Raw genomic sequence first — 72,089 nt, 5'->3', positions numbered from 1 at the left:
CTGTGTTAGAATGGTTGGCAAACTGCAGCTCGTGAGCCACATGCGGCTCTTAGGCCCTTTGAGTGTGGCTCTTCCACAAAATACCATGTGTGGACACTACCTCAGTAAGGAATGTACCTACTTATATAGTTTAAGTTTAAAATATTTGGCTCTCAAAAGAAATTTTGATTGTTGTATTGTTGATATTTGGCTCTGTTGACTAATGAGTTTGCCGACCACTGGAAATGACTTTGGCCAGGGTATGTTTTGATTTACACCAAAATTCGGGTTACGTCACTGTCATAGGAATAGAACCATGTCACAAATGGAGGACCTCCTGTACTTGCAACTATATGTTATTCTCATAATTACAAAAAGGCCTTTATTAATAGTGAATAATTTAAAATTCTTTCCGAGTCTCTTTTGTTTATATTCAATCATGACAGATTTAGTTAACTTAAAACACAGTGAATATTTTTCATATAATTCAGGGGAAATGTTCTGAGTCCTTGGAAACTCAATGTCTGCAGAAAACTATATTTACAAATAAAGAAGCAACTTGGGTATTAAGTCACACCTATATGGCAAAGTTTAAAAAAGTTATTTCAAATTTGGAGCACTGCCTCTCAACCACACATTCTCAGTATCAAACCATGAGATCTAATTGCTGTTAAGCAGTTGAGCTAATTTAAATTGTTGCTCTTTGCAAATATTGTGCTTAACAATTTGCTAAGATTTTCTTACTACTCTACTTCAGCTATCCAGTCTTCTCTTCCCCGGGTCAGGTGATTAGCTGCCGCTGGGATAGAGATTGCTACATAAGGAGACACGCCAGTTTCTTCAAGGTGTTCACCAGTCCCCATTTTTGGTCTGTCACTTTTAATTTTATTCTTCTTGGCTCCTCTTTCACCTCTCAATTTCTTAATTTTCTATATCCATATGTTATTTCACTATTGAAATACGTCTTTTTCTCTTACATTCAGTGAGTAGCATCTATCTACCCATAGTTTTACAACCATTGCAGGTGAATTGAGAGTCATAACTGTAACAGGGATGAAATTGTTTTGTTATTCATCTTGCTTCTTGAGAACTTGTTAGAAAGTTAGGCTATGTCTCACCCAGGCCTATTAAATCAGAATTTTCTCTTTAATAAGACTCCCAGGTGATTCCAAAAACATATAAATTCACAAAATACTGAAACTAACACAGTTCATTCAATTAAGAAGGTCAGATAACTCCCTTTCTGTATTCCCTCAAGTTGGAAAGTAAGTGGGTAGAGAAGGTATGAGTACATTCAGGAAGGCTACCCTCTTTCCACCGGCCAGGATGCAGTTGTAAAGCATTACATAAACCCACACTAATAAAGCACACTAATCAATCACCAATCATCCAGGACTCTGAAACAGAGTTCTCCAACACACTGTGCCCATAATTCGTAGCTGTTATATAATACATAAATTTTTGAAGTAAATGCAATACTTAATGTTTCCATAAATTTTATGATAAGTAAACATTTCCAAAACAAGCTTCAGTTTATGAAAAACTACCAAACACTCATTCAACATTAGCTGTATAAAAACTGTGCTCACCAACCAAGTAAACTCAGAAGGCACAAGATACAAGAGACAAACATGTATTTTTAGAAATTGAAAAGCTGGAAATAAGCACCTTTATTTTGATTTGTTTTGTTTTGTTTTAAGGAAGCAACTATATAATTTTTTCATATGTATGAGAGTGTATGTAAGTATGTGTGATCTTCCTAGGACTGTCTCATTTTCAATGCTGCGTATCTACAACATTCATACAATACTTAGGGAAAAGCCTATTTCAAAATAGATTTCTGACTCAGAAGCTGAGATTCTGAATTCTGAACCACTGAGTGTGTCCAAAAAGCACTAACAACTGCAAAATAAGGGTGTGAAAACACTGCATAAAATGTGTATAGGGCAGGTCTACCTACAATGAAATAAAGGCTATATTTCAAAACATGACACTCCATTTTAGTAAAGGTATATACTGCCATTCTTAAGATGAATACTCTGTGCTCATGAGGCACCTTTCATAGACATACAGCAAGTGTCTACATTGAAGTTTAGAAAAAATAATATTATTTTTTACACTAGGCTCACAATGTGCTCTATTATGTAATTTTCATACTTCTATAAAAAGGCAAAAAATATATTTTCCAGTAAAAGGAAAGGAAGGAAATTTAAGTTGTAAGAGTAATACATTTAATTAACTTTTTCTTTATTGGCATATGCCTAGATTTCTTTTTTACATAACTCTCAACAGTAACTATATCTTTTGGTGTTTTTTTTATAGTTATTAAATTTATTGGGATGACAAAATTATACAAGTTTCAGTTGCACAATTCTACAATACATAATCTCTACATTGTATTGTATGTTCACCATTCCAAGTCAAGTATCTGTTCATCACCTCTAAATTATTATTTAAAAGTTTAAACTTGGCCCTGGATAGTTGGTACAGTGGATATAGTGTCAGCCTGGGGTATGGATATACTGGGTTCAATCCCCTGTCACACAGGAGAAGAGACTCTCTGCTTCTCTCACCCTCCTTCTCCCCTTTCTCTCCTTCTTCTCTTTCTCTCCCTTTCCCCTCCAGCAGAAAGTAGCTAAGTTGGTAGTCAATGTGTCAGCCTCAGGAGCTAAAAATAGCTCAGTTGATTGGAGCATCTGCCCCTGAGGGGGGTTGCTGGGTGGATCCTGGTTGGGGCATATGTGGGAGTCTGTCTCACTATCTCCTCTCCTATCACTTAAAAAAAAACACAATGTTTAAACTTTATTACTAATAGTTCTATTCATTATAGTTTCTCTGAAAACTCTAAGAATGATTATTGTTAAAAATTCTAGGATTTTTTCCTGAACTTTCTATTGATATATATAAAAATAGTACGTAGTTTTTTAATGAAGACATTGCTACTTTTTATTTATTATTTTTTAATTTTATTTACTTTAAAAATTTTTATTGGGGAGATGACGTCAGAGTAATGGCAGGGTAGGAAGCGATGCCAATAAATCTCCCCCAAAACTCAACAAGATCTTCAACCAGAAACAGAAAAACCTATACTTGGAGCCTCCAGATGCTTCGCAATACACCCAAAGGTATGGTCAAGTGAAAAATTGGCTAAATATATAACCAACCCCGAAGGAAATAGGGAGTAAGAAATGCTCCGCCTTCCTCACTAACCTAAACAGGGCGGCTTTCTCTGGTAACTGTGAATATAGAAACTGAGGCGGGCAAAGGGGGTGAATAGATCCAGGCCGCAGCACAAACGGCCGAACCAGGCTATGGCACGGAGATCCAAGCCGAGGAAAAACTGATCCTGTGGCAACCCGGGCAATACAAGCTAACACTCGCGCCAAACCCAAACAAAGAAAGACAAGCGGGGCGGCCATTTTACCCGGTCTCCTGGTCGGCGTGCACGCAGTTAGTGGGCGAGAGATTTCTTCCTAGGCCCCGAGAGTGGGTGCCCGTGTTGCCCCACGGAGAGGCAGGGTCAGAGGCCTTTCTGTGGGCCGAAGGCAGAGTCTCTGGGCAGCCCCAGCGCCCTGGGAAAGCCATGCACGGGAGGGAGTGAGAACTAATTCCAACGGTGGAGATTTTCTGTGCTGAGGGGGTTTCACTCAGAGAGAAACGCGGCCGGACTCATATCCTGGTCTGCGCGCGCAGATAGTGAATGAGAGATTCCTCCGAGTGCCTAGGCAGTGCGCGCCCGTGTTATCGCACAGAGAGGCAGAGTCAGGGGCCTTTGTGTGGGCCAAAGCGGAATCTCGGGCTGCCCCAGCGCCTTGCAAAAGCCGCGCACGGGGATGGAGCGAGACTCAATTCCAACGCTGCAACTTTTCCCTGCGGTTGGGGGTTTCACTCAGAGCGTGAGACTGCTGGCTGGATATCCTGGTCTATGCACGCAGACAGTGAGTGAGAGTTTCCTCCAAGCACCCCGGAAGTGGGCGCACGCCTGTGTTACCGGACAGAGTGGCAGAGCCAGAGGTCTTTGAGTGGGCGGAAAGCCCGCCTGATTATGCTAGCAGCTCTGACTGACTGAGCCTTACCCAGAGCCCTGTGCTGAGTGGAAATAGAGTGGGGAGTTGCCAGCTCTTTGAGCCTCTTACTATCCAGGCAGAGGCAGCAGCAACCCCATAGCTGGATTATCAGGCTACTAATTGAGGAAGGAAAGACTAAGAGAAAGGCTCCAGGAACACGGACTCTCTCACTGTCGGAGCCTATAAATGCTAATGAGCCTCGACCCCCAACGAGACTAAAGCACAATACATGACATTGCCATAGAGACTTATCAACTGCAAACCTCTACCTGAGCGTGCCAAAGGGGCAGAACCCGGGGTACAGAGTCACCGACCAGGAAGAGAGAGAGAAAAGAAAAAGCAAGAAGATAACCTCTCAAAATCAAGAATAATCTGCAGACTTTATAACCTATCCCATTTTATTATATTTGTTCGTTTGTTTCTCTTACCTTTATTCTTGATACTTTTTTTCCTCCTCTAATTTGGCCGATTAACTCTCTGCCGGTCTTACTCTCTCCTCTCCTTGAACTACACTACCCATAAGTGTTACATCTCCCATTATCTTTTCTCTTCTCTTCCTTTCTCTCTATGAGGGTTGCACTCCAAAACCCTTAACTCTCTCTCTCTCTCTCTCTCTCCTTTCTTTTTTCTTCTTTTAGTGGTTCCCTCTTTTTTTCTCTCTCTCTCTTTCTTTTCTCCCTCTATATTAGTTTCTTCCTTTCTCCTTTACATCTCCTCTCATTCAAACCTCAATAACAAACAAATTATCTTATCTGGGACTCAAACTTATGTTTGTGGCATTTTGGGGGGTTTTTACTTCACCTTTTTAACTCACTAGCAGTGCTCCCATCCCTGGCTCTCCATTTTATCTAGTTCTTGTTCCACTAAATACAATAGTAATTTTTTAATTTGTCCCCCCATTTTTCCATTTTCCTCTTATTCCTCTCATCATAACTCTTAGACAACCAACACCTAAAAGCAAATCATTTTATTCTTGACCCAAATTTTTTCCTTATTTGCTTTTTGTGGGTCCATACGCTCTTTTTTTTTCTTTTTTTTTTTTTTGCCCCTTTATTACTTTTCCCCAATTCAGGCCCTCCATCACAGGCATTGTTTGTTATAATTCACAGTTCACCACAAGATTTTCTCAAGAAAGAGGGGAGAGGAGAGGAGAGGAAAAAAGAAGGGGGGAATAATTTCCTTTTTTTAAAATTTTTATTTTATTTTTCTTTATTTCATTATTAATTTTTTTAAAAAAAACTTTTCAATTTTTTATTTTTTTATTATTTTTTTTATTTTTTTTAACTTTTTATTCTTTATTAAATCTCATTAATACTATCAACAAAACCACCCTCAGATGCCATTAAGGAAGAGAAAATCGAATATCATACATACAAAAGAAAGAGAGGTAACACAGCTAGATGAGGAAAAATCTATGGAGAAAAAATTTAATATATTGGAAACCTTGGAACCAAATGACAGAGAATTCAAGATAGAAATCCTAAAAATCCTCCGAGATATACAAGAAAACACAGAAAGGCAATTTAGGGAGCTCAGAAAACAACTTAATGAACACAAAGAATATATGTCCAAGGAAATTGAAACTATAAAAACAAATCAAACAGAGATGAAAAACTCAATTCACGAGCTGAAAAACGAAGTAACAAGCTTAGCTAATAGAACAGGTCAGATAGAAGAGAGGATTAGTGAAATAGAAGACAAGCAACTTGAGGCACAAAAGAGAGAAGAAGAAATGGACTCAAAAATTAAAAAAAACTGAGATAGCCCTACAAGAATTATCTGACTCCATCAAAAAGAATAACATGAGAAAAATAGGTATATCAGAGGGAGAAGAGAGAGAAAATGGAATGGAGAACATACTCAAACAAATAATAGATGAGAAATTCCCAAGCCTGTGGAAAGAACTAAAGCCTCAAGTTCAAGAAGCAAACAGAACTCTGAGTTTTCTTAACCCCAACAAACCTACTCCAAGGCATATCATAATGAAATTGACACAAACCAACAGCAAAGAAAAAATTCTCAAGGCAGCCAGGGAAAAGAAGAATACAACATATAAAGGAAGGCCCATTAGATTATCATCAGATTTCTCAGCAGAAACTCTACAAGCTAGAAGAGAGTGGACCCCAATATTTAAAGTCCTGAAAGAGAGGAACTTTCAGCCACGAATACTATACCCATCAAAGCTATTCTTCAAATATGAAGGAGAAATAAAAACATTCACAGATACAGAAAAGATGAGGGAATTTATCATCATAAAACCCCCACTCCAGGAATTACTAAAGGGGGTTCTCCAATCAAATACAAAGAACAAAAAAAAAAAAAACAGAGCCACAAGTAAAAGCTCCAAGAAGAACACAATAAAACCAAATTTAAACTGTGACAAAAACAAAAAGGAAGAGGGGGAGAAGATTGAGATTAACAGTAGCAAAGGACGATGGAGTGCAAAAGTACTCACAAAATAGTTCGCTACAATGAACAGGGTAGGGACCCTTTTCATTACTCAAAGGTAACCACCATTGAAAAAACCACCACAGAAGCACATGAGATAAAAAAGATAGCAACAGAGGAAAGATGTATGGAATACAATCAAATAAAAACAAAAGATAGAAAAACGAAAGAGAAGGATCAAACAAGACACAAAACTAACAGAAAGCAAGATATAAAATGGCAATAGGGAACTCACAAGTATCAATAATTACACTAAATGTAAACGGATTAAACTCACCAATAAAAAGGCACAGAGTAGCAGAATGGATTAAAAAAGAAAATCCAACTGTATGCTGCCTACAGGAAACTCATCTAAGTAACAAGGATAAAAACAAATTCAAAGTGAAAGGCTGGAAAACAATACTCCAAGCAAATAACATCCAAAAAAAAGCAGGTGTAGCAATACTCATGTCGGATAATGCTGACTACAAGACAACAAAAGTACTCAGAGACAAAAATGGCCATTTCATAATGGCTAAGGGGACACTGAATCAAGAAGACATAACAATTCTTAATATATATGCACCAAACCAAGGAGCACCAACATATATAAGACAGCTACTTATTGACTTTAAAACAAAAACTGACAAAAACACAATCATACTTGGAGACCTCAATACACCGTTGACGGCTCTAGATCGGTCATCAAACAGAATCAACAAAGACATAGTGGCCTTAAACAAAACACTAGAGCCCCTGGATATGATAGACATCTACAGGATATTTCATCCCAAAGTGACTGAGTATACACTTTTCTCCAGTGTACATGGATCATTCTCAAGAATTGACCATATGTTGGGCCACAAAAACAACATCAGCAAAATCAGAAAAACTGAAGTTGTACCAAGCATATTTTCTGATCATAAAGCCTTGAAACTAGAATTCAACTGCAAAAAAGAGGAAAAAAATCCCACAAAAATGTGGAAACTAAACAACATACTTTTAAAAAATGAATGGGTCAAAGAAGAAATAAGTGCAGAGATCAAAAGATATATACAGACTAATGAAAATGACAGTACGACATATCAGAATCTATGGGATGCAGCAAAAGCAGTGATAAGAGGGAAGTTCATATCACTTCAGGCATACATGAACAAACAAGAGAGAGCCCAAGTGAACCACTTAACTTCCCACCTTAAGGAACTAGAAAAAGAAGAACAAAGACAACCCAAAACCAGCCGAAGAAAGGAGATAATAAAAATCAGAGCAGAAATAAATGAATTAGAGAACAGAAAAACTATAGAAAAAATTAATAGAACAAGGAGCTGGTTCTTTGAAAAGATCAACAAAATTGACAAACCCTTGGCAAGACTTACCAAGGAAAAAAGAGAAAGAACTCATATAAACAAAATCCAAAATGAAAGAGGAGAAATCACCACGGACACCGTAGATATACAAAGAATTATTGTAGAATACTATGAAAAACTTTATGCCACTAAATTCAACAATCTAGAAGAAATGGATAAATTCCTAGAACAAAACAACCTTCCTAGACTGAGTCAAGAAGAAGCAGAAAGCCTAAACATACCTATCAGTAGAGAAGAAATAGAAAAAACCATTAAAAACCTCCCCAAAAATAAAAGTCCAGGCCCTGACGGCTATACCAGTGAATTTTATCAAACATTCAAAGAAGACTTGGTTCCTATTCTACTCAAAGTCTTCCAAAAAATTGAAGAAGAAGCAATACTTCCAAACACATTTTATGAGGCCAACATAACCCTCACACCAAACCCAGGCAAGGATGGCACAAAAAAAGAAAACTACAGACCAATATCTTTAATGAATACAGATGCTAAAACACTAGCAAATCGAATACAACAACATATTAAAAAAATAATACATCATGATCAAGTGGGATTCATCCCAGAATCTCAAGGATGGTTCAACATACGTAAAACGGTTAACGCAATACACCATATCAACAAAACAAAGAACAAAAACCACATGATCTTATCAATAGACGCAGAAAAGGCTTTCGATAAACTACAACAAATTTTGTTTAATACTCTCAACAAAATGGGTATAGAAGGAAAATATCTCAACATGATAACGGCCATATATGATAAACCATCAGCTAACATCATATTAAATGGCACAAAACTGAAGGCTTTCCCTCTTAAATCAGGAACAAGACAGGGTTGTCCACTCTCTCCACTCTTATTTAATGTGGTACTAGAGGTTCTAGCCAGAGCAATCAGACAAGAAAAAGAAATAAAAGGCATTCATATCGGAAAAGAAGAAGTAAAGATATCACTTTTTGCAGATGATATGATCCTATACATTGAAAACCCCAAAGAATCCACAAAAAGACTACTAGAAACAATAAGCCAATACAGTAAGGTCACAGGATACAAAATTAACATACAGAAGTCAATAGCCTTTCTATATGCCAACAATGAAACATTTGAGAATGAACTCAAAAGAATAATCCCCTTCATGATTGCAACAAAAAAAATAAAGTACTTAGGAATAAACATAACAAAGAATGTAAAGGACTTATATAATGAAAACTATAAACCATTGTTAAGGGACATCAAAAAAGATATAATGAGAAGGAAGAATATTCCTTGTTCTTGGTTAGGAAGAATAAATATAATCAAGATGGCCATATTACCCAAAGCAATATACAAATTTAATGCAATTCCCATCAAAATTCCAATGACATTTTTTAAAGAAATGGAGCAGAAAATCATCAGATTTATATGGAAGTATAAAAAACCCCAAATAGCCAAAGCAATCCTAAAGAATAAGAATGAAGCTGGGGGCATTACAATACCTGACTTCAAACTATATTATAGGGCCACGACAATCAAAACAGCACATTATTGGCAGAAAAATAGACACTCAGACCAAGGGAACAGAATAGAAAACCCAGAAATAAAACCACATATATATAGTCAAATAATTTTTGATAAAGGTGCCAACAACACACAATGGAGAAAAGAAAGCCTCTTCAACAAATAGTGCTGGGAAAACTGGAAAGCCACGTGCAAAAAAATGAAACTGGACTACAGTTGTCCCCCTGTACTAAAATTAACTCAAAATGGATCAAAAATCTAAATATAAGACCTGAAACAATAAAGTACATAGAAGAAGACATAGGTACTAAACTCATGGACCTGGGTTTTAAAGAGCATTTTATGAATTTGACTCCAATGGCAAGAGAAGTGAAGGCAAAAATTAATGAATGGGACTACATCAGACTAAGAAGTTTTTGCTCAGCAAGAGAAACTGATAACAAAATAAACAGACAGCCAACTAAATGGGAAATGATATTTTCAAACAACAGCTCAGATAAGGGCCTAATATCCAAAATATACAAAGAACTCATAAAACTCAACAACAAACAAACAAATAATCCAATAAAAAAATGGGAAGAGGATATGAATAGACACTTCCCCCAGGAAGAAATACAAATGGCCAACAGGTATATGAAAAGATGCTCATCTTCTTTAGCTATTAGAGAAATGCAAATCAAAACGGCAATGAGATACCACCTCACACCTGTTCGATTAGCTGTCATTAGCAAAACAGGTAATAGCAAATGTTGGAGAGGCTGTGGAGAAAAAGGAACCCTCATACACTGTTGGTGGGAATGTAAAGTAGTACAACCATTATGGAAGAAAGTATGGTGGTTCCTCAAAAAACTGAAAATAGAACTACCTTATGACCCAGCAATCCCTCTACTGGGTATATATCCCAAAAACTCAGAAACATTGATACGTAAAGACACATGCAGCCCCATGTTTATTGCAGCATAGTTCACAGTGGCCAGGACATGGAAACAACCAAAAAGCCCATCAATAGATGACTGGATAAAGAAGATGTGGCACATATACACTATGGAATACTACTCAGCCATAAGAAATGATGACATCAGATCATTTTCAGCAAAATGGTGGGATCTTGATAACATGATACGAAGCGAAATAAGTAAATCAGAAAAAACCAGGAACTGCATTATTCCATACGTAGGTGGGACATAAAAGTGAAACTAAGAGACATTGATAAGAGTGTGGTGGTTACGGGGGGGGGGGGGAGGGGGGAATGGGAGAGGGAAAGGGGTTGGGGAGGGGCACAAAGAAAACAAGATAGAAGGTGACAGAGGACAATCTGACATTGGGTGGTGGGTATGCAACATAATTGAACGACAAGATAACCTGGACTTGTTATCTTTGAATATATGTATCCTGATTTATTGATGTCATCCCATTAAAAAAATAAAATTATAAAAAAAAATTGTATTAAATTTATTGGGTTAACATTGGTTAGTAAAAGAATGTAGGTTTCAGGTATACAATTCTCTAAGCATCATCTGTATATTGTATTGTATGTTCATTACCTCAAGTAGTGTTTTCTTACCCTTGGAATTTTACCTTTTTATTCTTTCAGGGTAGTACATTTCTATCATAATTCCCAGAGGAGAGTTAACAAAATATTTGGCATCATAACTGAGTCCTCCCCCACATCATGCACACAGATGAAAAATATTATAGATCAGTACTGACATAAAATGCATGGGTCCTGCAAAGATTATTTTAGGGGAAGATCCTTTTTTTTTTGAAAGAGAGAGAGAAGCATAAACTTGCTCCACTTAGTTGAGCCATTGATTGCTTCTCAAACATACCCTGACTGGGGCTCAAACTGGTGACCTCAGGGTTGAGCTGGCACCCTGGGATTGAGCTGGCAACCTTGGTGCTCCAGGATGATGCTCTATCCACTGTGCCTCTAGCCAAGGCAGCCTTAAGTAATATGTTTATATTTTTCAAGACTTCTCTAAATAACTGTATGATATACAAATGATTTAATTTAATTCACTTCTAATAACACTGGCACTTGACAAATATAAATGAAGTGTTTTTTTTTTATATTTTTTTCTTAGCATGAAAGAGAAAGAGAAAGAGAGGGACAGACAAACAGGAAAGGAGAGAAATGAGAAGCATTAATTCTTTGTTTTGGAACCTTAGCTGTTCATTGATTGCTTTCTCATATGTACCTTGACTAGGGGGCTCCAGCAGAGCCAGTGACCCCTTGCTCAAGCCAGAAACCTTGGGTTCAAGCAAGTGAACTTAGGCTTCAAGCTAGTGACCTTTGAGCTCAAGCTAGTGATCATGAGGTCATGTCTATAATTACACGCTAAAGCCAGTGACCCTGCACTCAAGCCAGATGAGCCTGTGCTCAAGGCAGTAACCTTGGGGTTTTGAACCTGGGTCCTTTACATCAAAGGCTGATGTTGTATCCACTGCACCACTGCCTGGTCAGGCAAAGAAAGTATTTTGTCCCTGATGTTTTAAGACCTAGATAAGTAGAAGGTTAGAGTAGTCAAAAAAGATGTGTATTCTTTATATATTTTGGATATTAACCGCTTATTAGAGCTGTTGTTTGCAAATACCATCTCCCATTTAGTTGGCTGCCTATTTTTTCAGTTTATTTTACTGTGCAGAAACTTTTTAGTTTAATATAGTCCTATTTATTTACTTTTGCCTTTATTTCCTTGGCTTTGGGGTCAAATTTATAAATTGTTCTCTAAAGTCAAGGTCCATGAACTTAGTATCTATCTTTTCTTTTACATAATTTATTGTTTCAGATATTGTATTTAGGTCTTTGGCCCATTTTGAATTAATTTTTGTGCAGGGGGACAAACTATTGTCAAGTTTCATCCTTTTGGATGTAACTTTCCAATTTTCCCAGCACCATTTATTGAAGAGGCTTTCTTTTTTCCACTGTATATTTTTAGCTCCTTTGTCAAAGATGATTTGTTCATATATATGTGGTTTTATTTCTGGGCTCTTGATTCTGTTCCATTGGTCTGTGTCTGTTTTTCTGCCAACACCATGCTGTTTTGATTATCATGGCTCTATTGTATAATTTGAGGTCAGGTAGTATGATACCCTGATTCATTTTTTTCCCTCATGACTTCTTTAGCTATTCAGGTATTTCTTTATGGTCGCATTCAAGCCTGATGATTTTTTATTTTATTTATTTTAAAAATGACATTGAGATTTTGATGGGGATTGCATTAAATTTGTATATTGCTTTGTGTTGTATAGATACCTGCTAGATTGCCCATTATCAACAAGACAAGTAATAACAAGTGTTGAAGAAACTGTGGAGAAAAGGAACCCTCATTCACTGCTGGTGGGAATTTAAATTAATACAACCATTATAGAAGGAAGTATGGTGATTCCTCAAAAATGTAGAATAGAGTGACCAAGCAATTCTTCTATGGGGTATCTACTCGCAAGACTCAAAAACATTGGTACATAAAGACACATGCATTCTCATGTTTATTACATTATTCACAGTGGCCAAAACATAAAAACAACCAACGTATCCCTTGATAGAGGATTGGATAAAGAAGATGTGTACATATATACAATGAAATACTACTCAGCCATAAGAAATGATGACATAGTGCCATTTATAACAACATGGATGGAACTTGAGAACATTATACTGAGTGAAATAAGTAAATGAGAAAAAGCTAAGAACTGTATGATTTCATACACAGGTGCAATATAAAACTGAGACTCATGGACATAGATAAAAGTGAAGTGGTTACCAGGGGAAGGGAAATGTGGGGGAGAAGGGTGTGAGGGAGGAGAGGAGGGAAGGGTGTAAAGAGGGCAAATATAGAGTGACAAAAAATGATTTGACTTTGGGTGATGGCTATAAAACATAGTCAATAGTTCAAATGCTATGGAGATGTTTACCCAAAACCTATGTACTGTTTTGATCAATGTCACTCTGTTAAATTTAATTTCCTAAATAAAATAAAATAAACAAAGAAGTAACATGCAAACTTTCAAGAACAAGGATTAGCTAGAGCTTTTCTTCTGTGTGTAACTAGAAAAAACAATCTAAGGTCAGTGTCTTACAATAAAAACAATGCTTCAAGGGTGTTTATATGAGGGAAGACTCCTTAACAACTTACCCAAAGGTGTTGTGGTGCCAGGCACCTAAATTTAAAAATTGAGGGAACAGGGCCTTCTATCTCAAGTCTTCTCCATAGAGGAAAAAAAAATAGGACAGCGGGCCAGTGTAAAGGAATGCCTAGCTCGATTTCTCAAGATCCTTTGGCAATATGATGATGCCTTGAGTTGTTTCCTCGCTTGAAATTCTTGGTTGCCTATGAAGGTTGCAATACCCAAGGGAGACAACACCTGAAGAACTACAGGTTGATATTATATAAGATTTTATAGGTCTTCGGCCCTTAATCCACATTATTACATACAAAGTTTAGATATTTGAATTTCAAACACATTTAGAACAATCTTAAACATTTACAAGAATCTCATGTCTAGATTTGTGCAAACAAAAACTAAATTGATTCTCATAATTTGTTTATATACATGCTTTTATTTCTAGTCAATATTAATGCATTAATTTCTCAAATAATTAAAATTGATAAGCATGTTTAGTCATTCTGAATAGTAAAAAGATCACATATCTACAATTTATTCATTTTCTCCATTATATTTGCAAAATGCAAACCATAGGATCTCTAAATGTTTTAGTCCAATAGTCATCTTCACAATAAGTAAGAGATAACATGATGGTTTAAATTGCTGCTGCAAAGTATACTACTAGAAATGTAAACTGGATGGAAAATGTTTATGTCTTTCTACAATGATCAAACTGTCACAAGCAATACCCAAAAAACAGTGTTAGCACCTGACATTTTGACATGTTGATGGCTCCAAGGGGCAGTTGCTGGAACCCAATGACAAATGTAGGTTTTAAGAAGGTTGGAGTGTTTTTTGTCAAGTACAGTTAAATGCAGAGAGGTGAGGGTAGAATTAGGGCAGGAAAAAAATGGTAAAGGAAAATGAAGATCTATACTAAGTACTATCTCAAAATTCAGAATACAGAGAGATATAATAATGTGAAGTGGCCCAGGGATTGCACAATGTTTGAAGTAATTTGATATAATTACTTTTTATCCCATATGGACATTTTTTTACTCATGGACAAATTTTATACCAGTAATTGTTTTCATTTTCTATTCTCCTGTTCTGTTCCTTTGCCTTCTGTTAACCCTTAAATTGTCTTCTTCTTCTTTTGTGCTTAATTTTTCAGTCAGACAGTGATTTATATAGGCCTTGATCATTTCCCAAAGTCATACTTAGGGATAAAGGGATCATTCTTCAAAAGCATCAGGAGTAGGATGTGAGCTGGGGAATCATTCCTTACAAACAAAAGCTTCCCTCAGATTACTTATACACTATTTTGGAAACAAAGACAATGTTCAGGAATCATTCTAAACAAGAAAGAAAACAAAATATTCCTACTACAGTTATAAGGAAGAGCTAAAATACAACATGCATTCAGATGGCCAAGAAATAGAAAATAAAAATATAATATTTGAGAATAATATATATTCAAGAAACCTAGGCAATTTTGAATAAATGAAAGAAAAAAAACAGATACTAAGAAAAGAAACATTGGACAAATCCAAAGGCTGATAGCATCATTAGAAATCAAGAATATTACACTGTAATATGAAAATGAGTACCTCTTAATAGCTCTTAAAAAACTTATTTTATATAAAGAATTTACTTTAAATAAATATGAAAAATTTGCTTTAAGAAGTAGATTTTGATTTCTTAGTTGTAAAGCCTATGGGGATACAAAATGTGTTCTCAAAAACACAAAAGTGAAGGTAAAAATAACAGGACCACAACCCAACCCTGAACAGTATTTAAAGTCACTCAGGAAGACTTCAAAGTAGATCAGAAAGTAAAAAAAAAAAAAAAAAAAAGATTCCGAAAGGAGCCCAGAAGGCTAGCAGGAGACAGTAAGAATTTGATATGGTAACAACCAAAAAAAGTCGGACTATTTCTAGTAATACCATTCATTGTAGGTGTAGCTATTTGGTATTAATCTTCAATTGTTCTACTTTGACAGTGTGATTTGTATAGGAATTTAAAAAGAAAGAAATAAAATGTCTATCTTAAGGCTGAAGACTTGTTTTTGTATGGCTGTATTTTATGCGATTTGATGACTCAAAAAGCTGGTTTAGAATTATCGTAGTCATGTTTGATTCCTGACCTTTGCAGGACTTACTAGTGGCCTGAAAACACAAAACATATTGTATTACATTCTCCCCTTACCCATGCTGTCATCTGTCATCCTGGCACTTGTTTGGAAAAGAAAGAAATAAAAATAAAAAGGGCTTTTTTATATATGACAAGCATTACTTTTCAAGCAACAGGGTTGATCATATACCACAGATTGTCTCTAATCAATGCTTTAGGTTGTATGTAGATCAATAAATAATTTTATATTCTTTGTTTTAAAATGCTACTGGCTTATTTTGTACACTAGACTTATAAATCCCAACTATGCCAAGGTTTTCAACCCCTCTGAGCCTTAGACTACCCATCTACCATCTAAAAAAATAGCTATTTCTATAGATTTTACAATGATGGCAATATAATAATGTGTTGCCTATGTGAAAAGAAAAGACTTAGAATAATTACAAATAACTAACACGTGAGTCTGAATTGCTAATTTTAAAGCAGAGTAATTCTGTTTAATAATAATCATTTTGAGAGATATAGCAGATTATAGAACAACTAATTATTACCAGAACATCTCCTAGTAAGAATGAGTATTTCAAAAACACCCAGCAGCATACAGTCATCATCCAAAAATTGATTATTCACAGGTGGATTGCCCACACTGTAGTCTCCAGGCAGAGCTGGTTTCCTTGCTCAGCTGCTTCTCATCACCTCAGGCAAACTCTGCTGCACAGCACAGCCTTTCTGCTGCTCAGACAGGCTGCCCAACTTTTGCAAATTCTGCAAGGTTTTGGACAGCCAATCCTCCTGCCCCAGTTTTAAAAAAATCCAATCAACCCCTCCTGGCTTTCCACTGTGTTGCAGTCTCAGGTGGCTCTCCAGGTCTCCAGGTAAGTGCATGCATCCAAAACATTTCTAATTTCTACTTTGTCTTCCATTAGGAGTCTCAACAGTTCCCTGGCGAGCCCTGTGCACAAACATAAATCTCTTTCTAATCCCCTCTCATTCCAATTTCCCAGCACAGTATCTCCGGCAGGGGATTGGGAGAGTATAAACTGACCCAGAGACATTTCTAGTTGTAATAAGCAATATGTATTTTTATTTAGAAGCTAAATTTAATTGGGTGACATTGGTCCATAGGATCACACAGGTTTCAGGTGTACCTCTCCATGGCATGGGATCTCTACATTATATTGTGTGCCCATCATTCAGATCAAACTACCTTCTGTCACTGTATATTTGGCCCCCTTTATGCTTAGAGGCTGTCCTGCAAAGTAACAGGAGCTCAAAAACAACAAAATAGAAAATCATAAACACTTCATGTCATTGTATTCAGGACCAGGATAACATTGTAGGGACATGTATTCTTGAGAGTTCTAATAGCTACATAATTACTACGTTCTCAATAACTTGGAACAATTATGATCAAGAATTTATATAACTTTTCAAACTACTGCAATAGTTAAGACCTCCTAAATCTAAGGACTATTTATATCTATGTCACCGCTCTACAGTATTTCTAATGTCTAACAAGATGCCTAGGCCAAAATGGAGCTCAACAAATGACTATTAACTGAATCAAGAATATTCACACAGAGAAATGATTTAGGTTGCTTTTGCTGACAACTTATAAGAAATCTTAATTTCACCTATTTAAGAAAAACTCAACTGGTTAATGAAACACTTGAACTAATAAGCACCCCCTAAAAAACTCCTCAAAACCATTTCTTACAATTTATAAAGTAGAATGAAATGCAATTTGACTCCCCAATTTGAATGAGAGATTTAAAAATATCTTGAAAACGCGACAGTGAGTTCCTTTTTTCTTATAAGGCTAGGTTTTCTTTTCTGCCATTATTAATGGGAGCTATGTTCCTTTTCTTTTTTAATTCTTCCTTCCTTTGTGCTCTAATTAGTCATTTAGTATTTACAGAAAGTCAAGCTATTTCAGGCACTAAGCAAAAACAAAATATTCTAATTCTTGTCATAATAAGCGTCAAATAGAGAACATGATCTTTTCCACACATCAGGAAAAGCTGCCCTGAGTTAGTGACATTTAAGCTGAGATTTGAAAGATGCTGCCTTAGACCAGATTTATCTGAGTACAAATATAGAGATGAGAAATTTTGTGCAAGTGATTTATTAAGGAAGTACTCTCAACAGGAAAAAATGCAGGATAGGAAAGCAGGCAAAAATCAAACTATGTGATTTGGGCATAGCAATACATAGTAGTCTACTGAGGGCAACCTTCAAAAAAATATTAGATGTGAGCTCTTATATGCAAAATCACATTGAAAGGGTTTGGGGAAGTACAGAGAATTAATTAAAAAGTGATCTTGGGATATCTGGAAGACCATTGACAGTATCTGCTACTGATGCCTGGAAATAAACTTCTGAATAGTATCAGAAATCATTCTGAGCAAAATATATATCACATACTAAGGTCCTATGATAAAATACACCATTCAATGAAATGAGTGAAATCTACTGAAGAGAACAGAGTGAGACAAGAGAAAATAGCACAAAGTGAGGCTGTAGAGATAAGAGATATATATGCTGTATGCTCTTATCCTATTACATTTCAAGGGATAGAAGAGCAAGAAATGCCTTCTTTTTATATGTGTACCTACAATGCCCAGTTTCTTTTCCTAAACTGAGGTAACTAAATACTACTTCTGTATGAATAAGAAGAATGGTGTGAGTGACAAGCCAGAGGGAGACCAGAGTCTCACATTGCAACTCTCTTCACATGGGAATAGACTCAAGTCTAAGCATTCCACCTTCAAAATTCCGTCAACAAGAAGAATCTCCAGGGTTCTCTTCCCTCAATAGTACTTTATTATTATTAAGTCTTATTTTATTTTTCTGTTAGCCTTTATTATCATTTAAAATTATTTTACAAAGTTTTTACTGTTTATATATTTTTACCCCTCTAAACTATAAGTTCAAAGTGAACTTCAACTTTTTGTCTTGTTTACATCTAGTCCCCAAAATCTAGAATAATATCTAGTGCAGGGGTTTAGTCCCAGGAAGAATGCAGGGATCCCACAGGAAGAGACGGCATCGGCACAAAATGAGTGAGAGAGCCGAATTCTTTAGCATTCACTGCCAGGCATCTGTTGCAGTCCAGCCACAACAAGTATATACTGGGGTCCTGAATGGGAAAAGGTATGGGATTGAAATAAATGATAAACAGGGACTTAAAGATTGTAGATATAGATATATAGATATAGATATAGATATAGATGATATAGATATAGATATAGATATAGATATAGATATAGATGAGTTCGGGAGGATGCCACAGCAAACAGTTTCTACTGTTTCTTATCCATAACCCCGCACTCCCAGAAGCACATCCACTTTTATTCATAGAACAAAATGTGGTCCATCAGCAATTCAATTAAGTTTCCAAGGCAACTCAAAGACAACCCCCACCATACCATCCAAATCTACTTTACACTAATAAGAAACTAGCTTCCAGCCTCCTCTGGAGAACATGTGTGAGACAAATGAGAATCAGGTGTAACTCTTTGTTAACTAGGCAAATGAGGTGGGGTTTGGGCCCAGCTCCTCTGTCCAGATTGCAAAAATGCCCTGTTTATTTATTTGGTCCCCAACATATCCCCCTTTTTATTTTTATTTTTTAAAACTTCAATTCATGTGCTGTGATTCATACTCATCTGAAATCTCATGTTCTGATTTGGAGGCAGACTGGAAAACTATAAAATAAAAAACAAAATTGAAATAACCAATGCTAACAGATACTATAACAAGTATCCTAATACAATTAAGTAATTAAAGCTTATTAGATTATCAAGCAAAGTCTTAACTAATACAACAGGATCTATAAGAAAATTCTTACATTCTTAAGTGTCCTAACATATTAATGTAATTTCACCAGGTCCATGTTGACATCATTATTGCTTCATATTATTTGTAAATGTAACCCAACCCCACTTCAGTCTGAGAACTGTCCCAAGGAGCAGGAGTCACACACATTTAGGAAAAGTCCACAAGGCACTGGAGTTATGGTCACATTTTCACACTTTGCAGCTAGAGTCCAAGTCCCAATGACCACTGCTTCTAGCTGGTAATGATTGAGATAGACTGGTAAAGCCATCTGCAGCACATATGGAGATGGAGCTTCTGTTGTAGAGATGAACCCAGGGTGCCTTTCTCTGGAGCTCTGCAACCATAGCGTGGTGAAGAGAACTCTGGGATACACTGTGCTTGGTAGCAGAGGTAAATTTGTCTCAATTAGGAGCAGGTCCAAGCCTAAAATAGGCATGGAGCATTAAGGCAGGAGGAATAAAGGAAACGCTATATATTAAACAAAGCAGCAGAAAATAAAGACTATCAACACCCACAACAGAGATCTTTTAGGGATGAATAAAAATCCAAATATTCAGGCAAGGCATAGTAAGTGGCCCTCGTGTCCACAAGAAATGAGATCAGTTTACCTGCTACTTGGAAGAAATACCCAGGCTTGTCCACGGTGACATGAGATGGGGCCAATGGCCCTGGGCACCTTTTAACCTTCAGTGGCAAGTCCCAACAGGCTGGGCAAGGTCAGATCACAGGTGGCTGGAGCAAGGCTGGAAGAGACTGAACCCTCCCTTAGAGGAGTGAGAGGGAAGCTTACCGTCCAGTGTCCCTTTTTCCCACAGCAAAGGTATGGCCCTGGCGAGGGCAGAAAAGCCTGGAAAGCTTTAGCTCAATGACTCTCCTTTCCACTCTTGAAGCAGGGCCCTGATGAGTCCTATGAGGCTCCTTTAGGGCTTTGGAGCCTTTAAGGGTGTGTGCCAAGAGCTGGTATGTTTCCTGATCTCTTTTGGGACTTGTCTGCCTTTTCTTTTCCTCTTGGTCATTAAAAGACCTTAAAAGCCAGGCTCAGAAGATCTCGCTGAGTGTTTTGAGGGTCCACATCCACCAATATGAACTTTTTCTGTATATTTGGAACTATTTAGAAAAAGACAAAACAGCATTACTAGCTGGATCAAATAAAAGAGGGTAGAAGTTTGCAAAAGACAGAGTTTGGTGTATCCTATACATCAGCATTCAAAAGAAATTCTTCAAAGTAAATAGATTTTCAGGAGTTTCAGGACATGACTCCTCCCCTCTTTTTAAAATATATGTTATTTACAATTGACCTTTAAGCATTTGTTGAGTACACTCCACAACACCTTGACCTCAAAAACTGCAAGAAACACCCATCTCAATGCCAACCTCCAACAAAATACAGCAAATGCACTTTCTTTTTTTTTTTTTCTGAAGCTGGAAACGGGGAGGCAGTCAGACAGACTCCCACATGCGCCTGACTGGGATCCACCTGGCACGCCCACCAGGGGGCGATGCTCTGCCCATCCGGGGCGTCGCTCTGTTGTGACCAGAGCCACTCTAGCACCTGAGGCAGAGGCCACGGAGCCATCCCCAGCGCCCGGGCCATCTTTGCTCCAATGGAGCCTTGGCTGCAGGAGGGGAAGAGAGAAACAGAGAGGAAGAAGAGGGGGAAGGGTGGAGAAGCAGATGGGTGCTTCTCCTGTGTGCCCTGGCCAGAAATCGAACCCGGGACTTCCGCATGCCAGGCCGATGCTCTACCACTGAGCCAAAGGGCCAGGGCCAGCAAATGCACTTTCAAGCAACATTCCCACATCCATCAAAAACACTTCTGCCCAATCAATCAACAAGCAATTGAAAGAGAGAAAAAAAATTTACACCTTTGTTAAGCAACTCCACCCTACATCAAGCTTTGCAACTGCAGTAACTTTAGCTTGGAGCAGTTTGGCTAAATTAGGAAGTCTTTAGGATCTACATATTATTTTATCCAAATTTCAATGAGTGTGCTTAACTTGTTCCAATTAAAATTTTGGTACCTTTTTTTTTATTTTTTTGTATTTTTCTGAAGCTGGAAATGGGGAGAGACAGTCAGACAGACTCCCGCATGTGCCCGACCAGGATCCATCCGGCATGCCCACCAGGGGTGATGCTCTACCCACCAGGGGGCAATGCTCTGCCCATCCGGGGTGTCGCTCTGTTGTGACCAGAGCCACTCTAGCGCCTGGGGCAGAGGCCAAGGAGCCATCCCCAGCACCCGGGCCATCTTTGCTCCAATGGAGCCTCAACTGCAGGAGGGGAAGAGAGAGACAGAGAGGAAGGAGAAGCAGATGGGTGCTTCTCCTGTGTGCCCTGGCCAGGAATTGAACCCAGGACTTCTACACGCCAGGCTGACACTCTACCACTGAGCCAACCGGCCAGGGCTGTTCCAATTAAATTTTTAAATTTGTAGGGATGATATTTTATTTTTACAATATTAGAGCCAGTATTTCCAATTTTTGCATGCATAAACTTAATTCAGGCCTTGAAGACAGACACATTTAAACATTAAACAAAGACTTCACATACAATTACACAAATCAAGAGTGAAACCCTGGATTTTAGAGATTAGAATGTGGCCTGCTTGATCTTAAGTAGGGCTATTTTAATAGGAATGTGGTAAGGATAAATACCAAACAGAAATCTCTCTTGAAAAGTCTCAAGTTGGCCATATGAGATTTTGTTTAGGCATATCCAAACAGGCTCCCCCTTCACCCTCTTTCCAGGCATGGAACAGGAAAGAAGTAAAATGACAGTTTAGAGAAAGTTAGAGAATAATGAGAAAAAGCTGTAATTTTCCCAAACTCTTACATCTTTTTATTTACTAAAGCTCAAATTATAATAGCTGCTGCAACTGGCAGCCTAGACTAATCATGCTGAGTCGTGGGCCACCAAAAGCCTCCATTACAATCCCAGCCGAGCGGCAGACCTAGTTTACCAGGCTGGAGAAGGCTTCCCCATTTACCTCCCTGCTTTACCTTCCCCTTGGCTGCAGCCTCTGCCAGTCTGAGCCCAACTCATCTGCCACATTGAAAACAAAATTCACAGGTAGAAGTATTTCCCTGACCTTTCTTTTGTTTTTCCTGCCTTTTATTAAAAATTCTTGGAATCCTCATCTTCAGGGCTGTGGCAAAAGCAAGACCTTGCATGTATGAAGTTCCAATCAGCATATATTCTGATATAAACTTCTTTTTCTATCACAATTTTTCAACTGCCAGTATCAGCTGTGAAACAAATTCTTGATTTTGCTCAACAGGACTTTGCCTAATATTGCTGAATTCCTCCATTTTATCCCCTGCATCTCAAGGCAAAGCTTGTTGGAGTGAGGATCTCCAAGGGTCTGAGACAAAGACTTTGGGAGCAGAGAGCTGCTGCCTGACTAACTCAGTCTGTAGAGCAGCGATTCTCAACCTGTGGGTCGCAACCCTGGCGGGGGTCGAATAACCAAAACACAGGGGTCGCCTAAAGCCATTGGAAAATACATATTTATTATACAATACATTTTTATTGTGGGACTTGTGGATTCAAAGATAGTTTAATTTCAGTGTTTATAGATATTTTTGTTAATATGTTGTGATTTATAATTTGAACTTACCTAAGCATGACCCAGAGAAAGTTTGAATATATAGGAGAGAGCAGACATAATATTGACAGGTTCTAGTTTCTTAATAGGTGAGTCTCGTAGAGGAAGCACAGTTAGATGAAATGGCTGCGACTGATAAAAGGGCACACCTCTCTTTTGTAAGATGAAGAAAGGAGTATATAATGAGTATAGATATAAGACTGTTGTAAAAGTTTATGGAAAGATGGAGTTGGAGTTTCCATTTAATAACCACCCCCCCCCCTTTTTCCCTGTAAACTAAGAGGCATATTCATTTGCTAAAAATCAAAAAGATTGTGATAGGGAGGGGGCTGGTTGGAGACTAATTAAAGAAGTTTGAAATAATCACACATTTTGAGGATTGAATTGAATTCACCGATTGAATATAGAAAGACTTTTGAGCAATGTAGAGATTCCAACTGTGACAAAAAATTATAATGATTTATTGTGATATTTGCCTTTATTAATCTTCTCCGAAAGTATTTACTGCTCACATGCATACATAGAAAAAGTGAATAGTTGAATTCAACCAGGATTAAAGTTTTTTCAGATAGGTAAGTAACAGGCAAAGGGACAAGGAAGTTAAAAACATTAAGAAGAGTGTGGTGGACATTGCAAAAGATTCACAAACTCTAAACTGAATAAGATAAAGGGAGAAAAAAATAACTATGACAATGTGGGAGAGAGCAAAGTTTTGAGTGAGCAGGAGGCCCTGAAGAGGTCAAGGAATTAGTAGGAGCACCTGAATAATTTAGAATAGTAAATTGTGGCTAAACAGTGCAATAAATCAAATTATTTTGTAATTAAAGAAGAGTAGAGTTTCTTGTTTATCTTTAGGCATGGCAACTTAGGTGAAATAAAATGCTGAAAAAAAAATTCACAAGAGCTGAGATGAAAAATACAAAGAAATTACAAAGTTTATCTGTAGGGACTCTGAAGTTATTGAGAATGAGGTAGATTCCAGAATATTTTCAAATGGAAAGAGAAGGCTTAAAAATTATGCATATAAAACAATTTACTGAGTAGTTTTTTGAACATGATCTCTGGAAAATGCTGGTTTCTTAGGTAATAAATAGTAAAGCTTCGGTTCGCCTATAGAAATGTGGATAAGAGCTACAACTCACAGGCATCAAGTAAATTTATTTTCATGTTGGGCCTGTAGTTCATAGACCAAGTTCATTTCTGAGTAATGTATAGATTGTCAGTGGACACACCTTATTGAGAGGACCACTCATATTCTAGAAAATCACTTATTTTCTTTTGTACAATGTTCATTAAAAGATCAATGCAAAGATCAAATCATTTTTAGACAAACTACATATTTTACTTCCCACTTAAATATGTGATACAAAATTCTACAAAGTCCCACAGTTTTTTTTAATCCCCATGTTAAATGGAGATTTAACCCCAGAATTCATTTTTTTCTTATCTATTCTATATTTATTAAAATACTTAGCAAAACTGTGCAACAGGATAAGAATAAGAGATATAATTTACTTAATATTCACCTTGGCTGATAAAGTGTTTTATACAATATTTCATCAAATTTATACTGTAAATTGTGATGTAGATAGACTATATAGAATAGAGAAGGTCTAGTCTTATAGATGCAAAAACTGAAGTTTAAAATTCCCTTATCTAAAATTTGGTGGAACCTGGATGCAAACCTCAAAATAGTCTTATTCCAAAGCTCTTAATATACTTTGCAGAATCCCTTATATAATCTGAGGGATTCACTGCAAAATGAAAATACATGGTCCCTAGTTTTAAAATTATTAAGAATTTCAAAACAGCAACAGCAGAGCATGAGAACATGTTGTGGGCCCTTCTGAGCGTGGAGCCTATCCACTTGCACAGATGACCTAAAAAGCTAGCCTTGTTCATTATGAATATTGCCTCCAAGTAAACTATGGACAAACAACAAAAACAAAAAGCCATGTACCACTATAGTGAGTATGAATATTATTTAAACTATTGAGCAAACTCCCTGAATATTCAGCATAGCTCAGACACTTCCTGTTTAAAGAATTTGTACCCATTATTATAAAGGGTAAACTCTGCCACTTAAAAAGTAATTGTTAAATAAAATAAATATGTAGAATATCCATTTGTCATCTAGTTTATTACCATGACCACTTTATGCTTCTAAAGTCATCATGAAGCTTAATGGCATTTCTGTTTAAAAGTAGAAGTGACTATTTGAATGCTAGAACATTTTTTTTTTCCTAAGTAATTAAAATGACTCTAATACTAACTGGTACAAACATTACTGGCTAAAGCAGTTCAAATGAAACTATATATTAGAAGGTTGTTTTTTTTTTAACAAAAGAATATAAGAAGAGTGGATACCTTGTAAGAGCAGACATTCAACAAGCATTTGTTGAGTATCTATATTTTTACAGAAAAATATTAATATTAGACATCTATTATTTTTTAGAAGTAAGGGTGATCTGGCTGAAAAATCTTGTATGCCAGAGATCATCAGACTTAATTAAGCATTAATGTGTTAAGTTTCATGCAGAATTCTAAATTGAGGGTCATTAGAATCTACTATAACACTTGAAATTAAAATTATTTTTGCAAAGAACTACCTCCTTTGAGCTATTCACTGTTATATAATCTTGTTGTGGGTTCTAATTTTTTTCTTTTTATAACAAAACTTGTACAATTTTCTAAAAATTTCTTAATTGAATCATCATTAGTCTAGTTACTTAACATTGTGTATTTCAATTGTTTTTCTTTTCATTGACTTAAATGGGATATAGATACTCATAGAATATGAGAAATACACAGTAAATTCTGAGCAGACATAGAGTCGACTATTATTATCAAACAAAATTTATACTCAATTTAACCTAACATTTACTGACCTGCATAATCATTATTATACTTTTGGGTAATTAGGCATATATGGTAGAGAGTTTACCAAAAGGACTGCAATTAGTGTTATCTTTACCAAAAAAAGCATTTCCATAATCAGCTCTATGTTAGGAGATTTTATGGAAAACAAGAAATCTTCCTTTAGGTATTGAATCCTTGTCATTGTGTCTTGTTCTTAAAGTAAGTTTGGTTGGAGGTGAGTGAAGAAAAGAGCAAATTGAAAGAACAATTTATAAGGCATAATAAGAAACATCCTTTGGGGACTCCACTGAATACATGCTGCTGGGTCACAGGGTAAATAAACTCAGGTAGCAGATAACCTCTTCTCCAGAAGTTTATGGATATGAAGATAGCTTTCCTGTTTGTTTTGTGTGACAGCTATAACCCCACAGTGCTACTGGGAGATGCACAGAGCAGACACGAGATCCTACAGAAGCCCACATTTTCACAGTTTGATTCATCATCCAGTGACTTGAGTTGAGCAGCTGCAAGCCAACTCCCTAAAAGAAGAACTTTGCTTTAGACCTGGAGAAATGAGATACAATTTCCACAGCTGAAAGATTGGCAGGGGATACTGGAGAAGAGTCTGAGAATAGATTTAGACAGTGTGTGACCAATGAGTCAAACCTGGAACAAGTTAGGAACAAATGAGGAATTTAATGTATAATTTTTTATCATTGTCAAAAATCATGCAGATACATACTATATATGTGTTGGGATGGTTTAAGGTATAGAATCAGAAGCCACATGACAGGGACATTGTCACTGAGTTAGTTAGGTGAACAAGTAATATGATAATATCAAGGGATAGGTCTTGGAAATGATTAAATATGAAAGAGACTGGAAAAACTCAGACAATGTTCTGAGATGCTAAATATGTGACAAAAATAATAGGGTTTATAAATAAAGGGAACACAGAAAGAGGAGAAAGTTTGTCAGGGAAAATAATAAGGAAATTTAGTTTGTCCTTTCTATTTTGGAGGTGACATTAGAATGTGCAGGGCAGTTTCAGTAAATCATGTGAGTAAGTATGGGCAGAAGTTAAAGAACAGCTCACAGAAATGCAGGTTAGAGGATTATTGGCATAGAAATGATAGTTGGAAGTCATAGAGATTGTTGAAAAGAGAAGAGGGCTAAAGATAAGAATTAAAAATTATCTACATGAAAATGGGGAACAAAAGCAATCATGAAGATATGGTTGGAAATTAAAAAGACCATGAAAATACATTGTCACAGACTATAAAGGGCAAGAATACAATCCAATTTCAGAATGTAAATGACATTAAGTTTTTTATGTTTTGGGGGGTATTTATTTTTGCTAAATTCCAAAATCACTGTTGCACTCGGTTCATACAATTTCTTATGCAGGTCAAGTAGCTTGCTTGCTCTGCAATGATTACATTAAATTAGAATTGGAAACGTTTTTGTATTTGACAAGCAATGTGCTCACTTGCTTTTCCTTTGGTAAAATTAAGATTCTTGTTAGTATTTTCTCTCACCCAATAACATCTGTAGTAATTGTAAAATATGGAATAACATTAATTTTACTATTATTTAATTCCCTTTCTTTCATAATTCTTTGGTGAGTTTTTTTTTTGGAAAGAACCTAGCAACACTGTACTTATCACTTCTGTGTTGCTTGTCTTGTGCTTTCTCTTGGTGTCTCTAAAATAATAGCTCAAATGTTAATAGAAGTCTCTATATTTTAATAAGATGCTCTTATCTACAAACTCAATTATATAATCTTAAATGCTATTTATAGTATAAACCTAATGCAAATCAGAAAATTTAATTTATAATTTGCAAGTTACTGTACAATAATAATTTTATAAATAGAAGATGACATTGTATCTAATAGATATATATTATCTATCATTTTAAATTTATGCTAATTCTAATGACAGTATTATATCATAAAAACAAATTTAGAACTAATGAACATTATCATTGGAGGCATCAAGAAAATTGGTTAACTTCTTACATAGTTAAAATGCCTTATGTTATTACCATATTCTGTTCCAACTAAAAAATCATCCTTATTCCCAAAATAAACCATTTAAATGATTTCATATAAATATTCAACCAATGAATAAGAAAGATTATTTCTAAACTTAAGCAGTCTCCATTCTAGATATATTCAGTAAAATGTTAAACTGAAGGTATTATAGGAGTGTTCTCATTTTAGAGAAAGACTAAAAAAACAGGATAACTCTAATATTGAGATTTTTCTCATAGTAAAAAATAAATAAATTATTATTTTATTGAAAGCCCTGCATATGTTTTAGGAGATTAATTTATCTTCCAGTTCAGTTCTTTTCTCTTTCTGACTCTTACCCTTCTGCATCCGAATGAACTCATATATGAACAAATATGATATATTTACTCACTGACCTTATATTTGACAGGCTGGACAGGAAGAAAAAAATGTGTGGGGACTATCATTCTTCTTCTTTTTACTTTTACAATTTTCCTCTTATTGACATTTTAGAGAGACAGAAAGGGAGAGAGACAGAGATAGGAGAGGAGAGAGGGAGAGAAAAAGATAGTTTCACTTAACTATGTATTTTTAGTTGTGCATTCCCTGATTACTCCCCATATATGCCTTGGCTGAGGATTGAACCCACAACATTGGTGTTTATGGAATACAACTCTAACCAACTGAACTAACATGCCAAGACCTCATTCCCTTTCCTTCTAGAGGGATCAAGATCTTTATTTCTCAAATAACTGATTTTTATTTGAAATTGAATATGTCTAGGTTTTATATTATTCTGATAATATTTGCTATACTTAACTGGTTGGTAAAAATGAAAGAAAAGAAAAATATGCAGGCACAAAAGGAAAACAACTGTTAAAACACAACTTTTATAACAAGAGATTGAAAGATTTTTACTTCTGAAACATAGCATAGCCTAAGAGCATCTCTCTTTTCCTCTCTCTCTCTCTCTCTCTCTCTCTCTCAGAAAGAAAAAAAAATCCTTTGTGCCCTCCTAAAAAGAAACAACAAGAAAAGTCAATATTTAAGTTAAATAATTTTTGGATAATTTATTTGCCAATTTTTGATGTATTAGGTAGAGCCAGGGACTTCTTTCCTCAATAATCAACCCATTACAAAATAAAGCTCTTTAACAAAAGAATATAAACCATGAAGTTGATAAAAAATACAGAATCAAAATTCCTATTTGTTAAATGCATTATAGAAAATACATTAAGTACAGTACATTTATAAAATTAAGGAGAAAAGTTTCAACCAAAGATTGGAGACAAGTGGACAAAAAAATGCTCTTTAGCTTTGAAAAACATTTTTAAGTTTAGGAATATACAGATAGTTTTTCTTTTCTGTACTGGGCTTCCAAGGATACCATCATTTGTTTACCCTCCTATGAAACTCCAGAATGATGTGCAAGAGAACATGAGTGGTACTGGAGAGAGCCCAGGAATACTGGGCTGCAGGTCTCCAGTCAGGTATCCCCTGGACTGAGAAATCTGCACATACACCTCTTACTAAGGAGATGCCACAGGAAAACAGAGTGCATACCGACTCCAGAAGATTTCTTCTGCAATGCTGGGCTTTGTTAAACGGAGTGGGTTTTCTGTGCAGGCCCTGATCCTGGCAGAAAAATCTCTGAACCAGAAAGATCAAGACTACCTCTTCAGTTCTCTGGATCTGCTATAGACATACATTTTAGACATTGTCTTTACTATGCGATTGGACATTGTTTATTCACAAACTGTTTATCAAAGACTTAAAGATTTTTTTTATGTCACCGTGTATATATTGTTCCTAAACACATTTCTAAAATGATGAACAATGTACTATATAATAATAAAATGGCTTTCAGGGAACTCTATAAAGCAATATTTTTTCAGTACTACCTTGGATGGTTATCAGAAATATAAAACCTTAGATTCATAAAAGATCTTAGAGATGAACTCTTTCATTTTCCAGAAAGGTAAATTAAAGCTAAATGAAAGACATTCTCTATATACCTGAAGGCTTTAGAATAAGCTAAAGTTTCATTTTCCTGTTATACTTTCAATTTTGCTTTAAAATAATGACCTTGATAAAAACCTAATATGTTAATGATGCATATACTAATGAATAAGCTACTTAACACAACCAATACCATTTCAAATGAATAGTTTACAAAAGTCATCTTTTTAACAAATATCTAGGGACAGATGGGGCTTTACTTTTATTAATAGCATATGCCTTTTTTTATATGACAGTCACGATAGTTTTACTATCTACCATAGAATTCCATATAAATGCCTAAATATAACAGATGGTCTTTTTTTTTACAGATGGTCTTTTAAACAAACATATTTCCCACTGTATCATCAGCATAGGGTTAGATACAGATTGCTTATTTTTGCTCTGATGCAGCTTTGGTGAACTCATCATTAGCACATCTTTGTTAAACTCAGTTTTAATAATAATTCAACTGTATCTTCAGCGTGTAATGTCACAGGTAAAAATGTGACTAAACACATGAGTAAGTCAGTCAATTATTTTTCTTCATTTTGAAATTTGAAGTATAAATTCTATTTTGACTAATGCAGCAATTAAATTTGTTCAAATTGTAATCCAGATACCGAGGTGCATTACCATAAATGTACTTCTCTTTGCTTACCCTGACACAGAAAAGGACTAACTAAATGATAAAAAGTGTGACATAGAACTCAGGCTTCCCTGGAGACCTCTGTTCTGTTCTGCTCACTGGGAAGTTTCCAGCTCTTAAATTGTTTAGGGATTTTACCAGGTACCCTCAAGCCTAACCCTCAGCACTTACATACTGTAAATTTCATTTGTTAAATTATGTTTTCTCTATGATAAATATAACTAAACTCACCATTGTTATGAAAAAGGCATTTTTAAATTAAAAACAAATAAAAGACTCAGCATTTCTCATCCATGGAGGCAATATCAGAAAATGTGACATAGATCATGACTCCCAAGATATGACTCTGTAATAGGTATTTCCAAGAGATTAATTTTAAATTCAAAACTATTAAATGGATAGTACAAGTGAAAACAGGAGTTGGAGGAATACCGTGAAAGGTAAAGATGGGTCAGAGGTGACTCCGTGGTACGTAACACACACAAGTGAAAACAAAGCAAGTAATTACATCATTTGCCTTTCAAGGACTTGGGAAAATAATAATTTGGTGGTAGGGTACATGTGAAAAAGTAGTGCATAAACTTACTAAATATTAATAATCATATATTGCAAAATATTTCTGTCAGAGGAAAGTGGGATTGCAGGGCTGGGTGAAAGCTGAAGGGAATAAGCAAATAAACAAAAACAACAACAACAAAAACCCTCATAGACATAGACAATGGTACAGTGATTGCCAGAGGGAAGGGGGGTGGGGGAAGGTAGAAGAGAGTAAGGCGGGATAAATGGTGATGCAAGGAGACTTGACTAGGGGTAGTGAACACACAATGCAGATGATGTATTCTAGAATTGTACAGCTAAAATCTATCGTTTCATTAACAATTTCACCACAATCAGTTCAGTAAAGAAGAAACAAAATATTAACATACTTGTAAACATGGACATAAACACTCAGTATTTATTTATAGATTTTAAAATTCCAAATGAATTAATTAATGTATAAATTATAATATTAACTATTCATAATGCTAATCAATTAATTTAATACATATTTCTTGAGAACTGACTATATTCCAAGTACTATGCTTTGACAAAATATGTAGTATCCTTACATTTATAAATTGTAGTGTTCTCAATAACATTTAGCAAGAAATTTTTCTTAAAATAATGACAAAATTAACATAGTATAATTAAAATTATTTTGATATGCTTTGTGTTTTATCACTTGAATGCTATATTCTTTTAAAAAGAAATACTAATTTTTTTTCTTTCAATATGTTTTACTTGTGGTAAAATATATGTAACATTAAATTTAGCATTATAACTATTTTTAAATTTATAATTCAGTGGTAATCAGTAGGGCATATCACTGCACCCATCACCACCATCTATCTCCAGACTAAAACTCTATACCCATTAAATAAACTCTCCATTTCCCTTCTCTATCTGCCTATTCTAGATATATCAAATAAGTGGAATTAAGCATTACTTTTTTTTGTAACTGGCTTATTTCACTTACCATAATGTTCTCAAATTTTGTACAGTGTCATAATATTTTTCCTTTTAAAAACTAAATAATATTCCATTGTATGTATACATCATACATACTGAAAATCATCATACATACTGAAAATAATGGTCCTATAAACGTGGATATACTCTTTGAAACCCTACTTTTAATTCAGACAGACTCCCACATGTGCCTGACCGGGATCCACCTGGCATGCCCACCAGGGGGCGATGCTCTGCCTATCTGGGGCATCACTCCCCTGAGGCTGGAGTCATTCTAGCACCTGAGGCAGAAGCCATGGAGCCATCCTCAGCGCCTGAGCTAACTTTGCTCCAACGGAACCTTGGCTGTGCGAGGAGAAGAGAGAGACAGAGAGGAAGGAGAGGGGGAGGGGTGGAGAAGCAGATGGGTGCTTCTCCTGTGTGCCCTGACTGGGAATCAAACCCCAGACTTCTACATGCAGAGCTGACGGTCTACCGCTGAGCCAACTGGCCAGGGCTACTTTTAATTCTTAATTCTTTTGGGTCTATACACAGAAGCGGAATTGCTGAATCATATGATAAATTTACTTTTAGTTTTTTGGTGAATTGCCATCTATATCTATTTTCCACAGCAGCTGTAGCATTTTACATTCCCACCAACAGTGTAAAAGGGTTCCAACTTTTCCATGTCCTGACCAACACATGTTGATATTAATTTTTTTTTAATTGAGAGTAGGGGAGGCAGAGAGACAGGCTCCTGCATGCACCCCTATGGGGATCCATCTAGCAAGCCCCATATGGGGCAATGTTCTGCCCATCTGTGGTGTTGCTCTATTCCTTGGCAACTGAGCTACTTTTAGTGCCTGAGGTGGAGGCTACCCCCTGCAGCCATCCTCAGTGCCAGGGTCCAACTCTTTTGAGTCAATTGAGCCATGGCTGTAAGAGGAGTGAAAGAGGGAGAGAGAGAGAGAGAGAGAGAGAGAGAGAGAGAGAGAGAGAGAGAGAGAGAGGAGGGGTGAAGAAGCAGATGGTCGCTTCTCCTGTGTGCCCTAACTGGCAATTTAACCCAGGACATTCACATGCCGGGCTGACTCTATCACTAAGCCATCCAAACAGGACCAACTTTTTTATTTTGATAATAGTCATCCTAATGAGTGTGAGGTAAAATCTCACTGTAGTTTTGATTTGCATTTTCCTAATAATTAGTGATGCTGAGCATCTTTTTATATGTATATTGAATATTTATATATCTTCTTTGAAGAAACTGTTTGGGTCTCTCTTCACTTCCTGGACTTGTATGTCTATTCTCTTTACCAATTTAGGGAAGTTTTCTATAATTTTTTTCAAATAAGGTTTCAAGTTTTTTCTCTCTCTCTTCCTCCAGCAGCCTCATCACACATATGTTAGTATGATTGAAGTTGTCCCAGAGGCTCCTTACTCTATCTTAATTATTTTAATTCTTTCTCTTTTTGCTGTTCTGATTAGGTGATTATTACTTCCTTTTATTTCAAATCATTGATTTGACCTTTGGCAACATATATTCTACTATTGATTCCCTGTAGGTTATGCTTCATTTCAGTTAGTGTATCCTTTATTTCTGACTGGGTTTATTTTTATAGTTTTCATGTCCTTTTTTGTGCTACTGAACTTCTAACTTAATTTACTCTTCACGAAAGTTCATTGAACATCCTTATAAACCTTTTTTTTTAATTTATTATTATTTTTTAATGGGGTGACATCAGTAAATCAGGATACATATATTCAAAGATAACATGTCCAGTTTATCTTGTCGTTCAATTATGTTGCATACCCATCACCCAAAGTCAGATTGTCCTCTGTCACCTTCTATCTAGTTCTCTTTGTGCCCCTCCCCCTCCTCCCTTCCCTCTCCCTCTCCCCCCTCCCCCCATAACCACCACACTCTTATCAATGTCTCTTTGTCTCACTTTTATGTCCCATCTATGTATCCTGCTCAGATAAGGGCCTAATATCCAAAATATACAAAGAACTCATAAAACTCAACAACAAACAAACAAACAATCCAATAAAAAAATGGGAAGAGGACATGAACAGACACTTCTCCCAGGAAGAAATACAAATGGCCAACAGATATATGAAAAGATGCTCATCTTCTTTAGTTGTTAGAGAAATGCAAATCAAAACTGCAATGAGATACCACCTCACACCTGTTAGATTAGCTATTATTAACAAGACAGGTAATAGCAAATGTTGGAGAGGCTGTGGAGAAAAAGAAACCCTCATACACTGTTGGTGGGAATGTAAAGTAGTACAATCATTATGGAAGAAAGTATGGTGGTTCCTCAAAAAACTGAAAATAGAACTACCGTATGACCCAGCAATCCCTCTACTGGGTTTATACCCCCCAAACTCAGAAACATTGATACATAAAGACACATGCAGCCCCATGTTCATTGCAGCATTGTTCACAGTGGCCAGGACATGGAAACAACCATAAACCATATTTTGAACTCTGCATCTAGTATATTGCTTGTCTCTGTTTTGTTTAGTTATTTTTTTTCTTGAGTTTTGTTCTGTTCTTTCATTTGGGACATGTTTCTTTGTCTTCTCATTTTCACAGCCTCCCTGTGTTTGTTTCTATGTGTTAGGTAATGCTGCTATGTCTCCCAGGGTTGGTCGAATGGCCTAATGTAGCAGGTATTCTGTAGGCTCCAATGGCATAGCCTCCGCATTCACCCAAGCTGTGTGCACTGTAGCTGTGCCCCTTACGACGTGAGCTCCTGTAGTAGTTGAGCCTTATTGCTGTTGGTACATCAATGGAAGGGCTTTTCTAAGCTGATCAATTGCAAGGATGGCTGTGACCATCAACCTTCTACCACCATGAAGTATTATCTTTGCAGAGGACCACCCCATGGGGCAGGACTTACTTCAGTGGGATTCTGGTGCTCACTGAATTCACCCACTAGGTATGCTGTTTGTGGAGGTGGTTGGGTGGTGCTTTGAAATGGTCTGAAGCTGTCCACTGGGTTCACTGCCCCTGGGTATTCCCAGGACATAAAGGCCAAGGTCAGCCTGACCAGGTGGTGGCACAGTGGACAGAGCATTGGACTGAGATGTGGAGGACCCAGGTTCAAAATCCCGAGGTCGCCAGCTTGAGTGCAGGCTCATCTGGTTTGAGCAAGGCTCACCAGCTTGAGCCCAGGTCTCTGACTTGAGCAAGGGGTAACTCGGTCTGCTGTAGGCCCCCAGAAAAGGCACATATAAGACAGCAATCTATGAACCACTAAGGTGCTGCAATGAAGAATTGATGCTTTTCATCTCTCTCCTTTCCTGTCTGTCTGTCCCTATGTGTTCCTCTCTCTGTCTCTCTCTGTCCCTGTCACACACACACACACACACACACACACACACACAAATATCCAAGGTCTGCCAACATCTATGTTATTCCCAGGGCAACCCAGCATAAGCTACAAACAAAAAAGTAGCAAATGGCTGTGACTTCTATTGTGCTTACAGGTGTCAGGTAAGACCAAGCTACAAATGGAAGCTGACTGCCACAAGCACTGGACCTGGAGCACTTAGGAAGAAGTTTACAGCACAGTGAGGCCGGATGCTGCATGTTTTAAGTTTTTGAACCTTTGATAGATTTAGGAAAGTCTGAAGAATGAGCCAAGACAGGCCATTTGTATGGAAGACCCACTGAAAATGGCTTGTGTGGGCTCGAATGTTGGATGCAGCAAGGTCTCAGGGAATCACCGAGGTTGGGGGTGGGGCAAAGGGCACTTTCAGCCATGTTGATGGAGACTCAGATATAGTGATGTTCTGCTGTCTCTGTCAGGGAAGCATTCAGCAAAGGAACAATGACCTCTTTCAGCACTTCTGTCTGAGTGATAGCTGCTCCTCCAACCCCTGTTCTGCAGCCAGACAATTAAGTTCCTTCCTATATGTTCCTGGCACTTTTCAAGCTGCTACGCCAGTGCTGAAGCTCAGAACAAGTGAGTTCAAGTAAATCTGTTTTGGCCCTTTAAGAGGAATGCCTGGGAATCCAGCAGCCCTGTCTCACTCAGCCACAATTCCCACTGCTTTCACAGCCAACATTTATTGGGACTTCTCTTCCTGGCACTGGAACACAGGGTGGAGGTGCCTGGTGTGGGGCTTGGACCCCTCACTGGTGCTCACTGGTGCACCTGTAAGCACAGTAGAAGCAGTCATTTGCTACTTTTTTGTTTGTAGCTTATGCTCGCTTGCCCTGGGAATAACATAGATAGTGGCTGACCTTGGATATTGTGTGTGTGTGTGTGTGTGTGTGTGTGTGTGTGTGTGACAGAGACAGAGAGAGACAGAGAGAGGGACACATAGGGACAGACAGACAGGAAAGGAGAGAGATGAGCCTGACCAGGCGGTGGCGCAGTGGATAGAGCGTCGGACTGGGATGTCAAGGACCCAGGTTCAAGACCCTGAGGTTGCCAGTTTGAGCACAGGCTCATCTGGTTTGAGCGAGGCTCACCAGCTTGAACCCAAGGTCGCTGGCTCCAGCAAGGGGTTACTCAGTCTGCTGAAGGCCCGCGGTCAAGGCACATATGAGAAAGCAATCAATGAACAACTAAGGTGTCGCAACACGCAATGAAAAACTAATGATTGATGCTTCTCATCTCTCCGTTCCTGTCTATCTGTCCCTGTCTATCCCTCTCTCTGACTCTCTCTCTGTCTCTGTAAAAAAAAAAAAAAGGAGAGAGATGAGAAGTATCAATTCTTCAAGCACCAAAATATCCAAGCACCAGAGATATTCCTCCTAGTTTTTAACCACCATGTGTGGGTGTGGAACCAGCTTATTCCATGTCTCCTCTCCTACTACTAGTCTCAATGTGTCTTCTTTATGTCCTTAATTATATGACTTCTCTTCAGCCATATTTCAGGCATTTCTGAATGATGATTGTTCTGCATTGTATTTGTAATTTTGACGTGGTTGTGGGAGAATGTGAGTACCATATTGACCTACTGCACAATCTAGACTGGAAACCTTTTTCCCTCAATTTTTAACATACGGTTGTTTGATTTTTTTTATTGCTGAGTTTTTGAGTTTGCTATATTAAGGTGACCAACATTTTTACAATGAAAAGGAGGATAAAAATAAATTGAAGGAAACAATATTGTAAATAAAGAAAATATTTTATTCATTGCAATGATAATACACTATAATATGATAAATTCATAATAAAAACATTTGTAATATTTTATATTGTAATTATGCTTACATGCCTATTAACTTTTAATAATAATTGTAAGAAAGAAGTACTCATTTAGATACTGATCCTTGATGAATCATCAAGTCAAATACAAATACATCACATCACACACAATAGATCGACTCTGCATCGATCGAATATGGACATTTACAGATTAGTCTTCCAATAGCTAAAAGAAAGACATGTAGGAGGACATTTTTCAAGGGAGGATGGAACATACAAAAGAAGGACTGTCCTCCCTAAAGGAGGACGATTGGTTACCTTAACTATATATTCTAGATATTAGTCTCTTTTCAAATATATACATTTCAAATAATTTCTTCCATTCTGTAGTTTCCCTTTTCACTCAGTTCTTTGATGTACAAAAGTTTATATCTTTTATTAAATCCAATTTGTCTAATTTTGGTTTTGTTGCTTGTGGTTTTGGTGTTATATCCCAGAAGTCATTGCTAGATCCAATTTTTAAAGCTTTCCCATTTGTTTTACTCTAAGAGTATTTTATCTCTTACATTTATGTCTTTGGTCCATTCTGAATTAATTTTAATGTGTTATTAGGAAGAATCTAACTTCATTCCTTTACATGTGAGAATCCAGATTTCCAAGCACCATTTATTGAAAAAATAGCCCTTTCCATATTGAAATCCTTGTCAAGAATCATTTGACCACATATACTCGAATTTCATTCTGGGTTCTCTATTCTATTTCATTAATCTACATGTCTATTTGTATTCCATTATCATACAATTTTGATTTCTGTAGCTTTGTAATAAGTTTTAAAATCAGGAAATGTGAGTTGTTCAACTTTATTATTCTTTCTCCAAGATTGTTATAGCTATTGGGGTCTGTTAAATTTCATATAAATTTTAATATAGGAGACCTGAGAAATAGAACAAAGGATAGAGACTTTATTCAATCATATCATAGCTGAAAACTTCCCTAAATTAATGCAAGAGAAACTTTCACAAGTCCAAGAAGCATAGAGGACTTCATTAAAGAGAAACCCAAAGAAAAACCTACACCAAGACACATCATAATTAAAATACCAAAGCTAAGCGATAAAGAGAAAACATTAAAAGCTGCAAGAGAAAAAACAGTTATCACCTACAAAGGAGCCCCCATAAGGATGACATCTGACTTCTAAACAGAAATACTTGAGGCCAGAAGGGAATGGCAAGAAATATTCAAAGTAATGCAGAACAAGAACCTACAACCAAGACTACTTTATCCAGCAAGGCTATCATTTAAAATTGAAGGAGAAATAAAAAGTTTCCCAGACAAAAAAAAACTCAAGGAATTCATTACAACCAAACCAGTGCTGTAGGAAATGTTAAAGGGCATGGTGTAAACAGACCAAAGTGGGAAAAGAATATAGCAAAAGAGAAATACAGCTTTAAAGAATAAAATGGCAATAAAAAATTACGTGTCAATAATAACCCTAAATGTAAATGGATTAAATGATTCAATCAAAAGCCATAGGGTAGCTGCATGGATAAGAAAACAGGACCCATACATATGCTGTCTACAAGAGACACACCTTAAAACAAAAGATGCACATAGGTTGAAGGTAAAAGGATGGAAAAAAACATTTCATGCAAATGGAAATGAAATAAAAGCTGGGGTAGCAATACTTATATCAGACAAAATGGACTTTGAAACAAAGAACATAGTAAGAGATAAAGAAGGCCACTACATAATGATAAAAAGAGCAATTCAACAGGAAGATATAACTATTATAAATATCTACGCACCTAATATAGGAGCACCTAAATATATAAAGCAGACTTTGATGGATATAAAGAACAAGATCGACAGCAACACTATAGTAGTAGGAGATTTTAATACCCCACTAACATCACTAGATAGATCCTCAAAAAAGAAAATTAACAAAGAAACAACGGACTTAAAGGACACACTAGATCAACTCAATTTAATAGATATCTACAGAACCTTTCACCCTAAAGCAGCCGAATATACATTCTTTTCAAGTGCTTATGGTACATTCTCTAGGATAGACCACATGTTAGGGCACAAATAAAGTACCTAGGAGTACATTTAACCAAGGAGACTAAAGACTTGTACTCAGAAAATTATAAAACATTGATAAAAGAAATCAAGGAAGATACACACAAGTGGAAGCATATACTATGCTCATGGTTTGGAAGAATAAACATCATTAAAATGTCTATATTACCCAAAGCAATTTATAAATTCAATGCAATACTGATTAAAATACCAATGATTTACTTCAAAGATATAGAACACATATTCCAAAAATTTATATGGATCCAAAAGAGAACACAAATAGCCTCAGCAATCTTGAAAAGGAAGAATAAAGCAGGAGGTATCACACTTCTGGATATCAAGTTATATTATAAGGCCATTGTACTCAAAACAGCATGGTACTGGCATAAGAACAGGCACATAGATCAATGGAACAGAACAGAGAACCCAGAAATAAACCCACAGCTCTATGGACAACTGATTTTGACAAAGGAGGTAAGGAAATACAATGGAGTAAAGACAGCCTCTTCAACAAATGGTGTTGGAAAAATTGGACAACAACCTACAAAAAAATGAAACTAGACCACCAACTTATACCATTCACAAAAATAAACTCAAAATGGATAAAAGACTTAAATGTAAGGTGTGAAACCATAAGCATCTTAGAAGAAAACATAGGCAGTAAGCTCTCTGACATCTCTCGCAGTGATATATTTGCTGATTTATCTCCATGGGCAAGGGAAATAAAAGACAGGATAAACAAATGGGACTATATCAAATTAAAAAGCTTTTGCACGGCCAAAGACAATAAGAACAGAATAAAAAGACAAACTACACAATGGGAGAAGATATTTGACAGTATGTCTGATAAGGGGTTAATAACCAGAATTTATAAAGAACTTGTAAAGCTCAACACCAGAAAAACAAACAGTCCAATCAAAAAATGAGCAAAAGAAATGAATAGACACTTCTCCAAAGAGGATATACAGATGGCCAATAGGCATATGAAAAAATGCTCAACATCATTAATCATTAGAGAAATACAAATTAAAACACAATGAAATATCACCTCACACAGGTTAAAATGGCACTCATCAACAAAACAACACAGAATAAGTGCTGGTGAAGATGTGGAGAAAAGGGAACCCTCTTGCATTGCTGGTGGAAATGCAGACTGGTGCAGCCTCTGTGGAAAACAGTATGGAGATTTCTCAAAAAATTGAAAATTGAACTGCCTTTTGACCCAGCCATCCCACTTTTAGGAATATACACCATAGAACGGTTCCAGAAGGAGGAATGCACCCCCATGTTTATAGCAGCATTGTTCACAATAGTGAAGATCTGGAAACAGCCCAAGTGTCCGTCAGAGGACGAGTGCATTAAAAAGCTTTGGTACATATATACTATGGGATACTACTCAGCCATAAGAAATGATGACATCGGATCATTTACAATAACATGGATGGACCTTGATAACATTATACGGAGTGAAATAAGTAAGTCAGAAAAAAACTAAGAACTATATGAACCAATGCATAGAGGGGACATAAAAATGAGACTCAGAGACATGGACAAGAATGTGATGGTAACAGGGAGTGGGGTGGAGGGTTGGGGAAAGGGCGAGGAAGGAGAGGGAGGGAGTCGGGGGAGGGTAGGGGCACAAAGAAAACCAGATAGAAGGTGATGGAGGATGATTTGACTTTGAGTGAGGGGTATGCAGCATAATCAAAGGTCAAAATAATCTGGAGATGTTTTCTCGGAACATATGTACCCTGATTTATCAATGTCACTGCATTAAAATTAATAAAAATAAGATTTAACAAAATTTTTTAATAAATTTTTCTATTTCTACAAAAAATGTCATTGGTATAGTAATAAGGATTATAGTGTTTTTTAATTGATTTTTGAGAGAGAGAGAGAGAGAGAGAGGCAGAAAGCATCAACTCATACTAATTGCTTCCTGTATGTGCCTTGACCAGGCAAGCCCAGGGTTTCAAACTGGTGACCTCAGCATTACAGGTTGACTGATGCTTTATCCACTACACCACCACAGGTCAGGCAAGTGTTTTTTTAAAAAAATAGTTTTGGCTTCTTAATAATAAATCTTAGCCATGAATATCAGATACCTTTGCATTAATTTATATCTTTAATTCTTTAAATACCAGTAATATTTTATAATTTTCATTGTACAAGTATTTCTCCTCTTTGTTTTGGTTAATTACTAATTATTTTATCCTATTTGGTACAGCTACAAATGGAATTTTTTAATTTAAAAAATTGTTTTGTTAGTGTATAGAAATACAACAGATTTTTGCTTCTTGACTTTATGTCCTGCTATTTGGCTATATTTTTAAATTAGTTTTCATAGTTTGTAAAATCTTTAAGTTTTTTTTTACATTAAGATAATATAAATCATCTGCAAACAAAGGTAATTCTATGACTTTATTTCCAATTTTTATGGCTTTTATTTCTTTTTCTTTTTTTTTTTTTTTTTTTTTTTAAATTTTATTTATTCATTTTTAGAGAGGAGAGAGACAGAGGAGAGAGAGACAGAGAAAGAGAAGGGGGGAGGAGCTGGAAGCATCAACTCCCATATGTGCCTTGACCAGGCAAGCCCAGGGTTTCGAACCGGCGACCTCAGCATTTCCAGGTCGACGCTTTATTCACTGCGCCACCACAGGTCAGGCCTTATTTCTTTTTCTTGCCTAATTTCTGTGGCTAGAACTTTCAGTACTATGTTGAATAGTGAAAGAGGGCATCCTTGCCTTGTTCCTGATATTAGAAGAAAAACTGTCTTTCACTATTGAGTATAATATCAGCTTTGAATTTTTATATATATATAGCTTTAATATATTGAAATAGCTTTCTTCTAGTCCCAGTTTGTTGAGTGTTTTTGTTTGTTTGTTTTTGTCATAAAAGTGTATTAAACTTTATAAAATTGTTTCTCTGTATCTGTGGAGATGATTATGTGCTTTTTCCTCCATTTTGTAAATGTACTATAATACACTGATTGATTTTATATGTTGATTTTATATATTTTTATTTCAAGAAGAACTCATATTTGATCATGGTGTATAATTATTAAATAATTATAATTATTAATTTAATAATTATAATTATTTAATAATTATAATTATTTATTTAATAATTATAATTATTTTAATAATTATAATTATTAATTTAATAATTATAATTATTTTAATATGCTGAACTCTGGTAGTATTTTGTTGGGGATTTCCGCATCAGTATTTGTAAGAAATGTTGGTCTGGAGTTTCCATTTTCTTTTCTTTCTTTTTCTCTTGTAATGTCTTTATCTAGCTTTGATATTTGGGTAATGTTGGTCTTACAGAATGAGTTAGAAAGTATTTACTTAGTATTTTAGGGTAATATTTGTGAAAGAGTGGTGCTAGTTCTTTAAATGTTTTTTAGAATTCACTGGTAAAACCATCATTCTTGGGGCTTCACTTTGTTGGGAGAATTTAATTAACAATTGAGTCTCTTTACTAGATATACTTATTCTAATTTTTAATTTCTTTGTGAATTAATTTTGATAAGTTTACTGTTTCTAGAAATGTGACCATTTACTTAGGTTATTCAATTTTGCTGGTGTATAGTCGTACTATTGTTTCTTGTAATTCTTTTTATTTATGTAGAATTAATTCTAATATCCACTTTCATTTCTGATTTTAGTAATTTAACACCTCTCTATTTTCATAGTCAATCTAGCTAAATTTTTTCAGTTTTCTAAAACTATTTAAAGAACTGCATTTTGATTTTATTGATTTTCTCTATTTTTTAAAATTAACTATTATATTCACTCCTTCTCTAGTCATTATTTTCTCTCTTCTGCTAGCTTCAGATTTAGTTTGCTCTTTTTCTAGTTCTCTAGGTTGTTAAGATAGGTTTATATAAGTTGTAAAGATAGGTTGTTAACTTGATAGTTTTTTGTGTGTGTATTTATAGCTATAAGTCTATCTCATCATTACTTTCTCTGTATTCCATAAATTTTGAATCTTGTATTTTCATTTTCATTTGTCTCTAAGTATTTTCTAATTTCAAAATTTAATTGATCCACTGGTTTTTTTATGAGTTTAATTTTCACAAATTTGTGAAATTTTTAGTTTTCTTTCTGTTAATGATTTCTAACTTCATTTTATTGTGATCAGAAAAGATGCTTTATATGATATTTATCTTTTTAAATCTATTAAGATTTAATTTGTGATCTAACATATGGTCTGTTCTACAATATATCCCAAGTACATTTGAGAAGAATGTATATTCTATTGTTATTGAGTAGGTTATTCAATATATGTCTATTTGTATTAGTTGATATATTGTGTTGTTCAGTACTTGACTTCCATACTAATCTTCTTTCTGGTCAGCCTATTTATTATTGAGAGTAAGATTTTGAAGTTTTCAACTATTTTTTTTATTAATGTCTATTTTTCTGGTTTGCTTTATAAATTTTGATAGTTATTAGGCATATTAATGCTTACAATTGTTATATACTTTTGCTGTATTAAATTTTTATTAATTTATTATGCCATTTTTTGTCACTTATAAACTTTTTTAATTTAAAGTCTATTCTGTTTAATATTACTATAACCACTTCAGCTCTCTTCTGGTTATGATTTGCATGGACTATCTTTTTTTATCCTTTTACTTTTAGCCCATTTATATCACTGAAACTATGGGGAGTGTTTTCTAAACAACATTGGTTGTATCATTTTTTAAGGCCATTCTGCCACTCTCTTTTTTTATTAGAGAGTTTAATACATTTGCACTACTGATAAAGAGAGATTCACATCAGTAATTTTGCTATTTGTTTTCTACATGCTTTCTACTATTTGTCCCTCATTTCCTACAAGTGTTTCTTCTTTAGTTGATTTTTTACAGTAAAATTTTTAATTAACTTTGCTATTGAAGTGCAAAACTAGCCAAGGATACCTTGTGAATCAATGAATGTAATTATGCTTCAATAAAATTTTACTTATAAAAACATGAGGTACTTAGATTTAGTGCATTGACTATAGTTAGTTGACCTCTTCTCTAAAATACATATTTTAATAGATTTCAAAGTGAAATATTCAGAAATATTCCTCTCCTACAAAGTAGAATTTTGTTGAAAAATAAAACCAGGCCTGGCCTGTGGTAACACAGTGGATAATGTGTTGACCTGAAACCCTGAGGTCGCCTGTTTGAAACCCTGGACTTGCCTGGTTGAGGCACATATGGGAGTTGATGCTTCCTGCTCCTCCCCCTTCTCTCTCTCTAAAAATAAATAAATTAAGAAAAATAAAAATAAAACCATGCCACAAGAATTTTAGTAAATGACTTTATTTCCATTCAGTAAAGAACAGAACTTAAATGCATTTCATAGACTCTTAGGAAAGTGAGACACTTGATGCCTCTAGAACCCAAGTTGTCTTACTTTCTCTGTAATGGCAGCTTTTTTTATTAACTATTTCAGACATGTTTATGAAAATACCTCAAATCACAACTGAAAAGTATCCACTATCTGTTGTCCTTACAACATATAAAAATGACTAAAAAATCAGCAATCCTGTGGCCTGGAATCCTGGCATCCTAATTGATAGGTATTTTGTTCTAGAGAAAGTAGAAATTCTTGATGAGCTATTAATGATTAAGTTTATCTGGGCCATTCTCTAGTTTTAAAATAGAAGTTGTCTAGACTTTTTAAAAATACATTCAAAGATAAGCAAGGGGCTAAATATCATAGTAGTCTATTTTGTGATAAATGTTAGAATGTAATGTTCCTGAAATCAATTCATGCATGATTTTACCCATATAGAGACTAATGCCTGGGTTTCACACAATCCATACTGTTCTTTTTGGCAGTGCTTTAAATATAGTGATTTGATTTGATTAAAATCATAAATTACAATTTTTCTGATAGAGCTTTCTCTATTCTCAACTCTGTTAGTTGAATTAAATATTACATGTAACCATATGTTATTTTCCTAAATAGTTTATTTCTGCCAGATTGGCATAACTGTCCTTAAACACTGTACTCATATTTATAATTTCAAGCTTTGGAACATTTCACTACCAAGCAAATGTTTCTCATCCCAGCTCTTACTCACACCCTTTTCTTCTCACCTTTTATTGAGAAATTGTCCTGTTTTAGGGATTGTGCTGAGTACCAGCAACTCAATAAGTAAAAATACTTGCTGGGTTTTTTTTTTAAACAATGTGAGGAGTAAGAGATACATATGAATTCACTGTAACACAGTAAATGTTAACAGACATGTGTGCAAAAACTACCATGAAAGACTTATAGTAGAGGGCAAGATGGCAATTGGTCTTGAACAATAAGTATCAGTTTGCTGATATGTTGCATGAACAAAGTCATGAAAAATGAAAGAGGAGCATAATATGATCATGGGATATCAAGATTTTCCAGTTCTAGCATGGAAGAGTTAAGTTAAGAATTTTGGATTCAAATTGCTCTCTGGATACTTTAATTTGGATAAGTCACATAATTCCTCTAATGCTTTTGAGATAGCCATGTGTGTGTGTGTGTGTATGTGTGTGTGTGTGTGTGTGTGTGTATGTGCACGTACACATGTATCATAAAAAGTGCTATTGTACAACCAAGTATATGTAGAAGTCATTATATTTAAATTGTTAAAAAAAAAACAAAGAATCTTGAAAGCAAAGAGAGAAGTGACTCACCACATACAAGTGGTCCTCAATAAGATATTAGCAAGTTTCTCATCAAAAACTTTGTCAGTGAGAGACCTGAAGATGGCATCAAAGTAGGCAGGTGCACAGACTCTCAGCTCACACCACCGAACTGGATTATAAACTAATTTATGAACAATCAGCATGAAAAACCAAATCTGGACTACAAGAACAGCTTTCAAAAATCAAGGAGCACAGAAGAAGCCGCAACAAATCTGGTAGAGAGCGCCTGAATCTCCCCTGCTTACAGGAATGGGGGGGGGTGAGGCTGGGCTCTCAATTCCAAGGATAAGAGCAGTAAATACTGCCCACAGCCACTTACCTGGTGACCAGGGAACGAGGTGTGTTGAAAGGGCCCACTTGTCTTCCAAAAAAAGGAGAAAGAGAGAGACGGATGGTGAGGGGGAGAGGAATATAAGTGATGACATAAAAAGCTGACTCATTCAGTGCTGGAGGTGGCCATAACTGGGGGAGGGGCTGATCCTTCCACAAAGCAAAATACAAAAGTACTTCCAGGTCACAGAGATACAGACATCTCTCCAGCTTCAATTAGCGCAACAAGACACAGCTGAAAACAAGAAGTGGGGAGGAGGGGCAGAAACTCAGGTCTCCATGGAGATCTGAGATACACCTCCCCCTACTGAAGCTGAGAAAGCAACCCGCCCCCAGAGAGATTAACTGGCAGAAGAGGACGTCAGAGCCTCAGGTCACACCCACCGCATTCCTGGATACAGTTTCAAATAAGCCCCCTGCTGAGATCAGCAAACAAGACAATCACCTGTTAAGAAAACAAACAAATCAAGACTTCAAAGTGGCCCAAATCCTAAAGTGGATTCCAAATGATAGCTGCTGCCAACCAAAGAAGACTTAGAAACAACACAAGTAAAAACTAGAGGCAGACAACACCAAGCCTAGACTCAACCAGCTCTACAAAGAAAGCACCCTGGGTAGGTACAATGAGAAGACAAAGAAGTGCAATCCAAATAAAACCACAAGAGAGACCTTCAGGAGATGAACTGTGTGATATGGAAATAATCAAACTTCCAGATGCGGAGTTTAAAATAATGATTGTAAGGATGGTTAGGGATCTTAGAACAACAATGGATGGTCATCACAAACACCTAAATAAAGATATAGCAAATATAAAAAAGGATATTGAAATATTAAAAAAGAATCAGTCAGAGATGACAAATACAAAATAAGAAATGAAGACCACAATGGAAGGAATTAAAAACAGGATGGATACAGCTGAGGATCGAATCAGTGAGTTGGAGGACAACTAGAATGAAGGCATGAAAGCAGAGAAGAAAAAAGAAAAAAGACTCAAAAAGTTTGAGGAAATTCTTAGAGAGCTCTGTGACAACATAAAGGGAAATTATATCCGCATGATAGGGGTTCCTGAAGAAGAAGAGAAAGAACAAGGGATAAAGGCTTTGTTCAATCATATCATGGCTGAAAACTTCCCTAAATTAATGCAGGAGAAACTCTCACAAATTCAAGAAGCACAGAGAACTCCACTAATAATAAACCCAAAGAAACCTACACCAAGACACATCATAATTAAAATACCAAAGCTAAGTGATAAAGAGCAAAACTAAGTGATTAAAAGCTGTGAGAGAAAAAAAGTCTATCACCTACAAAGGAGCCCCCATAAGGATGACATCAGACTTCTCAACAGAAACACTGGAGGGCAGAAGAGAATGGCAACAAATATTCAAAGTAATGCAGAACAAGAACCTACAACCAAGACTACTTTATCCAGCAAGGCTATCATTTAAAATTGAAGGAGAAATAAAAAGTTTCCCAGATTAAAAAAAAAAAAAAAAAACCTCAAGGAATTCATTACAAGCAAACCAATGCTGCAGGAAATATTAAGGGGCCTGGTGTAAACAGATCAAAGTGGGAAAAGAATATAGCAAAAGAGGAATACAGCTTTAAAGAATAAAATGACAATAAACAACAACATGAAAATAATAACCCTAAATGTAAATGGATTAAATGATCCAATCAAAAGTCATAGGGTAGCTGCATGGATAAGAAAACAGGACCCATACATATGCTGTCTACAAAAGACACACCTTAAAACAAAAGATACACATAGGTTGAAGGTAAAAGGATGGAGGAAAAAAACATTTCATGCAAATGGAAATGAAATAAAAGCTGGGGTAGCAATACTTATATCAGACAAAATGGACTTTAAAACAAAGAATATAGTAAGAGATAAAGAAGGCCACTACATAATGATAAAGGGAGCAATCCAACAGGAAGATATAACTATTATAAATATCTACGCACCTAATATAGGAGCACCTAAATATATAAAGCAGACTTTGATGGATATAAAGAGCGAGATCAACAGCAACACTATAATAGTAGGGGATATTAATACTCCACTAACATCACTAGATAGATCCTCAAGAAAGAAAATTAACAAAGAAACAGCAGACTTAAAGGACACACTAGATCAACTCAATTTAATAGATATCTACAGAATCTTTCACCCTAAAGCAGCAGAATATACATTCTTTTCAAGTGCTTATGGTACATTCTCTAGGATAGACCACATGTTAGGGCACAAAAGTGGTCTCAACAAATTTAAGAAGATTGAAATCATATCAAACCCTTTCTCTGAACACAATGGCATGAAACTAGAAATCAACCACAACAGAAAAGCTCAAAAATTCTCAAACACATAGAAACTAAATAGCAGGTTGTTAAATAATGAATGGATTAAAAATGAGATCAAGGAAGAAATTAAAAAATTCCTAGAACCAAATGATAACGAGCACAAAATAACTCAAAATTTATGGGACACAGCAAAAGCAGTACTGACAGGGAAGTTCATAGCACTACAGGCACACTTTAAGAAGCTAGAAAAAGCTCAAACAAACAACTTAACCCTACATCTAAAAGAACTAGAAAAAGAACAGCAAGTAAAGCCTAAATGTAATAGAAGGAAGGAAATAATAAAGATCAGAGCAGAAATAAATGACATCGAGACTGAAGAAACAATACAGAGGATCAATGAAACTAGGAGCTGATTTTTGAAAAGGTAAACAAGATTGATGAACCTTTAATTAGACTCACCAAAAAAAAAGAGAGAGAGGACTCAAATAAATAAAATTAGAAATGAGAGGGGAGAAATAACACCTGACACAACAGAAATACAAAGGATTGTAAAAAAAATACTATGAAGAACTGTATGCCAAAAAACTGGACAACCTAGATGAAATGGACAAATTCCTTGAAACATACAATCTGCCAAAAATCAGTCTGGAAGAATCTGAAAACCTTAACAGACCGATTACACCAAATGAGATCAAAACAGTTATCAAAAAACTCCCAACAAAGAAAAGTCCTGGGCCAGATGGCTTCACAAGTACATTCTATCAACTATTTAAAGAAGAACTCACTCCTATCCTTCTCAAGCTATTTCAAAAAATTCAAGAGGAAGGAAGACTTCCAAGCTCCTTTTATGAGGCGAGCATAGTTCTGATTCCAAAACCAGGCAAAGACAACACATTGAAAGAAAATTATAGACCAATATCCCTGATGAATATAGATGCTAAAATCCTCACCAAAATATTAGCAAACCGGATGCAACAATATATGGAAAAAATCATACACCATGATCAAGTGGGATTTATTCTGGGGAGGCAAGGCTGGTACAATATTCACAAATCTATCATGTTATTCATCACATAAATGAAAGGAAAGAGAAAAACCACATGATAATTTCAATAGATGCAGAAAAAGCATTTGATAAAATCCAGCACCCATTTATGATCAAAACTCTCAGCAATGTGGGAGTACAGGGAACATACCTCAACATGATAAAAGCCATCTATGGCAAACCCACAGCCAACATCATACTCAATGGGAAAAAATTAAAAGCAATCCCCTTAAGATCAGGAACAAGGCAGGGGTGTCCCCTTTCACCACTCTTATTCAACATAGTTCTGGATGTCCTAGCCAAAGCAATCAGACAAGAAGAAGAAATACAAGGCATTCAAGTTGGAAAAGAAGAAGTAAAGCTATCATTTGCAGCTGATATGATATTGTATATAGAAAACCCTAAAGTCTCAGTCAAGAAACTACTAGACCTGATAAATGAATTCGGCAAGGTGGCAGGATATAAAATCAATACTTAGAAATCAGAGGCATTTTTATACACTAATAATGAACTGTCAGAAAGAGAAATCAAGGAATCAATCCCCTTTACCATTGCAACCAAAAAAATAAAGTACCTAGGAATAAATCTAACCAAGGGACTAAAGACTTGTACTCGGAAAAGTATAACACATTGATAAAAGAAATCAGGGAAGATACGAACAAGTGGAGGCATATACCGTGCTCATGGTTAGGAAGAATAAACATCATTAAAATATCTATATTATCCAAAGAAATTTATAAATTCAATGCAATACTGATTAAAATACCAATGACTTACTTCAAAGATATAGAACACATATTCCAAAAATTTACATGGAAGCCAAAGAGAACACAAATAGCCTCAGCAATCTTGAAATGGAAGACTAAAACGGGAGGTATCACACTTCCAATATCAAGTTATATTATAAGGCCATTGTACTCAAAACAGCATGGCACTGGCATAAGAACAGGCACATAGATCAATGGAACAGAACAGAGAACCCAGAAATAAACCTACAACTCTATGGACAACTGATATTTGACAAAGGAGGTAAGGAAAAACAATGGAGTAAAGACAGCCTCTTCAACAAATGGTGTTGGGAAAATTGGACAGCTACCTGCAAAATAATGAAACTAGCCCACCAACTTACACCACACACAAAAATAAACTCAAAATGGATAAAAGACTTAAATGTAAGGTGTGAAACCATAAGCATCTTAGAAAAAAACATAGGCAGTAAGCTCTCTGACATCTCTCGCAGCAATATATTTGCTGATTTATCTCCACGGGGAAGTGAAATAAAAGACAGGATAAACAAATGGAACTTTATCAAACTAAAAAGCTTCTGCACAGCTAAAGACAATAAGAACAGAATAAAAAGACAAACTACACAATGGGAGAATATATTTGACAGTGTGTCTGATAAGGGGTTAATAACCAAAATTTATAAAGAACTTGTAAAGCTTAATACCAGGAAGACAAACAATCCAATCCAAAAATGAGCAAAAGAAATGAATAGACACTTCTCCAAAGAGGACACACATATGGCCAATAGGCATATGAAAAACTGTTCAACATCATTAATGATTAGAGAAATGCAAATTAAAACCACAATGAGATATCACCTCACACCAGTCAGAATGGCGCTCATCAATAAAACAACACAGATTAGTGCTGGCGAGGGTGTATAGAAAAGGGAACCCTCCTGCACGGCTGGTGGTAATGCAGACTGGTGCAGCCACTGTGGAAAACAGTATGGAGATTCCTCAAGAAATTAAAAATCGAACTGCCTTTTGACCCAGCTATACCACTGTTAGGAATATACCCCAAGGACACCATAGCACTGTTTGAAAAGAAGAAATGCATCCCCATGTTTATGGCAGCATTGTTCACAATAGCAAAGATCTGGAAACAGCCCAAGTGTCCATCAGAGGACAAGTGGATTAAAAAGCTTTGGTATATATATACTATGGAATACTAGTCAGCCATAAGAAATGATGACATAGGATCTTTTACAACATGGATGGGCCTTGATAACATTATACTGAGTGAAAGAAGTAATTCAGAAAATAACTAAGAACTATATGAACCAATGCATAGAGGGGACATAAAAATGAGACTCAGAGACATGGACAACAGTGTTGGGGTTGGGGGGGGAGGAGAGGGAGGGGGTTGGGTTAGGGGAGGGGCACAAAAATCATGGTTTTTCAGCATTTGCCATATTCCCCCTTTAATCTATAGACAGACAGACAGCAAATATTTACTTATGGTGTTTCCACTATAAAGACTGCTGTCTTAGGGACAAATGCTGATGAACTATTTCAGCAGTTCCTCCTTCTTCAAAGACTTATATTTCAACATAGAGCTCCATGTTTCATAGGTCATACTCAAGCTCACTCCATTCTCCCTGGAGCTTTAGCACAAGGGAATGCCCTTCTTTTCTTTCTTTTCTTTTTTTTTTCTCTTTTCTTTTGTTTTTTTTTTTTTATTGTATTTTTTCTTTTATTTACTTATTTTTTGTATTTTTCTGAAGATGGAAATGGGGAGGCAGTCAGACAGACTCCCGCATGTGCCTGACCAGGATCCACCTGGCATGCCTACCAGGGGGGAATGCTCTGCCCATCTGGGGTGTTGCTTTGTTGCAATCAGAGCCATTCTAGCACCAGAGGCAGAGGCCATGGGGCCATCCTTAGTGCCCAGGGTGGCTTTGCTCCGGTGGAGCCTTGGCTGCGGGAGAGGAAGAGAGAGACAGAGAGGATGGAGAAGGGGAGGGGTGGAGAAGTAGGTGGGCAATTCTTCTGTGTGCTCTGACTGGGAATCAAACCCAGGAATCCTGCACACCAGGCCAATGCTCTACCACTGAGCCAACCGCCCAGGGCCTAGGAATGCGTTTGTTGATCAAGCTACCCAAAAGAAAATTATATGGAGCAACCATGACAGACCGAGCAAGTCATTCTCATACTATTCATCACCAGAATGCTGCAGCCCAGTGTAAACAGTTTCAACTTTCCCGGGAAGCAGCATGGCAGATTGATAAATCCTGTCCAAGGGGTCCTATACTGCCCCTTCATTTGGAGTTAACCCTCAAGGACCCCTACCAGGACAACTTTGGCAGATGGATGTTACTCATATACCTTCATTTGGCAAACAGTCGTATGTCCACATTACAGTAGATACATATTCCGGATCTATAGTAACCTCTGTCAGAACAGGAGAGGCTGCTAAGCATGTTATAGCTCATTGTCTGTATGCGTTGTTCTAATGCTCCTGCATATGGAGCAAAAGCATTTACTGTATTTTGTCATGCTTACAATCTTTAAAGTTAAGGTATTATTAAAGTGTACTCAGCAAACATTTTAAGGTCAATTAAAAAAATTTAAGAGGGGGTAGTCATATCCTGGAACTCCTACGGGTCTACCATATCATGTTTTTTACTTAAAAAAAATTTACATTTCTTTTGAATGCTGATGAACAGGAGACACCAAATCTTTTTCGCCTGCAAACTACTACCTTCTTTATTAGATCCAGCTAATAACACTGTTTTGTCTTTTTCCAAATAGCTCCAGATATATGGAAAAGATTTATATAGGTGGATGGGGATCCTCAAACCCCTCAGCGAGATCTTCTGAGCATGGCTTTTAAGATACCTAAAGGCAGAAAAAGCCCAATAGAGATTAGGGGAACTACCAGCTTTTAGGATATACCCTTAAAGGCTCCAATGCCCCAAAGGGGTCTCATAGGATGCCATATGGGTCCTGCTTCAATAGTGGAAAGGAAGGTCATTGAGCTAAAGCCTGCCAGGCTTACATGCCTCTGCTGTGAGGAAACAGGGACACTAGAAGGTAGGCTTCCCCCTCACTCCTCTAAGGGAGGGTTCAGTCTCTTCTAGCCCTGCTCCAGCCACCTATGACCAAACCTTGCCCAGAAAGCTGGGGTTTGCCACTGAAGGCTGAAGGTGCCCAGGGCCGTCGGCCCCATCTACGACACTGTGGATGAGCCTAGGGTATTTCTTCCAAGAAGCAGGTAAACTGATCTCATTTGCACAAGGGCCACTTACCTATGTTTTGCCTGAATAGTCAGATTTTTTATTCTTCCCTCAAAGATCTCTGTTGTGGGTGTTGATAGTCCTATTTTCTGCTGCTTTGCTTAATATATAGTGTTTCCTTTATCCCTCCTACCTCAATGCCCCACTCATATTTCAGGCTGGGACCTACTCCTAATTTAGAGCTCTCTTTCCCCCTTTTGCCAACTTCTATTATGAATCTACCTTTGCCACCTAGCTCAGTGTATCCCAAGGTTCTCTTTACCATGCCGCAGTCGCAGAGCTCCAGGGAAAAGCAACCTGGTCTCATCTCTCCAGGCAGAGAAGAACAGAAGCTCCATATCCATGCATGCTGCAAATGGCTTTTCCAGTCTACCTGAACCATTACCAGCTAGAAGCAGCGGTCATTGGGACTTGGCCATGAGCTGCAAAGTATAGAATGGTGACAACAATTCCAGTGCCATGCGGACTTTTCCTGGATGTAAACTTTTCCTGGACTCTTGCTCCCTGTGACAGCTCCTAACAGACTGAACTGTGGTTGGGTTGCATTTTTCAGGGATTTGGCATGGTGATGGGGCCAACTTGGACTTGGTGAACATGTTAAGGACACTACTCTTTTATGGATTCTTGCTGTATTGGCCAAGAGTTTGCTTAAAGGCTTTTAAGCACTGTAAAAAATAGAAGACTGGATAAAGAAGATGGGACACATATACACCATGGTATACTATTTAGCTAGAAGAAATGATGACATCAGATCACTTACAGCAGAATGGTGGAATCTTGATAACATTATGCAAAGTGAAATAAGTGAATCAGAAAGAAACACGAACTGCACGATTCCATATATTGGTGGGACATAAAAGCGAGACTAAGAGACATGGACAGGAGTGTGGTGGTTACAGGGGTGGGGAGAGGGGGAGGGGGGTGGGGGAGGGGTACAAAGAAAACTGGATAGAGGGTGACGGAGAACGATCTCTCTTTGGGTGATGGGTATGCAACAGAACTAAATGACAAGATAACCTAGAAATGTTTTCTTTGAATATATGTACCCTGATTTATTGATGTCACCCCATTATAATAAAAATTTATTTATAAAAAAAATCAAAACTACTGGACCTGATAAATGAATTCAGCAAGGTGGCAGGATATAAAATTAATACTCAGAAATCAGAGCCATTTTTATAAACCAACAATGAACAATCAGAAAGAGACATTAAGGAAACAATCCCCTTCACTATTACAACAAAAAAAATAAAGTACCTAGGAGTACATTTAACCAAGGAGACTAAAGACTTGTACTCAGAAAATTATAAAACATTGATAAAAGAAATCAAGGAAGATACAAACAAGTGGAAGCTTATACCATGCTCATGGTTAGGAAGAATAAACACAATTAAAATGTCTATATTACCCAAAGTAATTTATAAATTCAATGCAATACCAATTGAAATACCAGTGACATACTTTAAAGATATAGATCACATATTCCAAAAATTTATATGGAACCAAAAGAGAACACAAATAGCCTTAGCAATCTTAAAAAAGAAGAATAAAGGGGGAGGTATCACACTTTCTGATATCAAGCTATACTACAAGGCCATTGTACTCAAAACAGCATGGTACTGGCATAAGAACAGGCACATAGATCAATGGAATAGAACAGAGAACCCAGAAATAAACCCACAGCTCTATGGACAACTGATATTTGACAAAGGTGGTAAGGAAATACAATGGAGTAAAGACAGCCTCTTCAACAAATGGTGTTGGGAAAATTGGACAGCAACCTGCAAAAAAGTGAAACTAGTCCACTAACTTACACCATTCACAAAAATAAACTCAAAATGGATAAAAGACTTAAATATAAGGCGTAAAACCATAAGCATCTTAGAAGAAAACATAGGCAGTAGGCTCTCCGACATCTCTTGCAGTGATATATTTGCTGATTTATCTCCATGGGCAAGGGAAATAAAAGACAGGATAAACAAATGGGACTATATCAAACTAAAAACCTTTTCCACGACCAAAGACAATAAAAACGGAATAAAAAGATAAACTACACAATTGGAGAACATATTTGACAGTATGTCTGATAAAGGGTTAATAACCAAAATTTATAAAGAACTTGTAAAGCTCAACACCAGAAAGACAAACAATCCAATCAAAAAATGAGCAAAAGAAATGAATAGACACTTCTCCAAAGAGGACATACAGATGGCCAATAAACTGATGAAAAAATGCTCAACATCATTAATCATTAGAGAAATACAAATTAAAACCACAATGAGATATCACCTCACACCAGTTAGAATGGTGCTCATCAACAAAACATCACAGAATAAGTGCTGGTGAGGATGTGGAGAAAAGGGAACCCTCTTGCATTGCTGGTGAGATTGCAGACTGGTGTAGCCTCTGTGGAAAACAGTATGGAGATTCCTCAAAAAATTGAAAATCGAACTGCCTTTTGACCCAGCCATCCCACTTTTAGGAATATACCCCAAGGACACCATAGAACGGTTCCAGAAGGAGAAATGCACCCCCATGTTTATAGCAGCATTGTTCACAATAGTGAAGATCTGGAAACAGCCCAAGTGTTCGTCAGAGGACGAGTGCATTAAAAAGTTTTGGTACATATATACTATGGGATACTACTCAGCCATAAGAAATGATGACATCGGATCATTTACAATAACATGGATAGACCTTGATAACATTATACGGAGTGAAATAAGTAAATCAGAAAAAAACTAAGAACTATATGAACCAATGCATAGAGGGGACATAAAAATGAGACTCAGAGACATGGACAAGAATGTGATGGTAACAGGGAGTGGGGTGGAAGGGTGTGGAAGGGGTGAGGAAGGAGAGAGAGGGAGTGGGGGGAGTGTAGGGGCCCAAAGAAAACCAGATAGAAGGTGATGGAGGACGATTTTACTTTGTATGCAGCATAATCAAAGGTCAAAATAATCTGGAGATGTTTTCTCGGAACATATGTACCCTGATTTATCAATGTCACTGCATTAGAATTAATAAAAATAAGATTAAAAAAACTTTGTCAGTGAGAAAGCAGTATGATGATTTACTTAAAGTACTTAAAGAAAAATAGTGTCAAGTAAGAATTCCATTTCTGGAAAATTGTCTTTCAAAAGTGAGGAAGCCCCAAATATTTACTATCTGTCTCTTTACAGAAGAGGATTACTGACCTGAGTTTTAGAGCTATTGGTCACAAACACAAATCAGAGATCCATGCCTTATAGATGACACCAGATTGACATGGGGAGTTTAAAATCTTACAACTCTGAGGCCAAGTTAACATAACTTAATAAAATTGCCAAATTATACATGTATGTTCTTTTTTATTTAGTAATCTGTTAAATCAGATTCTAATCTAGAGATATTCTAAAAGTCTGTGCTATTCACTGCAGCACAATTTGGATTAGCCAAGGAAAGAAACAATCAAATTTACCTTAAGAGGGTACTGGTTGGATAAACCATAGCATTTACATATTGGCATACTGTGCACCAATATTAAAGAATGAGAACTAAATTTGTATATTACGGAATGATACCAAGATATTATGTTGAGTAAAAAATATGTTGAGTAAAGTGTGTATTGAGTACTCTTTATCTGAAAAGTATGACAGGAATATAAAATATACATTAATATATACAGTATATTATATTAATAATAAACCTTTGGAAGGATGTATCATAAGGATAACAAAACAATTTTTCTAGACATAAGGTAGACTTATATTTGAATATATCTGTTTTGTAGATTTGATTTTGAAATCTTTTAAATACTTTACAAAAATATGATTTATCTGGATAAACAATTCCTGAAAATGAAACAAATTAAAGTGTATGTGTAGGTGGTGGCATAGTCTCAGAATGAGGAACTGTGATAGGCAGAATAACGGCCCTCCCCAACAGATGTCCAGACCCTAGTCCTCAGAATATTTGAATATATTCCCTTATAAAAGGACTTTGCAGATGTGGCCCTAGGTTGCAAATCTTGGGAAGGAAAAGCTATCCTCGATTATCAGGGTGGGTCCATAAAATGGCAACAAAAATGGTCTTTGAAGATGAAAGAAAGGTGCCCTGAACCCAGCTAAGTGGACAGCTTCTAAAACAGGCAGTGAGATGGGTTCTCCTCTAAAGCCTCCAGAAGAGAAATCAGCCCTGCCAACACCTTGATTTTCACTCAGTATTGAACTTCTGACCTCCAAAACTGTGAGATAATAACTATGTCTTGCTTGGAGCTTCTAAGTTTGTAATTTGTTATAATAGCAATAAAAAAACTAAAACAGGAATAATTCCAAGTGACTTAAAATACTCTATTTCTTTAATGGGCTATACTCAAAGGACTAGCAGACTGCAAATATTCTTATACTATTTTTGTAATCATGATTTAGTGACTATTTTTATGCATTAAACAGGAAGAGAGTAACAGTGTCATTGTTTTTGAGAACCAAGATATCTACATGAGAGATAGGATGGAAAGATATAAGATTGATGAGGTTAAGAAAAAACTCTATAGTATTAAGTGTCCTTATGAACCCAGAAACAATTTTATTTTTTTAAAAAAAGCTTTTTTGTCTACTGAAAAGTTCTATGAACAATGAGCGAGTTCCTCATTTCTACAACTATTATTTTATCTCAAAGCAAAACAGGGTCCCTTGAAGAGGTAGCTGATTTAAGATCCAGAGCAAGCAATGTACAAAATGAGCCTGTTCACACCAACAAGAAACCTTTCAAAGACTATCAAAATATTCAGGATTCAACTGAATAGGTTTTACTGATGAAAATTGGGAAGATTTGAATGGCATTAAGGATAATAACTGCAATGGATTCAAACATATCAAATCTCGACTGATTCATAATGATACTCAAAAGGAAAAAAAACAAAAAAAAACTGAACTGGTCATCTTATAAGGGATGGCAGAGAACTAATTCACTCTTTTCAGAAATAGTAAATAAAAATAATCTAGGATTTAATTTGCCTTTTTTCTCAAACTGTACCTTTCTGTAACTAAGTAGTATATGAGGGAATATTTGCAGAGAATAAATGAAGATATTTACTAGAGCATCATTATCTGTAACCTTTACTGAATTAACACATCTAAGCATTAATGAGAATTAATGTCAGCTGACAAGAAGAGAGACAAATGGATCCTTCATGACAAAAGCATACAAACACTCTTAAAAGCCTCTAAAAAAATCTTAAACAGTGATCTAAAATATGATTAAGCCTCTTCATCATATCCAATATAGAGGTAATATGAGAAAGACGATAACATTTTATATGATACTATGTCTACATGGTATGAAACTCTGCAGAGCAAACAACGGTTTCATCAACAAATAGCTTACAAGAAAACAGAATAATAATAATAATAATAATAGTAATAATAATAATAGAGGTTAGAAGCACTTAAAAATATTCCACTGCCCTCAGACTTCCAACAAGGGGAACAATGGGCAGTGGTTGCTCATCACAGGCCAACCCCCTGAACCTATCATCTTAGACCCCCTTTTCTCTGACTTCCCAGTGAACCAAACCAGCCTGTGAGGCTCTCTGGTTTCTTCTTTTATTTTAAGCCCTTCCTTGTTTCACTATCTCCAGCTTTAATAAAATCACTCTCAAAATCATCTGGATTCATATTGTGAAGTTTTTTCCAGTACAAAGTCAAGAAGCACACACATTACCGTCAGGCCCTATGGAGACACGAAGGTTCATGTCCCCTGACTAATAACATTATTATTTGCTTTAAAATAATCTTGAGACATAAGATGATATTGGTTGGAGATGGGCTGATAATAGGTAGGGATAAATGGTAGGTGGAGAAGTGCATTAAACTATAAACAAACAAGATTGATCGTGCTAATTATTATCAAAACTGGGTGATGGGTACACGAAAGTTTATAATTTCTTCCCTTTATTTTTGTGTATATTTGAGACCTTCCAAAAAAAATTAAAATAAAAAAAACCAGGAGTAGTAGAAAATAATTATGGGATGATTTTTAAACTGCTATTAAGATATTAAAAAATAAACAAACTCCTCTAACAATTCATTTGCTTATAATCAGACACATGAAAATATATATATTTTTTGAAAACTATTTCTTATTGTAAAATGTTTTTAAAATATTCTACTTAGTTTATAATAGTCATCAGTTTTATCCTCAATTATAAAATTGTCTAATGTATAATAAAATAATGTTACTCTATAATTGTCTTACTCTTATACTTTCCACTGCTCATGTGTAACAGGTTTTCTTTGCCCAATAAGACTCCAATATCCTTCTAGGTTATGAGTTACTCAGAGCAAGAATTAAATAGAATTTATTAGTTCTTTAACTAGAAGTTATCAGCACATCCTTTAAACCCCTGTTCTTCTGAATTAGACCCTAGCAGGCTTCCTGGGAAACCCCAAGATGTACTCTATTTAGAACTCACTGATGGTTTGTAAATTGTAATTGCAAAACAAAGAGACTAAAATATGTTGCTTTCTTTTATTTCAAGCCTGTCACTAATGGTGGGTTGTTGTTTTTTCCTTAGAAATAGAAGATCTATGAGGACTTTTTTTTTTTATCTTCAGCACTCGTGAAAAATATGACAATATGATTTTTTTCTGGCATAAAGAAAATTGAGTTTTCTCTCCTCTTTGATAAGTTTTGTGAAACAAACTCAATAATACTTCAAGTCTGTGAGATGGTAAAATAAGACTATCCCCACAGTCCAGGAGCTGCCATTAAAAACTAAAAAACTGGATGACATGGGTTGTGAAGTCTCCTATACTCTAACTAAATAAATTATTCTTATCTTTCCACTAAAGGTATGGTGATATATGTCTTAAGAGACATTCTGATAAGCAAAAAATAGAATAAAAATAAACTGTGCTAGAAAAATACCTCTAATTCTTAAATATATATAAATTTAGATTTATGAGTAAATTTGACTTGTAGGAATGTATCTATTAGATCTTGAATTCCCATTTGTAAAACCCAACTTTAAAAGAAAATAATGTATTATAGAGAAATTTTTAAATTACCTACTCTTAATTTATATTCACCTATTTTCAAGAGAAGTTTAAAGAAGAATTCTTAATATAAACCAGAATTAAAAAATACATTATGGAAGGTCAAGTAAAAGTTAGTGGATTAAGGTTGGTTGAGGCCCCAGGCGCAGAAGAAAATATTGGGCCCCTTACAATAGAAAAAAACTGTAAAGTTGTGGTTTTGCAGGGCCATTCAGAAGTCAGGGCCCAGGGCATGCATCCGGTGCACATGCCTGGTGCACCCGCTGTTAAATCCGCCTCTGCCAGTGCAGGTAGAATCACAAAGAGCAGAAAGCCATTCTCAGCATATAGTAAGTGTTTAGAAAAAGGTAGATATTATTACTATTAGTAGTAATAGAACTAGAAAAGAAAAGAAATAGAAATAAAAAGACATTCTTAAAGTTTTTATAGGGAAACATATAAGAAAAAAATAATTTTAGAAGGAAAGCAAGGAGATCACTCTTGTAGGTCAGTTTTAGTTCTAGCAATGGTTTCTTTTTGCCAGGGCACCTCTCTGTTTCCTCAGTTCTCAGTAGACTCCTAGGCCCTGAGCAGGACAATTTTGTAGGAGCCAAGCTTCAGAATGGACAAGATTGCTTCTCTTTATAGTTTCTGGAATGTAGACTAGATTATTTTGATAATCTAAAAACCAGGAATATAGTGACAAATTTTCCATTTTATCAGATGCCAATCACCGATGAAATGTGTAAATTGTAAAAAATTTAAATGACCATAGGTCACTCTATATTTCTAATATGATGCTTTCTTTTGCTTCCTCCTTTCAACCAAATCAATTGTTTGATTGAATTTAAATGTTTGTAGCTTTCCATCACTATTTCTTTATACTGACCCAGAATCGAGCTCACTTATTTGATATAACTAAAATTTTTAGATTTGTAAAAATTATCTTTTAAATCTTAAATTTTCTAATTATCTCTGAGAATAATTAATTTATTAATTCTATAAAGTAGGCTTCAGGCTCAAAGTCAAGATCTTTTTAAGTTTAATGTTAAAATAAAATTATTAAAGCTCACATTTACAAAAATAAAAAAAAATATTCTCAAAAATACTGATGGCCTGACCTGTGGTGGCTCAGTGGATAAAGCATCAATCAGAAATGCTGAGGTCACCGGTTCAAACCCTGGGCTTGCCTGGTCAAGGCATATATGGGAATTGATCCTTCCTGTTCTTCCTCCTTCTCTCTCTCTCTCTCTCACGCTCTCTCTCTCTTTCTCTCTCTCCCCTCTCTATAAATGAATAAAAATAAAATCTTAAAAATAAAAGAAAAAAATCAGAGTGATCATTGAATCTGTTCCCTTTCTTGCTTTAATACTGAAGAGACTACCAAAAATAAAAATCACTATTAATCATCTCGTTGAACGTAATGTAAATGAAATAATATAAATGAAAGTGTTTTATAAATTGTTATGGTATATACAAATAAATTATCATTACTAGCCATCTGTCTACCATATGATGTTATAGCTTTGATTATGCAAATAAAATTTTACTCTGCAAAATTTTAAATGGTAGAATCTTGTTAAAGGAAGTATAAAATGATATGTTTTGTTAAATAAGTGATTGTCTATTAAGAATCTATTTATGTTTTAGTATTTTAAGAATCAAAATTAAAATTAGTGGCATATTAAAAAGATATAACCTCATACATTGATCTATATTGATCAATCCATTAGTTCAAAGAAAAGATGAAATTATGCATTTACTGTTTTTTCTATATGTGCTTTGACGTATGTCAAAAGAAACTCTTCTTTTTCATTCTTTAAAGTTAATTTCAAGTAACACTCATTTTTTTTACTGTTGCTTCCTGTTTTATTTATTTATTTATTTATTTATTTATTTATTTATTTATTTATTTATTTAATTGTGTTTACATAGATTCTAGGGTCACCATGAATGCATCTGTCCCTCCCTCATATTCCCCTCAACATCTCCCTTCCCCCCATCCCCGCAATGCCCTCCCCCCTTCCCTTCAGGTTTATCCCATCCTATCATCCCCTTTTCCTCTGTCCTCTTTTTCTCTGGTACCTTTGATCCCTCCTCTGTCTCAGTTCCATTCTTCAGTTCTCACTGTTCCTCTCAAATGAATGAAGTCATATGCCATTTTTCTTCCTCTGTCTGGCTTATTTCACTCAACATAATAGTTTCCAGGTCCATTCATGTTGTCATAAAATGTAATATTTCCTTCTTTTTCATGACCCCATAGTATTCCCTTGTATATATGTACCACTGCTTTTTAATCCACTCGTCCACTGATGGACACTTGGGTTGTTTCCAGATCTTTACTATTGTGAACAATGCTGACATAAACATGGGGGTGCATTTTTTTTTCAGTCAGTGATATGGTGTTCTTGGGATATATTACTAAAAGTGGGATGGCTGGGTCAAAAGGCAGATCCATTTTTAATTTTTTGAGGAATCTCAATACTGTTCTCCACAGTGGCTACACCAGTCTGCATTCCTACCAGCAGTGCAGGAGGGTTCCCCTGTCTCCACATCCTGGCCAGCACCTATCGTGTGTTGTTTTGTTAATGAGCATCATTCAGACTGGTGTGAGATGATATCTCATTGTGGTTTTAATTTGTGTTTCTCTAATGATTAGTGATGTTGAGCATTTTTTCATCTGTTTATTGGCCATCTTTATGTCCTCTTTGGAGAGTGTCTACTTATTTCTTTTGCCCATTTTTTGATTGGATTGTTTGTCTTTCTGGTGTTGAGTTTTACAAGTTCTTTATAAATTTTGATTATTAACCCCTTATCAGACATATTGTCAAATATGTTCTCCCATTGTGTGGTTTGTCTTTTTATTCTGTTCTTATTGTCTTTAGCTGTACAAAAGCTTCTTAGTTTGATATACTCCCATTTGATTATCTTGTCTTTTATTTCACTTGCCCGTGGAGATAAATCATTAAATATATTGCTGTGAAAGATGTCGGCGAGCTTACTGCCTATGTTTTTTTCTATGATGCTTATGGTTTCACGACTTAAATTTAAGTCTTTTATCCATTTTGAGTTTATTTTTGTGAATGGTGTAAGTTGGTTGTCTAATTTCATTTTTTTGCAGGTAGCCATCCAATTTTCCCAACACCGTTTGTTAAAGAGACTGTCTTTACTCCATTGTATGCTCTTACCTCCTTTGTCAAATATCAATTGTCCATAAAGGTGTGGTTTTATTTCTAGATTCTCTGTTTTGTTCCATTGATCTATATGCCTGTTCTTATGCTAGTACCAAGCTGTTTTGAGTACAATGGCCTTGTAGTATAACTTAATATCTGGAAATGTGGTACCTCCCACTTTACTCTTCCTTTTCAAGATTGCTGATGCTATTTGTGTTCTTTTTTGGTTCCATATAAATTTTTGGAATATGTGTTCTATATCTTTGAAGTATGTCATTGGTATTTTAATTGGCATTGCATTGAATTTATAGATTGCTTTGGGTAATATAGACATTTTAATGATGTTTATTCTTCCTAACCATGAACATAGTATATGCTTCCACTTGTTTGTATGATTTTTTATTTCTTTTATTAATGTTTTATAATTTTCCAAGTAAAGTATTTAACCACCTTAGTTAAGTTTAGTCCTAGGTATTTTAATATTTTTTTTGCAATAGTGAAGGGGATTGTTTCCTTAATTTCTCCTTCTGACAGTTCATTGTTGGTGTATAAAAATGCCTCTGATTTCTGTGTATTAATTTTATACCCTACCACTTTGCTGAATTCATTTATCATGTCGAGTAGTTTTTTTTTTACTGAGATTTTAGGGTTTTCTATATATAATATCATATCCTCTTCAAATAATGATACTTTTACTTCTTCTTTTCCAATTTGGATGCCTTTTATTTCTTTTTCTTGTCTGATTGCTGTGGCTAGGACTTCCAGTACTATGTTGAATAAGAGTTGTGAAAGAGGGCACTCTTGCCTTGTTCCTGATCTTAGGGGGATTGCTTTTAATTTTTGCCCATTGATTAAGATGTTGGCAGTGGGTTTGTCATAGTTAGCCTTTATCATGTTGAGGTATGTTCCCTGTATTCCCAATTGCTGAGAGTTTTGATCATGAATGGGTGCTGGATTTTATCAACTGCTTTTTCTGCATCTATTGATTGAAATTATCATGTGGTTTTCATCTTTCCTTTTGTTTATGTGATGAATCACATTGATTGATTTACAAATATTGTACCATCCTTGCCTCCAAGAATAAATCCCACTTGATCATAATGTATGGTTTTTTTCATGTATTGCTGGATACTGTTGGCTAATGTTTTGTTGAGGATTTTAGCATCTAAGTTCATCAGGGATATTGGCCTATAATTTTCTTTCTTTGTGTTGTCTTTGCCTGGTTTTGGAATCAGAATTATGCTTGCCTCATAAAAGTAGCCTGGAAGTCTTCCTTCCTCTTGAATTTTTTGAAATAGCTTGAGAAAAGAAAGATTTAGTTCTTCTTTGAATATTTGGTAGAATTCCCCTGTGAAGCCATTCCGGCCCAGGGCTTTTGTTTTTTGTGAGTTTTTTTATAACTGTTTTGATCTCATTTGTTGTAATTGGTCTGTTTAGGTTTTCTGATTGTTCCAGATTGATTTTTGAAAGATTACATGTTTCAAGAAATTTGTCCATTTCACTGAGATTGTCTAATTTTTTGGCATACAGTTTTTCATAATATTTTCTTACAATATTTTGTATTTCTGTTGTGTCAGTTATTTCACCACCTCATTTCTAATTTTATTTATTTGAGTCCTCTTTCTTTTTTTCTTAGTGAGTCTGGTTAAGGGTTGATCAATGTTGTTTACTTTTTCAAAGAACCAGCCCTTGGTTTCATTGATCCTTTGTATTGTTTCCTTAGCCTCTATGTTGTTTATTTACACTCTGATCTTTATCATTGTCTTCCTTCTACTACCTCTAGGCTTTACTTACTGTTCTTTTTCTAGTTCTTTTAGATGCAAGGTTAAGTTGTTTATTTGAGCTATTTCTAGCTTCTTACAGTATGCCTATAGTGCTATGAACTTCCCTCTCAGGACTGCTTTTGCTGTGTCCCATAAATTTTGAATTGTTGTATGATCATTATTATTTATTTTTTGGAATTCTTTTATTTCTTCTTTGATCTCATTTTTAACTCATTCATTATTTAATAACATGCTATTTAGTTTCCAAGTGTTTGAGTACTTTTTAGGTTTTCTGTTGTGGTTGATTTCTAGTTTCATGCCATTGTGATCAAAGAAAATCTTTGATATGATTTCAATCTTCTTAAATTTGTTGAGACCGCTTTTGTGCCCTAACATGTGGTCTATCCTAGAGAATGTACCATGAGCACTTGGAAAGAATGTATATTCTGCTGCTTTAAGGTGAAAAATTCTTAAGATATCTATTAAATCCAGTTGATCTACTGTGTCCTTTAGGTCTGCTGTTTCTTTGTTAATTTTCTTTCTTGAGGATCTATCTAGTGATGTTAGTAGGGTATTGAAATCCCCTACTATTATAGTATTGCTGTTGATCTCATTCTTTATATCCATCAAAGTCTGCTTTATATATTTAGGTGCTCCTATATTAGGTGCGTAGATATTTATAATAGTTATATCTTCCTGTTGGATTACTCCCTTTATCATTATTTAGTGACCTTCTTTATCTCTTACTATAGCCTTTGTTTTAAAGTCCATTTTGTCTGATATAAGTATTTTTACCCCAGCCATTTTTTCATTTCCATTGCATGAAATATTTTTTTCTATCTTTTTACCTTCAGTCTATGTTCATCTTTTGTTTAAAGGTGTGTCTTTTGTAGACAGCATATGTATGGGTCTTGTTTGTTTTTTTTTATCCATGCAACGACCCTATGTCTTTTGATTGGATCATTTAATCCATTTACATTTAAGGTTATTATTGATATGTAGTTGTTTATTTCCATTTTATTTTTTAAACTGTATTTCTCTTTTGCTATATTCTTTTCCCACTTTGATCTGTTTACAACAGGACTCTTAATATTTCCTGCAGCACTGGTTTGGTTGCAATGAATTCCTTGAAGTATTTTTATGTCTGGGAAGCTTTTTATTTCTCCTTCAATTTTAAATGATAGATTTGCAGGATAAAGTAATCTTGGTTGTAGGCTCTTGTTCTGCATTCCTTTGAATATTTCTTGCCATTCCCTTCTGGCCTCAAGTGTTTCTGTTGAAAAGTCGGATGTCATCCAAATGGGGGCTGCTTTGTAGGTGATAGCCTTTTTTTCTCTAGCAGCTTTTTATATTTTCTCTTTATTATTTAGCTTTGGTATTTTAATTATGATGTGTCTTGGTGTAGGTTTCTTTGGGTTTCTCCCAGTTCTCTGTGCTTTTTGAACTTTTGAGACCCTTTCCTGCATCAATTTAGGGAAGTTTTCAGCTATGATTTTTTTGAATAAAGTTTCTATCCCTTGTTCTTTCTCTTCTTCAGGAATCCCTATGATGCGGATGTAATTTTTCTTCATGTTGTCACAGAGCTCTCTTAGAGTTTCCTCAGATTTTTTGAGTCTCTTTTTTCTGCTCTGCTTCCATGCCTTTGTTCAACTTGTCCTCTAACTCACTGATTCAATCCTCAGCTTCATTCATCCTGCTTTTAATTCCTTTCATTGTGGTCTTCATTTCTGATATTGTATCTTCGACTGATTATTTTTTTAATATTTCAATGTCCTTTTTTATACTTGCTATCTCTATATTTAGGTGTTTGTAATGACTATCCATTGTTGTTCTACGATCCCTAAGCATCCTAACAATCATGATTTTAAACTCTGCATCCAGACGTTTGGTTATTTCCATATCACTTAGTTCATTTCCTGGAGGTTTCTCTTGTGGTTTTATTTGGATTGCACTTCTCTGTCTTCTTATTTTGTCTGTGTTTGGGTGTGTTGTTTGTAGAGCTGGTTGATTTTAGGCTTGGTGTTGTCTGCTTCCAATTTTAAGTTGTGTTATTTCTAGGTCTTCTTGGGTTGGCATCAGCTATTATTTGTAATCTACTGTCAGATTTTTCTTTTCTAGTAGAGTCACTTTGAAGTCTTGATTTGTTTGTTTTCTTCTCAGTTTTCTTAACATGGTGGTAGTCTTGTTTATTGGTCTCCACAGGGGGCTTATTTGAAACTTTATCTAGGAATGTGGTGGGTGTAACCTGAGACTCTGATGGCCTGATCTGCCAGTTACTCTCTCTGGGGGCTGGGGGCTTTTTCTGCTTCAGTAGGGGAAGATGTATTTCAGATCTCTATGGAGACCTGAGTTACTGCTTCTCCTCCCCACTTCTTGTTTTCAGCTGTGTCTTGTTGCACTGATTAGAGCTAGAGAGATGTCTGTAGATGTATGATTGGAAGCACTTTAGTCTTATGTTATGTGGAAGGATCAACCCCTTTCCCAGCTATGGCTGCCTCCAGCACTGTATGAGTCAGTTTCTCAGGTCATCCCATGCATTCCTCTGCCCATGACCATCTGTCTCTCACCCTCTCCCCTTTCCTTTTGGAAGACAAGCCAGCCCTTTCAACAAACCTCACTCCCAGGTCCCCAGCAAGTGGCTGTGAGTGATATTTTCTGCTCTTTTTCTTGGAATGAGAACCCTTCTGGGCTCTCAACCTCATCCCCCTTTGTTCCTATAAGCAGGGGAAACCCACCACTTCTCAGCACTCCCTACCAGGCTCAGTGTGGCTTCTTTTTTACTCCTTGGTTTATGAGAGCTGTTCTTGTAGCCCAGAGTTGGTTTTTCACACTATTATTCCTAAATTAATTTTAATCTGGTTTGGTGGTGTGAGCTGGGAGTCTGCACATCTGCCTACTCCACTGCCATTTTCAGGTCTCCCCTCAAGTAACACTCATGATTTACCTATATCTTCATCCAAAGCATTACTAATAGAATAAAAATAAGATTTACCTTCAATTTCCATAATAATCATTGCAATTTATATTAAACTTACATAATAATAATTACTATTAAGTAGCACTATGGTAATGGTTACAAAAACATCCACCATAAATAGCATAGCTAATATTTATTTGTCACACTTTACTAAAAGTGTATTCATGCCACTAATCACCTGTAAAATTTGTGTTTAACTTCAATGCAAAACAGAAGAGGTTTCTTACTTTTTTAATTTTTGAGAATAATATACTGTACTCTGATTATCTCAACCCCTAGAAACAAAGTGGCCAACCCCTAAAAACCAAGTTTGGTTGAAGAAATTAAATAATCAACTTTTTATTTGTTACTATACCATTGTATTACTATTTTTTCTTTCTTTTACTTCTCCCAGTTCTTCTATTATTGTTTCTGCATCTATTTTGCCACTTATCTTTTCACCTTCCTATCTCTTCCAATGTTCCTCTATTCTGATATTTTACTCTGGTTTTTCTCCCTCCAGAATGATATAATCTCTCATTAGATATGCTTACATGGGCATAATGAATAGATGACCAGACATTTTAGGAAAAAGTCTTTCCCTACAAGAGGATAAATTAATTAATTAGGATGAGTGATAAAGAAAAATTTTACTGGACAAGGTTAAATAGGCAAGGATGACTTTATTTAAGACAATTGCAATAAGGAGAAGTAATAGAAATAAAAAGTAGAAGAATGTTTAAGCATTGACATGAGCTAGTAGAAAAGTACTGAGGGACTTTAGCATGAGGTTGGTCAATGTGATTGTCATCTATGTATGCTAGTTAATTTTTTTAAAGGTTAGGCTCTTACCCTCTGAAATAAACTGTATGCTCTTTCTTTATTACATTTCAAAGGATGGTTTCCACATCCTTAAGAAAGATATCCCTTGGTTGTACTTTTACTGAAAGGGCTGGGAGCAGATGTACATTTTAGAATGGGAATGACCTAAGAAGAGAGAGACCAGGAGAAAACCTGTCTAAAGTTTTGTCAAGTTTGCCTGATCAGGCCATGGCATAGTAGATAGAGTGTCGGCCTGGAATGCTGAATACCCAGGTTCAAAACTCCAAGATCACCAACTTTATGTGGGCTCACCCAGTTTGAGTGCATGGTTGCCAGCTAGAGTGTGGGATCATGGACATGACCCCATGGTCGTTGGCTTGAAGCCCAAAGTTGCTGGCTTGATCCCATGATCTCTGGCTTGAGCAAGAGGTCACTGGCCAGCTGGAGCTCCCCTGGTCAAGGCACATATGAGAGAGCAATCAGTGATCAACAAAGGCACCACAACTATGAGTTTATTGTTCTCAGCTCTCTCCCTTCCAGTCTGTCTGTCTCTCTCTCGCTTGCTAAAGAAAGAAAAAGTAACATTTTGTCATGCTAAGGGAAACTTAGAGACTGTCTTTTTCATTAAGTTTAGATCCTAATAGGGAAAAATAATAACTGGCTAACATTTTAAAAAGTATTTAATTTCTCTCTTATATAAAAGAATGGAAATTTGCAGTCCAGATCTGTCCTAAAAAACCTTCAATATCCAAATTTCTTCCAGATTACCATGGCCCTATTTCTAGGTGGTACTATTTCCATCATAGTCCAGCAACATTCCTGTTTACATCCAGGTAGCAAAATGAATAAAAGGAACAGTAAGAAAGACAAATTAGTTGTGTTTATTGTCTAAGAAAAATTTCTAGAAGTTGTAATAGTACATATGTGTTTTATATTCTTATAATCAGAAAATTCTGTACCAAGGCAACATTTTAGACACCTAAATAAATTTTCTTTCCACATACACAGCACTCATTCTCTTTTCAAAGAAATTATTCCCTATGTCTCATTCATTCACTGCATATAGTTCACAGTTTTAGAACTCTAGGTGATATATTGTTCTCTCTACCATGTCAGGGTGTTGTAGCTACTTATGGAACATTAACTTATAAATTAAAAGACAAGTTGCCTAGGATAGAATGGCAGAGTGGGAGTAAGATAACATCAGTAAATACATTTAAGAAAGAAAATAAAGGAAAACAGCAATCAGCAGTTCATTGCATTTATTAAATCTCCCTGGGTAGGAATTACAAAGACTTTATTCTCTGATAGTTGAGTAGTAACTCTTTGAATTTTCCAATCTGGTAAGTACCTAATTCTGATCTCTAGGAAGAACTATCTTATCCATTTGTTTTCCTTCTTGACCAAACTGATGATTGGTTAGTACTATTTGCTGGGAGTTCAGTTTTCATAGTATACCTCCCTTGGTGCAGTCTTCAGAACCTATGAGTTGCTTAGTTCAATGGTCCCCAACCTTTTTTGGGCCATAGACTGGTTTAATGTTAGAAAATATTTTCACGGACTGGCCTTTAGGGTGGGACGGATAAATGTATCACGTGACTGAGACAAGAGTCAAGAGTGAGTCTTAGACGGATGTAACAGAGGGAATCTGGTCACTTTTAAAAAATAAAACATTGTTCAGACTTAAATATAAATAAAATGGAAATAATGTAAGTTATTTATTCTTTCTTTGCGGACCGGTACCAAATGGCCCATGGACTGGTACCGGCCCGCGGCCCGGGGGTTGGGAACCACTGGCTTAGTTGAATAATCACAGACTCCACTGATTTCTTAGGAGATATGGTTCTCTCAGTATTTTAGTAAGTTTCTGCTTAATTTCATGTGTAAGTAACCACAGCCACAAATCTAACATAGACATAGCCTTAATGTTTAAAGACTTTGGTTCTTTTTATTATCATCTGTGTTTTGCTCCTCCAACCATTTTACCTTAATGATGGCTACTCTAAGCCATCTACAGCAATGGTCTTCAGCGTGAAAGTGAAACCTTTGATCTCATTTCAATCAGTTGGCTATTGACCTTCATGTAGCAAGACATTTGACTTTTATCTTTCTAAACCTTTCATTTGGAAGTATTTTGAAATTGGAAAGTCTCCAAATTACTGAAAGTTTTACCAACCTGGAGGTAGAACATAGGCAGAGCATGCTATCTATGTTCAGTGGAATTTTGTTTCTTTTGATTTTGACTTGCGTAAAGATGTTTCTTACTTTTTCAGAGTTTTGGCAAAGTTAACAAAAGTAGCAAAAACACAACAAAATATATAATATTTCTATAATGTTGTAATATTACAACACTATGTATTTATCAACCCACAGCTGCTAAGAAAATTCAGGTGATAGTATCACAAAATATACTGAAAAAAGAAAAGAATAAGGTTGTTTTATTAGCCTGCAATATGAGTTGTTGCCACATGAAAAATTTCATTAAACCAGTGAAAAATGTTTAGATTTCACAAATCTAAGCATTTTATGACTATACCAAAATTTTTATTTGTTAACATTATTTTTACTAACTAGTAACATTATAATACAGAATTTTTTAAAAAGCTTAAACAAGAAAGAAATTTATTTCTCACCTTTTATAAAAACTTTATAGTGTAGCAGTGGAAAAGTGGCTTAGGGACTCCAGAAATTTCCAGATCACTTTTCT

Source organism: Saccopteryx leptura, chromosome 2, assembly GCF_036850995.1.
Source record: "Saccopteryx leptura isolate mSacLep1 chromosome 2, mSacLep1_pri_phased_curated, whole genome shotgun sequence".
In the NCBI taxonomy this organism is placed as follows: Eukaryota; Metazoa; Chordata; class Mammalia; order Chiroptera; family Emballonuridae; genus Saccopteryx; species Saccopteryx leptura.
Note: the sequence above shows the minus strand (reverse complement) of the source record.